Source organism: Musca autumnalis, unplaced genomic scaffold (assembly GCF_047663935.1).
Source record: "Musca autumnalis isolate F117 unplaced genomic scaffold, ASM4766393v1 scaffold_5, whole genome shotgun sequence".
NCBI lineage: Eukaryota > Metazoa > Arthropoda > Insecta > Diptera > Muscidae > Musca > Musca autumnalis.
Window position 1 is genome coordinate 66577079 of NW_027412088.1, and position 72089 is coordinate 66649167.

Below are 72089 nucleotides of genomic sequence, written 5' to 3' on the forward strand. Positions count from 1 at the left end.
AGCATAGCTCAAACACATGCCACAAAATCAAAACACGAAGAAGGAGAAAACGGCTTGGCAGTTTAGTACATGTGAGGCAAATAGGCAGAACACACGTAAACATAAGACAGCTTGTGGCACGATGCGGCACGAGAAAAACGCATTGCAATAAAAAAAAAACCAAACCAAAACTAACGTGCGGTTACGGGCAACCAAACATATACTACATACGTACCTTGCACATTCATATATTTTGTATCTAAGTGTACGGCGCAAAGTCATAAAACCATAACGTTAAGCCTTAATCAAGCAACCCGGTATCGTAAACACATAAATCTAAAGGAAAGAAAGTAAGAATAAGAACAACAAATGGAAAAAATAAGACCTACAACTAGATAACTAGTCAATGGTGAACAAAGCAATGACTTAGAATTCTTACCTTAAGTAAGTTATTTGTAACCCCATCTCCGACTAACAACATTTATAAATAGACAGAGTGACAAACGGAAAGGCGCGCAAGACCGGCATACAGATAGACAATAAACTCAACAGTAAGTCAGCCAGCCAGATGCAATTGTACAAGTAATATTGTTTTTATTGTTGTTGTTGCTGCTGTTGGTAATGACAAACAAGTATGCAATTTTCTTGTGGTCGGTCTGATTGGTGGCCTTACTTACCAGGGTAACTTGGATAACTTGGAATAGAACTACAATAACCATAAACAAGAATCTACGAAAATAAGTTGCTAAGAACTACAGCAATAACAACAACAGCAGCAAGAACACTATCAAAAAGGTGAAAAACGGGACATGAAAACGTGTATATGAGTCATTTATGGTAAGGTCTGTGAAAGTACGTATAGAAGGTCAATTGGAAGATTGCCTTACATACTTTACTTACTTAGCTGGCCCATTACAAAACATTTGTTCCATAGACCGAACTAAGAAAAGATCTCCACTTCTCTCTGTTTACTGCTTCGCTTTCTGGAATACCGCGCCTTTTCATCTCTTCATCCACTTGTTTGCTTCATCTAAGCTTAGGCCTACCTGGAAAGTTTTTGCGGATTTTGAAACAGCAATGTTCATAGGTGAGAAAAATCCAAAAACAAGAAAAAATCGCTGGAGGGATTTTTAAATAAATCGCGGTCAAAGTTCACATTTTTAGGTTTTTTCTAGGTTTTCACGATTTTGCTTGGAAACCGCAAGTCCTATCGAAAAGGACTAAAGAAAATGTTGTAGCAGTGAAAATTCTGTACAAGATTGACCTGCATAATATTTTCGTAGGTTTTACCCTTTTTGAGATATAGAAGTTCAGATCAATAATTCAGATTTTTTTCTCAGGTCTTCAGGATTTTGCTGGAAAACCTCCAGTCCTATCGGAATGGGACTAAACAAAATGTTGTAGCTGTGAAATTTCTCTACAAGATTGTCTTTCGTATCTTTTTCCTAGGTTGTAAATTTTTTGATATATATAAGTTTAAGTTAAGAAATTGCAGTAATGCCAGAGACGATACAGTCAATGCATTGTCCACATTTGAACTTCTATATCTCAATAACGGTAAAACCTACGAAATTATCATAAAGGTAAATCTTGTAGAGAATTTTCATTACTACAAAATTTAATCCCATTTGCGGTTTCTAAGCAAAATCGTGAAAACCTAAACAACCCCTAAAAATATTAACTTAAATCGCGATTTATTCAAAAAGCGCTCCGGCGATTTTTTTTTTTTTTTTTTTGTTTTTTGAATTTTCTCATCTATGAACATTGTAGTTTCAGAATCCGCAAAACTTCCTAGGTGTAAGTACCTTCCATTTAAAGTTGCTTCAAGAGCACCGTGACTCATGAAATACACTATTTCCTCGGTCTTACCTCGGAGTCCATTACAATTAAATTGCAAACAGGATGCATTTTCGGGAATTGGAACAGCAATGGCTGGTGTTAAGCGCTGCCGTGTGCGGCTGCTGTTGGGGGACTGCGGGGGAGTCGCGTACACTGATGACGGCGACTCACTGAGGGCTGTGTTCATGCAGTAACATAGTCCCTGTCGAAGTCCATCCCATGGACGAGTCCAGGACAACGCTGAGATACACCTACTCCCGCCATTTACGCAGGTACATGGCAGTCTGCAGCAATTATGATGTTTCGGAACGTCCTTTCTACTACCGGAATATCAGAGGGCTGACCAGACCTCCGAAGGGGTGATTAGAGAGCTCTCCGAAACTAGACCATGGTTAATGAAAGTGCGGCGTTCAGAGGTTATGAAATCGGGCGGGTTACCAGGTTATGTCTGGCGAAATGTGACACTCTCAGTTAATTCTATCTACCTGCTCAGCCAGCATTGGTATCCGATGACCGAATGCCACAACTTATGACGAGTATTAAAATTCCTCAATACCAGACGGATATCATCTTTCAAAATTATCAGCGGGATATATGGATAACTTCCGAAAAATCAGTTGCTTTGTTTCCAGGTTCTTAGATCGATTTTCATACTAGAGTAATTTTATGACATTGCAGTAGTGGGGAACTCGACCTACGAATCTCTAGTTTCATGCTCGAATACAAAGCTACTGACGTTTCGGAAGTCAGCCTATACGTTCAGCAAATCTACCCCGGCAGTTGAACACCTGACTGCTACACCCATACATTCCATATACGGCTCAAGCAAGATAAGGTCGCACCAGAAGTGGAAGTGGGGGATTAGCTTTCCTATTACGCCAGTCTGATCAATGCGTATCTATCTCGCTTAAGTATTGTATTTTATAATACCATTATAATTTACTACTGCAGAGCTATGTATTGAAATACACGTTTCCTCATTTTTTACGCAGTTTAAAAGCAATCATGCGTCGTTTTTATTTCTGATCCATTCGCAGTTGCATTAGTGTACATCTGAAATATTTTGTCGAAATCTATAAATTCCAATGTGTTGATACGTTTCGGAAGTCAGCCTAACATTCACACAGATGAATTTACCAATTTACCTCACATCACAACACACTTCATCCGCACAACACACTTCATCCGCACAACACACTTCACCTTCTCAACTTCCCAGACAAACTTTTCTCAACTAACTCCAGAAGCTTTGTGATCACAGATCATAGAACCAGTCCCTAATAACATTAGGACATTTGGCTTGCGAAAATTCTCAGTTTTTATTTGGCATATAAAGTGTACTGAGAGGTGAAGGATTCTCTTTAGCCTCACGTCTCTCTTGATATTCCACTTAAGTGGAATATCTCATATGTACGTTAGTCTTTTTTTTTTTTTTTTTGCTCAAAGTTCAATATTTTGTGGTTAAACAACTCTAAAGTGCAAGTACCTGCAAGAGAAGGCAAATACCGAAAAAAATAAACACAAAACCCATGAAAATGAAGCAGAAAAATGCTGTTGGCTGCACAAAAATAACCTTGTCTTGGGCGATGCTGTGAAACTTTAAGAAGAAGAAGTTCGATAGTTAGCAGCATTCTAGGCAGCATCCAAGTCGGCAAAGATTTTTTCCACGAACAAAATATTTGAAAATCATTCAGTATAACCCGCAACGTCATACATTAAACATCTCAAATTCAACGCTCAATTGGATTGACGATAATTATTTTCAAGTCAATTAAATGAACAAATGTAAGATAACACTTAATAAACTAAACTGAACTAAACTATGGAGACAAAGACAGGTTGGTTGGTCGGTAAACACGTGTTGCATATCAATTGCCAAGAGGCAGAAAGGAAGACAAAAAACATACATACATCATTGCAAAGATTATTTAATGCTTGATTACACAAGTTATGCACATTTGATTACTATGTTTGTGTGACAATTCCTGTGGCCAATGGCCAATTAAATGAATGATGGTGGAAAAAAAGAAATAAAACAAACATAAATTGTTGATAGTGCCTTATATGTACGTACATAAATTCATGTGTATGTATGTGGGTATATAGGTTTGTTGTCGTTTTTTTTTTCGTCTTCTTCTAAGAGCATTTAAAATACATTGACCAGCATCAGAAACAAGAAACTTCAAAAACAAACAAAAAACACGCCAAATCAAGCAACCAGCCAACAAACCAATCAACCAACCATCCGCCAAGAAAACAAGATTTGGCTGATGCATAAAATCAGGTTTGTGTCCTAAGTCTTTTGTTTTGTTTTCTTCATTAGTTCGCTTACAACGTCTGCGCCAACAAACATGTTTGATCATAGTTGGTTTTTTGTGTTAATCTAAAAAATTTTGCCTTTGTTTGGTTTTATTTCCTTCGATATCGTAGCACTGAATGGAATGTTGAAGTGAGTGTTGTTGGTATTTGATTAATGGAAATTGAAACATAAAAAAAACATGAAAATATTTGTGGTTTTCTAATCAATATTTATAGAATCAATAGTGTGTTTCTAAAGAATGTGAATAAAACGTTTTTAATATTCAATATTCTTAATAGTGAATGAAACCAATAAAAAGTGAAATTAAGTGTTGAATGAAGTTTTTAATTAAATATAGTAATCAATAACAACAAAGCAATGTTTGTTTCTTCATGCAAAATAAATAAAGACATTTTTAATTAAAAGTTCTTTATGCACTGGACAAAATGTGAACTATCGGAAGCAAATTGTACAATTGTGATTAAAAACTATTAAAAAAAGTATCAGTCGGCTTTGCCGACAGAGATATACCCTTAGCCTGTGTATATTGAAAAAATGTTTTCCCATAAAACGTATGTATTTAGGGGGTTTTAAAAATTTTGGGCTTTTGAACCGACAAAAATGTTGATTAGGATTAAAGATCAAAAGTTTTGCGTAGGAGATACTAAAAATAATGGATCGACATTGACCATTATGGAAGTGGATCTCCAGCCAATACATATGGTGCCTATGGGGTTTTTACACCTTTCGGGCTGTTTGCTCAAGAAGCATGGACTTGCCCCTGAAAAAACTTTTACCATAGTAATTGAGGCAGCGAATGCAAGTTGCTTCTACAAAAATCAAAGTGATTCGATATCAGGTCTTAAAGTGAACATGTATCCAAAATTTTGAGTGGGAGGTACCGGATGGAGTGGACAAATATAGTCCATATTTGAACCTGATCTATATCTGGTAGATATATTAGGATGTGTAAAGTATGGACCAATTCGGCCACTCTCTTCAAGGATTATCGTACGCACAATTTTTCCGAACATTTTTGAACTTTTGTGGGGGAGGTACCTGAAGGAGTGGACCGATATGGCTTATCTTCGAACTTAAACTATGTTTGGACAAAATATTACTAAGGCCAAACTTTGGACCGAATCGGCAGACCTGTTCGACTTTCAGGCTATTTTCTCAGGAAGTACGGACTTGCCCCTAATGAAACTTGTACCGTCGTATGAGGGACAGTGAATACAAGTTGCTAAAACAAAAATCGAAGCGATTCGAGAGATGGCCCTACAGTGAACTTTATCAAAATTTTGTGTGGGAGGTATCCGAAGGAGTGGACCGATTGAGTCCATATTGAAACCTTATCTAAGTCTGGTACACATTTCAGGATGTGCAAAGTATGGACCAAATCGGTTACTCCCTTCAGGAGTTATCGTGCGCACAAATTTTCCGAACATTTTCGAACTTTTGTGTGGGAGGTACCGGAAGGAGTGGACCGATATAGCCCATCTTCGAACTTGAACTAAGTTTGTGCAAAATATTACGAAAGCCAAAATTTGAACCGAATCGGTTCATCTGTTCGAGAGTTATCGTGCGCTCCAGCCAGCCAGCCAGACAGGCAGACATACGGACGGACATTACTAAATCGACTCCAAATTGTCTGAAACACATTTCGTCCAAACATACTTGGGGTCTAAAACCATTATTTCGATGAGACACATTTTGCCCGTATGAAAGTGTATATACCCTCGTTAGCATAAATGCTGAGGGTATAAAAAATTAATACATTTACCTAAGTCCATTAGAGGATCCAAGAAAATAGTCCTCACTATCTAACTTAATAGCTAACATATACAAATGCATGAGAGTACTACAGTTGGAAAGAAGAGAACTGTATTAAAACAAGTGAGCAAAGGATATACATAGTTGGGACGGGACCGACTGTCCATACATTCTTCACGGATCAAAATTGATATACCCTTAGCCTTTTTTATGCTAAAGTGTGTATATTGGGATTTCTGAGTGAAATCGAACACTTTTTCAACTAGTGGTATATTTCAGTATATTTCCAATTTTTATACCCTCAGCCTTTAGGCTAAAGAGGGTATTTACACTTTGATACGACCAAAAATCTGCCTCATCGAAATAATGGTTTTAGACCCCAAGTATGTTTGTACGATATCCGTTTCAGACAATTTTGAGTAGATCTAGCAATGTCCGTCCGTCTGTCTGTCTGTCTGGTTGGCTGGTGCACACGATAACTCTCGAACGGATCAATCGATTCGGTTCAAATTTGGGGTATCGAAATATTTTGTCCAGATTCGATTTAAGTTCGAAGATGGGCCATATAGGTCCACTCCTTCAGGTACCTCCCCCACAAATATTCAAAAATTGTCGCAAAACTTGTGCGCACGATAACTCTTTTAGGGAATAACCGATTTGGTTCATACTTTACACATCGTGTAATTTCTACCAAACTTATATGAGGCTCCAATATGGACTCAATCGGTCCACTCCTTCGGGTACCTCCCACACAAAATTTCGGAAAAGTTCAGTTTAGGACCTAGTCTCGAATCGCTTTGCTTTTTGTTTACGCAAGTTGTAGTCGCTGTCCTCTATACGACGCTGTAAGTTTCATTAGGGGCAAGTCCATACTTCCTGAGAAAATAGCCTGAAAGTTACAAAAAAACCCTATGACACCGTGTGTAGTGGTTGGAGCGCAAGATAACTCTCGAACGGATCTGCCGATTCGGTTCAAAATGTTGCTTTCGTAATATTTTGTCCAAACTTAGTTCAAGTTCAAAGATGGATTATATCGGTCGACTCCTTCCGGTACCTCCCCCACAAAAGTTCGAAAATGTTCGGAAAATTTGTGCGTTCGATAACTCTTGAAGGGAGTAACAGATTTGGTCCATACTTTGCACATTATGAAATTTCTACCAGACTTAGATCAGGTTCCAATATGGACTCAATCGGTAAACTCCTTCGAGTAGCTCCCACACAAAATTTCGGAAAAGTTCAGTTTAGGACCTGCTCTCGAATCGCCTTAGTTTTTGTTGTAACATCTTGTATTCATTGTACAAGTTCCTTAGGGGCAAGTCCATACTTCCTGAAAAAATAGCCTGAAAGTTTAAAAACGAACCCTATGACACCATGTTTATGGGTGGAAGCGCAAGATAACTCTCGAACGGATCTACCGATTCGGTCGAAAATTTGGCTTTCGTAATATTTAGTCCAAACTTAGTTCAAGTTCAAAGATGGATTATATCGGTCAGGTTCGAATATGAACTATATTTGTCCACTCCATCCCGTACCTCCCACACAAAATTTTGGATAAGTTCACTTTAAGACCTGCTATTGAATCACTTTGATTTTTGTTGAAGCAACTTACATTCGCTGCCTCAATTACGATAGTAAAAGTTGTTTCAGGGGCAAGTCCATACTTGCCATACCCCCTATGGCACCCCCATGGTCTATGTCGGTCCAATCCTTTAAGTACCTTTTCCCCAAAATTTTTGAACTTTAATCCTAATCAACAGTTTTGTCGGTTCATACGAACAAAATTTTGAAACCCCCTGAATACATAAGGTTTTTGTGAAAAAGGTGTTTCAATTTGCACAGGCTGTGGGTATATCTCTGTCGGCAAAGCCGACTGATACTTTTTTACTTGTTTTTATACAAACAAAAAACATTGTTCCACAACATCCCATACGGGACAAGGGAGACTTCTCTCATATCAATGAGTGCACCCCGATTCATATTTAGCTCAATGATATGGGACCAACTGTTTATCGCCGAGTCAAGGCTGAAATACTCAAGAAATGTCGCCAACATTACTGAGGGGTATTTTGCCACCGTTGAAAAATGTTTGATGTTGCTTGGCCGGGGAATCGAACCCCCGACCTTCTGCGTGCAAGGCGGGTGTGCATACCATTGCACCACGGTGGCACCTAACTTGTTTTTATACCCTCCCCCATAATATGGAAGGTATAATTAAATTTGTCATTCCGTTTGTAACACATGGAAATATTCATCGGAGACCCTATAAAGTATATATGTATATTCTTGACCAGGGTAAAATTCTAAGACGATGTAACCATGTCCGTCTGTCCGTCTGTTGAAATCAAGATACAGCTCGCAATTTTTAAGATAAAGCTTTGTAACTTGGTATAAAAGTTTCTATTACTCCTAGGATGTTTGGTATTGCAAACGGTCAACGCCTTCATATAGCACCCATAGAACGGTACCATCCGATTTTCGGTATTTTGAAGGTTGTGGCCTCGATATTCCTTCGAAATGGCTAATATTTGGTATTTAGTATTTGCTGGGGGTATACAACTTTCCCCCTCGGTTTTGTCGGTATAGGTCAACGCCTTCATATAGCGCCCATAGAGCGGTACCTTCCGATTATCGGTATTTTAAAGGTTGTGGCCTCAATATTCCTCCGAAATGGCTAAAACTTGGCATTTAGTATTCGCTGGGGGTATAAAATTTTCACCCAGAAGTTTGTCGGTATAGGTCCACGCCTTTATATAGCCCCAATAGAACGGTACCTCCGGATTTTCGGTATTTTGAAGGTTGTGGCCTCAATAGTCCTCCGAAATGGCTAAAATGTGGTATTTAGCATTCGCTGGGGGTATAAAATTTTCCCCTAGAAGTTTATCGGTATAGGTCCACACCATCGTGTAGGCCCCATAGAACGGTGTAGCCCCCATAGAAGGGTACCTCCTGATTTTCGGTATTTTGAAGGTTGTGGCCTCAATATTCCACCGAAATGGCTAAAATTTGGTATTTAGTATTCGCTGGGGGTATAAAATTTTCACCCATAAGTTTGTCGGTATAGGTCCACGCCTTCATGTAGCCCCCACCGAATTGGCTGAAATTTGGTGTTCATTTGAGGTATAAAACTTTCGATATGAAATTTGACGCTATAGGTTCTTGCCTTTATATAGCCCCCACACAACGGTACCCCCTGATTTTCGTAATTCTAAAGGTTGTGACGTCAATATCCCACCGAAATGACTGATTTTTGTTATTTTGTCTTCTTACTTACTTACTTAGTTGGCCCATTACAGAACATTTGTTCCATAGACCGAACTAAGAAAAGATCTCCATTCCTCTCTGTTTTTCGCTTGACTTTTTGGAATACCGCGCCTTTTCATTTCTTCATCCACTTGTATGCTCCATCGAAGCTTAGGCCTGCCGATTCTGCGTGCACCGCCATGTGGCATGTATTCATACGCCTTTTTAGCGGGTTCATCATCGCTCATTCTCATGATATGGCCTAGCCAACGCAATCGTTGCATCTCGATACGTTTAACTATATTCATGTCTTTGTATAGCTTACATAGCACGTGGTTCATACGACGTCGATATTCACCGCCAACGCAAATCGGCCCGTAGATCTTTCGAAGAATTTTCCTCTCAAACGCACCAAACACTGCCTTATCTGCTTGCGCAAGTACCCATGCTTCGGGGCCATACATTAGCACGGGTAGTATCAGCGTTTTGTATAGTGTTATTTTTGTTTGACGAGATGTGGCTTTGTTTTTAAATTGCTTACTTAAACCAAAGTAGCATCTGTTGGCCAATACAATTCTTCACAACTGATGTTGTTTGTTGTGTTTATGGCAGTGCCGAGGTAGACGAAGTCTTTAACTACCTCAAAATTATAGGTACCAACTTCCACAGTTGGCCCGAGCTCTATGGACGCTTTGCGCGTCGACACCTTCAATTTGGTCTTTTCGCCGTTTACCGCTAGACCCACTTTCGCAGATACTGCTTCGACCTTCCTAAAGGTATCAGTTACTTCCTTTACTGATCGTCCCATGATATCTATGTCATCAGCATAAGCAAGTAACATGTGGCTATTGGTGTAAATTGTCCCATTTCTTTTGACATTTGCATCTCGTATTACCTTTTCCAGCAAAATGTTGAATAGGCCACACGAAAGGCGGTCTCCTTGTCTGAAACCTCTTTTGGTACTGAACTGTTCGGAGAGGTTCTTTCCAATTTTAACTGAGGACCTAGTATCAGTTAAAGTCATCTTACAAAGCCGGATGAGCTTGGCGGGGATACCAAATTCAGACATTGCATGGAATACCTTTGATCGGAGGGGATTGACGAATGCTGCTTTATAATCGACAAAAAGGTGATATGTGTCGATCGGCATATCTTGGGTCTTCTCCAGGATTTGCCGCAGAGTAAATATCTGGTCAATGGTGGTTTTGCCAGGTCTAAAGACACATTGGTATGGAAGACTTATGCCCCTATAGTTGGAGCATACCGTCTTATGTCCTTTCTTGTGGACGGGACACAGGATGCTCAGGTTCCAATCGTCGGGTACGCGTTCTTTCTGCCAGATGGTGCTAACTAGCTGATGCATACATCTTATCAGCGCATCACCTCCGGTTTTAAACAGCTCGGCTGGTAAGCCATCGGCTCCTGCTGCTTTATTATTCTTCAGCCGGTTGATTGCTATTTTTACCTCATCTTGGCCGGCCGGTATACATTCTATACCATCTTCTGGAATTGGATCTGTGGTATCATCGTCTTCGCTACTATTGGATACCAGCAGATTGGAGAAATGTTCCTTCCATATCCTGAGCACGCTATATGTATCTGTTACCAGATTACCTTGCTGGTCTCTACAGGAGAATGTGCCTGTACCAAAGCCATCTTGTTGATGTTTCACTCTTTGGCAAAACATGCCTCATCGAAATAATAGTTTTAGACCCCATGTATGTTTGGACGAAATCCGTTTCAGACAATTTGGAGTTGATTTAGCCATGTCCGTCCGTCTGTCTGGATGAAGCGCACGATAACACTCGAACAGATCAACCGATTCGGTCCAAAATTTGGCTTTCATAATAGTTTGTCCAAACCAAGTTTAAGTTCGCTATATCAATCCACTCCATCCGGTAACTCCCCCACAAAAGTTCGAAAATGTTCGGAAAAATTTTGAGCACCATAATTCTAGAAGGGAGGAACCGATTTGATCCAAAATTTGCACATCGTGAAATTTCTAACAGACTTAGATGAGATTTCAATATGGACTCAATCTCCCACACAAAATTTCAGAAAAGTTCAGTTTAGGACCAGCTCTTGAATCGCTTCGATTGTTGTTCTAGCTACTTTTATTCACTGCCTCCCACACAACTGTACACGTTTCATCAGGGGCAAGTCCATACTTCCTGAGCAAATAGTCTGAAAGGTGCAAAAAAAACTCCCATGGCACCGTGTGTAGTGGTTGGAGCGCAAGATAACCCTCGAACGGATTTGCCGATTCGGTTCTAAAAATTTGCGTTCGTAATATTTTGTTCAAACTTATTTTAACTTCGAAGATAAGCCATATCGGTCTACTCCATCAGGTACCTCCCCCACAAAAGTTCAAAAATGTTCGGAAAAATTGTGCGCACTTTAACTCCTGAAGAGAGTAACCGATTTGGTCCATACTCTACACATCCTAATTATATCTATCAGATATAGATCAGGTTCGAATGTAGACTAAATATGTCCACTCCTTCGGGTAATTCCCACACAAAATTTCGGATAAGTTCACTTTAAAACCTGTTCTCGAATCACTTTGATTTTTGTTGAAGCAACTTGCATTCGCTGCTTCTATTATGACGGTAACAGGGGACAAGTCCATACGTCTTGAGAAAACAGGCCGAATGGTGTAAAAAAAAACCTCTATGGCACCATATGTAGTGGCTGGAGAGAACGATAACTCTCCAACAGATCAATCGGTTTGGTCTAAGGCAGGGACGAGCTTCTTTGCTTAGATCGTATAGTGAGGGCGCCCACTGAGTTGTTTTTGCATTTGCTTCTCTCTCTCACGTACAGTGTAAATGAATGAAAACAAACAAAAACATAATGTGGTTGTTGCTTTTTTCACTCATACGTTCATACATGTCTTCGCTTTGGTTGTATTTCTGTGGTCGTCGCGGGTCTAAGGGGTCGATCATCGATAACAATTATCGTTGAGTGGCGTTGCCAGTTGTCAAAATTGTTCTCAACTGAATTTGCGAATCTCAGTTGACGAAGCGGCTGTTTTTCAGCAACCACCAATTTTCAGTTGCAGTGAACATTTTCGAAGAAACAAGAAGTAAAATAGGAGGAAAAATAAACATTTTGTTAACAATTATTGATTCTTTGCATCATTAATTAATTTTGTGTATCAATATGGTAAAAATAACGACAAAGCAACAGTTCGAAATATTAATTGATAAGCTGAGTGAAAAACCAAACTTAGCCCGAGGACGAACATCCTCCTTTGGACCCATAATGTGCACATGTGTTCCATCTATACAGCCAACTACACCAGGGAATTTCGTTTTTGAATAAAAATGGTTTTTATTATGTCTTTTTTCCTCCTCCGTCAACTTCGAAACTATCCAATTTTGGCACAATTTGTCCTCTATCAAGTGGACAACTTCCTTCAATACGCTCGACAATGTAGATTGACCCATGCAATTGTTGAAATCATTGCCATGGGACTTTTGGAAACTTCCGTCCGCAAAGAATCTCAACGCTGCGCACACTTTTAAAAGTGGGGGTATTGCTGTTGATCTGTAACTTACTTTGAAGTCATCCTTTAACGTTTCCACAATGTAAACTACGGCATCCTTTGGCAATCGGAAATACGCTTTAAACCTGAAATCATTTACTGATTATACAGTTCTTTCCACATGAACATCAACTTACAGTGCAGATAGCAATTCCAATGGATTCGACTTGTCCCTCAAATTTCTTCTAATAGATGCAATGTCCTGTACATTTTCTTCATCATCAAAAAATAATTTCACCGAACTTATCATTTTTTGCAAATAAAACTTGGGGGTCGATCATCGATAACAATTATCGTTGAGTGGCGTTGCCAGTTGTCAAAATTGATCCACGTATGGCAACTCTCAACTGAAGTTGCGAATATCAGTTGACGAAGCGGCTGTTTTTCAGCAACCACCAATTTTCAGTTGCAGTGAACACTTTCGAAGAAACAAGAAGTAAAATATAAGGAAAAATAAACATTTTGTTAACAATTATTGATTCTTTGCATCATTAATTAATTTTGTGTATCAATATGGTAAAAATAACGACAAAGCAACAGTTCGAAATATTAATTGATAAACTGAGTGAAAATCCAAACTTAGCCCGATGAGTTCGGGTTTTTGGTGAAACCAAAGCCACAGCGGATGAAGCGTGGAGGTCCATTTCGGACAGTTTAAACAGCCAAGGACCTCCAACACGAACACCTGAAGAGTGGCAGATAGTCTGGATTTACTTTAAAGCAAAGTTGAAAAAGAAAATTTCTCAAAATAAAAGAAATTTCAACGCCACTGGTGGTGGTCCATCACAAGAAGGGAATTTATCGCCTTTGGAGTAGACAGCAGCAAATCTTTTGCAAATGAATTTGCAATGCAATGTCCTGTACATTTTCTTCATCATCAAAAAATAATTCCACCGAACTTATATTTTTTTTTTTTTAACTTGACGATCCGAAGATTCAATGGCCAGGTTATATTCCAATCTTGGGTTGTTTTCCAAATTTGCTCGAAAACTCAGCCAAAATATTAAAATATTGTCCCACAAAAGAGTTATCCAAAGCGCAAATTATTTTTAAAATAGTTTTTTTGGCGAATAGAGGTCACAAATTTGAAAAAACACTGATCGATAACATGTTTATCGACCACCCAGTTGAGTTGACATTAATGGTACAACATTTCATCTCAGTCGCGCAGACAACTGACAACGCAACTCAAGTTTAGTGGCAATGCAAGATCGACCCATTGATCCGAAGATTCAATGGCCAGGTTATATTCCAATCTTGGGTTGTTTTCCAAATTTGCTCGAAAACTCAGCCAAAATATTAAAATATTGTCCAGAATACACAAAAGAGTTATCCAAAGCGCAAATTATTTTTTAAATAGTTTTTTTTTTGGCGAATAGAGGTCACAAGTTTGAAAAAACACTGATCGATAACATGTTTATCGACTACCTGAGTTGACATTAATAGTACAACATTTCATCTCAGTCGCGCAGACAACTGACAACTCAACTCAAGTTAAGTGGCAATGCAAGATAGACCCATAAAATTTGGCTTTCGTCATATTTTGTTCAAACTTAGTTTCAGCTCGAAGATGAACAACACCGGTCCACAACTTCGCCCCAATATTTAAAAAATGTCACTACATATGGCACGATATCTCGAGAACGGGGCAACAAATTTGTTCCAAACTTTTGATCTCCTAATATTATGTCCAGATCTAGTTTAACTTCTAAAATAGCCCATATCGGTCCTCTCTTTAGGGTACTCCCTTCGAGAGTTGTCGTGTTCATCATTTGTGTATATAGCCCATCTTTGAAGTTTATCTAAGTTTGGACCGATTTGATTATCGTAATATTTTGTCCAAACTTAGGGGTCGATTATGAATAGCAACTCAACTGTAGTTGTGTTGCCAGATGAGAAAATCATACAATTAAAATTACTGAAATAACAGAAATTTTTGTTAAATCCATTCAATATCAGTGTTTTGAACCTTCAGCTATTAATTTAGTTATAAACAATTATGAATATCGATACGGAAACGGAAATTTCTATTATTAAATTTGCTGTCGGCAACGCAACTGGAGTTGGGTTGCTATCCATAATCGACCCCTTACTGTCTACTTTTTATGCAAAGTATTCCAATCATTAGACAAACAATTTTAAGTCATCCATCTAAACGTTTGAAATTTGAATCTTCATTATAAAAGGCGTCAGCGTCCAAGATTTTTTACGATTTATTCAGAAAATCTGGGGGGTTACTCTCTATTGCGATGCGTTAGGAAAATGCGAAGCGTAAGGAAATTAAATGCGTCTCTAATACGTTTTAGTATCTCCTTTCGCCATTATTTTTGTTCCTTTTTTCCTTTCTGGCACCGCCGCAATCTGTAATACAAAAGCATATGTCAAAATCGTGTGTTAACGCAAATATCTTGCGCTAACAAAATACCAAACGCAAACGCATCGCAATACAGAGTAACCCCCTTGAACTTTTCTTTGAATTTTTCCACAATTTTTTTTTCGAATTCGGACCGATTTTTTTAGAAAATCTAAATTCTAAATTCCCCCCAATTTTTCAAATTTTTTTTCCGAATTCGGACCGATTTCTTTCAGAAAATCTAAAATTTTCGAAAATTTGTTCAGAGATTCTGACCGAATTCGAAATGTATTCGGAAAAAATCTTAGCTGGGTACTTAACATACCACGGTGTCACGAAAATGATAGGAATAGTTGTGACACTTTAAACTTATTTATCGTGACTTTAAAAATACATAAAAATAGTGAAAATATTTTATCCCACGTTTAAAATCAGCAATAAATTCACATACAATATTTTAATAAAATGCCATTTGATTACTTCAAAATGAAAAAATATTGAGACATTTTCGAATAACTTATAATCTGGGAAATATTTGGTCATGTGAATCACTCACATAACATTATATCGTCACATAGTAAGTGATGCTGTCTGTGCATATTTCTTTCCAGTCAGGAAAACAAAAAATGTGTGTCAAAATCCCACGCCAAAGACAATGCCATATTTTTTTGATGTAAGATGTTATAAGTAAATAATTAGCTGCTTATATTAGCATAAAATTGTCATTAATAAATAAAAACACATATGATCACACACATACATGTTTGTGTTTAATTTAAAACTCACTCACCTACGGATTATGAAAGTTTGAAGATAGACAACGTACAATCATCATTTATTTTACATTAGAAGTCAAATGAAAATGTAACCTACACTTGTCGCAGGTAGTACGCATTGATGGCTTAGGTGTCTACGGAAGTTTCAATTCTAATCTATAGTCCCAACTTTTATAAACTTCCAATGGAAATCAAAGTTTCAAATTTGTATAAAGAACCAAAGACCATGTTAAGATCAAACGGATTTTAAGAAATCTTGTAATTTAAATTGTCAATGTCATTGTCATCTTACGTCAAATAGTACAAATGTTTCCCTAAAATAAGTGTTTTATGTTCCACCGGATTTTTCCCAAATACTTACTTATGTATATGTTTTTACTTACTTTCCAGAGAACACATTCTTTAGCCCAAGTAACTAAAGAATGCATCGTCTTGCCGATATAGATGTACCTGTTGGAGTACTAAGCAATAATCAAACCATAAATATACAAAATAACGCCATGAATAGTAGTAGTATTAATAGTCTATCACAAGGCATAGGTCCCACTGGAATTGGAACTGCCACATCAGCGTTCGACGCTTTGCCAAAGCCTTTTGTTCAATCGATGAAAACATTATTCGATATCTTGGATGATCAACGCACGGGATATGTGAAATTTGTTGATATCGAGAAAGGTTGGCAAGATGATGGTAGTAAAGGTTTACCCCGAGGTGTTATAGAGTCGCTAAGAAAAGTAACACCGGCCAGTGGTCTATTAACTTTCGAAAGATTTTGTGCAGGATTAAAGTTATGCCTATTAAGGAATCAACAAAGTGCCAATGCAGCAGCCTCACAACATACCCAAGAACCACAACCAATCAAAAACACAGTAACAACCAACAACAATAATATTTCCACATGGAAAACAAAATCACCAAGTAAATCACAAAGGCCACCATCTGCACCAACATTGGATATTGAAAATCCTTTGCCAAGAAATCCCTGGTCGGGGAATAGAACATTAAGTTTGCCACAACTTAGTCCAGATTCAGATGGAGATTTAACAACAACGGCCAATATTATACGTTCTGCCTATAATAGTCCACCACCACCGCCAAAACCACCAAGAGCATCAGTCTTAAATGCCAATGCAGGAAATCCGGCAGCAATACCATCCGGAATTATGACTAATTCCAATAATGTCATGGATAAGGCGGAAATACGTAATGCCTTACAAAATTGGCAAATGGGAGTGCTGCGCAATGAAATCGATGCCAAGGATAAACAAAAACCCACAAATTTCTTGCAACAATGTGGTTATCGCGGCAGTGCGGATGGTGGTTCATCATCGGCCACAGATAGTGGGAATTTTTCCAATGCCCCTTTAAAAAAGGCTTCCGTAAAGCGTAGAGAACCTCGTAGACATACATTGCAGAATGGTATTGATTACAATATGCTTAAACGTTTGAAACAATTCGAAGAAGAAAGAGAAGTGCTACTTTTGGGTTTGGATGCCGTGGACAAGGCACGAGAATGGTATCTACAACAATTGGTCAATGTCCAGGAGAAAATTAAATATCTTGGTAGAATGGGATCAACGAATGTATGTATAAAACTTATTGGCTATAGACATCTAAAAAATGTACATATGTATATTTTTTATTCTAGGAACAATGGTCTGAGGTCCAACAGGAACGACTTAATTTCCAACGAGCTCGTGTTCTTGAAGTTAATCGCAGCCTTTCCGTTTTGGCTGACACCTGGGATAGAGGTGGTGGTTTCCCATTCCATTTTAATTTGGCATTTAGAACACCACCAAAAATACCCTCCAACAGAACAACGGCATCACTGAGTAATAGCATTGCAGATCGTCTACGCCAACAGAATCGTTTACTCGCCAATGAGGGTCATTTGAAGAGTGAACGCATTGTTATGTTGGAAAGAGAGAAACAGACTTTATTAGCTGAATTATTTGAATTGAAACAACGTTCGGGTTTGGCACGTCACACCAATAGTTATTTAAATGTATTAAGTCAATCATCACCGGCGGGTTGTAGTACATCATCGGGTGGCGGAGGTGGTCTGGGTGATGCTGATGTTGTTTATTAAGGCAATTATGTATGTATTTTTATTTAATATTATAGAATAGTAAAAAACAATAAAATAATTTAAATAAATATTATACGTATGAGTAACAACTGTTCCACAAACATTCCCGAAGGAATAGTTTTAGACCAGGGATGGGCCTGGTACCATTATATGGGGCCATACTAAATGTGAACCTATGTCAGTAATTTTCTGACCACTTCTAACCCTAAATGCCAAATAACATCCAAAATACCTGAAATTGGGACGCAGAGTCACAAATGGGCTGTTCCAAAACGTGGACTTACATATGCCCGGAGAAATTTACTGACCACTATGTACCCTAAAAGCCAAATTACATCCTATTTGGGCCGACAACATCGATAAAAACTTCAAAATACCAGAAATTGAGTGGTATCGTTATATGGGGCTATTCCAGAATGTTGTCCTATGTGCATAATTTTTGGTGGAGAATTTTTCTTAACACTTCAAAAACTGAATTCCAAATAAAATTCGTTTTTTCGAAAACGGCTTTAAAAACTTCAAAATATCTTAAATCGGACGGTGACATTATATGGACGCTATTCCAAAACGTGGACCTCTGTACAAATGACTAATCACTTTGATCAAACACTTAAAGACTTGACCATTGAGATGGAAGAAGAATCGACAACTTATCAATATTTCTAGATTGTACCGCAGTTTTCACCTCATTAAAGGTTTCGGTATTGGATTTTCTCTGATTGAAAACTCCATACTAGCTAGGTGATTATAGTTGTTGTGCAAAACTTCCTCATCAACAATAGGTTTGACATACCAGACGAAATTCCCTATCGTTGATACTTTTTGGGTAGGCTGTAGTAGGTTCCTGCTATCTGATACGACTTCTTTTGTTTTCACACTTTTAGACCTCGTAGATCAAAGTTTATTCGTCGTTAAAGTGCCCTACAGGAAGCTGCTCAGGTGGACGTGTTTTCTAGTGTTCTGGACAATGTATGCATTAATTTTGATTTGTTAAATTGTCTGCTCTATAGTTCACAAGTATTATTAACGATGTACATATTTAAAACATTTATTTCTTAGAAATTATTAAACTTAACATTTCAAAATTATTTCAAATTGCAATTGTTGTACACTAAATCATCCGTCTAACCACAACACACACTTCGGCACACTGTTTTATTCAGGGTTAGGGAACCGTCTCATATACTTATTCAATTGTTTATAATTCAATTCCTTGCCAGGTGTAACAATACCTTTATTAATGGTTTCCTTGGCTGTGGCTTTACGATCCATATAGACTTTATAGCATCGCTTGAATTGTGTGATTTCTTTGTGACACATTTTCTCTACAAAATCATTGTCTTTAAGGCAAGCAAAGAGCACAGACATCTCCTGTAAACAGGCAACATCTGAACCGGAATCGGCTTTGCCACTGACAGTGTTCTTTAAACGCAAGGGTAAAATTTCTTGGAATGGAACATCAGCCTCATTTTGTGGAGTGCGTGCTTGTCGTTTAGCAAAGAGGGCAGCAGTTGGTATACGCATGCTATGGAGATTTTTCAAAGATATAAATTAATGGATGTTGTATAGTCGGGGATATATTTGGCTTATGTTGAATGTTTTCATTAAGCTCTGATCGGGACCAACTTTTTGCACAGGTAGGTCTCGTCACCCTGATCACAAATATATATAACATTTATTGCGGAAGTCCATACTTCCAGAGTTATGGGCCTCTGAAGTTCCGAAAATTCCCTTGTTAAAGGCCGACTATTTAGACAAAAATTTATTATTTTAAAGGAAATTTTGTTCCCGTTCCCTAGATTTGTACCTCCATGGTTGAAAGCCTTAAATCCCCGGCCAAAGACCCCCTATTTAGAGAAAAATTTGTGATTTTAAAGAAAATTTTGTTCCCGTTCCCTAAATTTGCACCTGTCCATGGTTGAAAGCTTTAAATACCCGGCCAAAGGCCGGCTTTTTAGAGAAAAATTTGTGATTTTAAAGTTCCCGTTCACTAAATTTGCACCTGTCCATAGGAAGAAGTCTTAAATCCTCGGCCAAAGGCCGGCTATTTGGAGAAACTTTTGTGATTTTAAAGAAAATTTTGTTCCCGTTCATTAAATTTGCACCTGTCCATAGGAGAAAATCTAAAATTCTCGGCCGAAGGCCGTCTATTTATAATAAAATGTATAAATATGATAGTATATTCCTTAAGCTTTACAACGGTTTCATATTATCATTATCCGTTCAAAAATAGCGAAGTTACATTTCGGAACTTCAGAGGCCTATATCTCGTGAAGTATAGACCTTCCGCAATAAATGTTATATACATATGTATTTGTGATGAGAGCGACGAGACCTACCTGTGAAAAAAATTAGGTCACGATCAGAGCTGAATGAAAACATTCAAATTGCTCCATATATTTTAAGGTTTCATTAATAAAACTTACCTGGATCTAACTTTATTTAACAAAAATCCAAAAATACGAAAAATATCCAGCCAACAACTTGCGGTTGTTACGAAAGTTTGATGTTCCAATCAGCTGTTTATGTTTTCATACGAGGGAATTGCGTGTTTAACTAAATGGATTTTGGGCGCATGGCGTATACGAACCCAGCAAAATAAAACAAAAATATTATAGCTTTGTTCATTTATGTCGATGGTCAGACTAGCAAGGTTTCTTGAAACCAATTTCGTTAAAATTTCTTTCCAAGTTTCGTTAGTGTCCACACACGTTAACGTGAAATTTCAGATTTTTTCGTGTCCTCTTTATTTTACCATTCGCGTTTGTTGTGTTTCTCATACCAATAAAAACAAAACAAACATAAATAAACTAAAAACAGCACAAAATAATTAACATTTATAATTAAATTAATATTAATACATAGTTAAATTTTCACTATTTCATTAATTTAATGTTTTTATTAAATCTTTTTATGCTTGCTTTGTTCTTAACGTTTGCTTGAGAAAATAAAAATGAAAGAAAATGGAAGAAAAAATCTTGCAACGAACAACAAGAAGAGGCAACACAACAAACACAGAAAACCATGTACATGGGTTTCACTACTTCATACCCCTCGCCTATAAACTTGACGTCGCCATGTTGAAATCGTGCTAGTCTGACCATCGACTATGGTATGTTCCAGAACTGCAAGAATCTACTAATTTTTACTATATTTTCCGATAACATAAAGGAAAAAATGTTATCGTAGTAAAAAATAGTAGCTTCTTGCATGTTCTGGAACCGACCATTACTTTTTTAATGGTAAAAGAGAAAAGTGTTAAAATTTCTCAAAATTGCTCCCTCATGAACATTTTTACCACAAAAGTAAAGGGACGGAAAATGGTAGATCTGGTAGCAATGTCAAAAAAACATAAAAAATCAATTTTCGTCTTTTATTTCGCAATTTTTAATTTTGTTCTGTCAGCGTTCGACTTTTTCTTCTGTTTTCCGTCCATTTTTTTCTTCATTGTGATATAATGTGTGTTCGTTTACTCAAAATTTGTACAAATTGTTACTGGATGTTGTTCGTTTACTTTACAGTACAATGCAAAAAACCTTAGTCGTTTACAAGAAGTTACTGGACTTGTACAAATTTGTACAAATTGTTGAGTAAACGAACACACCTATAATCGTCAAACAAAAGTCGAAAAATCAGTTCTACCATTTTTTAAATGCAGAAATTTGTCTGGTAGCCTGTGGAAGAAGAGAAAGGCATATGAGCCATCTCTCCTCTCTCACTCTCTTAAAAATTGCTTCAAGTTTTGCCACTTTTTGGGGTTAAGGAACGCTTTGCTGGTTAAAAATGGTAGCAAATGGTAACCTCAGGTAAGTAAAGGAACACAGCTTATGTGGTTGCATGATGAATGACAAATACTCTGTTCCAGAACCTGCAAGAATCTACTATTTTTTACTACGATAACATTTTTTCCTTTATGTTATCGGGAAAAATAGTAAAACTTAGTAGATTCTTGAAGTTCTGGAACAGACAAAAAAATGAACGGCCACACTAGCAAGCAACAACAAAAGCTCTGTTCCTTTACGTGCAAGAATCTTCAAGTTTTACCACTTTTTACTCGAAATGCGTTCCTTTACTTCAGAGAACATACAATTCATATGGGTGCAGTTTACAACTTTTACTACTTTTGCCGGTTTTACCATTTTCAAAATTAAAGGAACAGACCAAAAGCTGTCATTCAAAACTGACAATAGCTTCGTTCCCGTACTTTTTAATAGTAAAACTCGTAAAAGAGAGAACTGTAAAAAAACTTGTCCCCACACAAAAGTTTTTTGAAATAGTTCGGAAACGGAAAAATGGAAAATACGTCAAAAAACTGGAACAAATGTCAAAGTCGACGTACCCGCCAATCAGACTACGGAAAACATGTTACTATTTTTTACACGCTCACATTTGTCAAGTAAAAAGTTTTTAAAGGGATTGTAATTCAGCGCCATTTTTGTTTAAAGAGAAGTGAACATTTTACAACATTTTTGTGTACGGGAACGGTTTTTCGGGTAAAATGTGTAAAAGGTGTACAAATTGTAAAAACTTTTTAGCTCTGGAACAAAGCTAATGTGTACCCAGCTTTACTAGGCGTTTACACCAGACAGTTTGTCTTCAAATACAACTCTGATTTACTAACACATACATACATTTGTCGTTTGTCTCCCAGCTGTCCATCATTTTTTCATAGACAGTAGGGTTAACAAATTTTTGACATTTTGTGAAAAAAGAAGTGAGATGATAATTTAAATGTGTTGAAAACAAAAGAATAGGTACAAAAACAAAATATGTGAACGGAAAACAAAAAGAAATCTATGATTTTCATTTATAATTTTACAACTGTTTTTGCAGTTGTCTGGACGCCTACGTCACAGAGGCAAGTTTTGGGTTTTTGACAATCAATACATGAAGTCAACTGTCCTGTCTTTTGTAAACGCAGGGTTACCGTTCTCTCTTTTATGCCATGTTCATACCAGCAATTAAATCACGTCGTTCTCATAATTACGAACACGAATTAACCCGTTCATACGACATGGTACACAATTCATAGCAACATGATTCATATTTTCATAGTTTTTGTCATGGTAGAATGATAAAAGGTAATCCCGTGCTAACAGCTGATTAAAATTTTTTTTAAAATTTATTTATTTTGACGTACGTTCATTGTCAAATTAAATTTGACATGCAATTCTTATGTATGTGTATACGTGCAAAAATGTATTGTTACGGAATTAGATTTAACTAATTTCCGTGTAGACGTTGTTTTATTCCCCAGTACGATTTGTACCAAATAAAATGATTTATTTACTTTATTACACTTATTCAGAACCGACTTTAATTACTAAGCTCACAGCTTGTCTCTAGTTATGGGTACTTAACACGATATGTTTTTAACAAATGAGTTGTCACTTCTCCCATACAAAATGTATATGCAAAGTGACAACTTATATGTAACAAGTAAAAAAGTATCAGTCGGCATTGCCGACAGAGATATACCCTCAGCCTGTGTATATTGAAACATTTTTTTTTTCCCAAAATACGTATGTATTTAGGGGGTTTTAAAAATGTTAGGCGTGTGAACCGACAAAAATGTTGATAGGGATTAAAAATCAATAGTTTTGCGGAGGAGATATTAAAAGGAATGGATCGACATTAACCGTTATGGACGTGGATCTCCAGCCACAGCATATGGTGCCATAGGGGGTTTTAACATTCTTCGGGCTGTTTGCTCAAGAAGTATGGACTTGCCCCTACAAAAACTTTTACCATCGTAATTGAGGCAGCGAATGCAAGTTGCTTCAACAAAAATCAAAGTGATTCGATATCAGGTGTTAAAGTGAACTTATCCGAAATTTTGTGTAGGAGGTACAGGATTGAGTGGACAAATATAGTCCATATTTGAACTTGATCTATATTTGGTAGATATATTAGGATGTGTAAAGTATAGACCAATTCGGCTACTTCCTTCAAGAGTTACCGTACGCAAAATTTTGCCGAACATTTTTGAACTTTTGTGGGGGAGGTACCTGAAGGAGTGGACCGATATGGCTTATCTTCAAACTTAAACTATGTTTGAACAAAATATTACTAAGGCCAAATTTTGGACCGAATTGGCAAATCCGTTCGAGAGTTATATTGTGCTCCAACCACCTCACACGGTGTCATAGGGGTTTTTTGCAACTTTCAGGCTATTTTCGCAGGAAGTATGGACTTGCCCCTGATGCAACTTGTACAGTCGTATGGAGGGCAGTGAATACAAGTTGCTAAAACAAAAATCAAAGCGATTAGATAGATGGCCCTAAACCGAACTTTTCCAAAATTTTGTATGGGAGGTACCCGAAGGAGTGGACCGATTGAGTCCATATTAAATCCTTATTTAAGTCTGGTACACATTTTACGATGGGCAAAGCATGGACCAAATCGGTTACTGCCTTCAAGAGTTATCGTGCGCACCAATTTTTCGAACTTTTGTGGGGGAGGTACCGGAAGGAGTGGACCGATATAGCCCATCTTCGAACTTAAACTAAGTTTGGGTAAAATATTACGAAAGCCAAAATTTGAACGGAATCGGTTTATCCGTTCAAGAGTTATCGTGCGCTCCAGCCAGCCAGACAGACAGACGGACGGACATTGCTCAATCGACTCCAAATTGTCTGAAACACATTTCGTCCAAACATACTTGGGGTCTAAAACCATTATTTCGATGAGACACATTTTGCCCGTATGAAAGTGTATATACCCTCGTTAGCATAAATGCTGAGGGTATAAAAAACATATCGTGTAAAGTACCCATTAGCACGCAGCACTTCTCTAACCGATCTGTTCAGTTCAACGCTTAAAACACAACTAACTCAATGTTGCCGTTCCAACCAGTTTTTATTCCCAAAATCTCCTTGGTCTAGAATTATCCAGAACATCTGGCAACACCTCGAATCTGTGCAGCGAACACACAGACGCACATTCGCACTAATGGCTATATCACACCATATGCTTTTTCACATGTATGACATCAGCTGGTCTATATATTAGTATACCCAAAGTGACAACATACATGTGAAAAACCATATGGTATGATATAGCCATAAGCGAACTACCATACCCACATACATGGGGGAGATAAATACAAGTGGACAAGCACACTAATGACGTAATTACAACAACAAACAAATGCAAGAAATAAAAAATGGCAACTAAACGATAATTACATAATTCGAGAACAAACAAAAAAAAATTATAAAAACTCTCCATTAAATTTGATCGATACTAAGTTTACTTCCTCTACTCTGCTTTTTATGACATCAAAATTGATATTGCTTCATCATCCAAATTGTTTTTCATTATTCCTCCTACTTCAGTTCAGATTTCCAAAAAACTGCAACTCGACTTCAAAAACAATTTGCGTCTCGTGAATTAAAGCAATGTTCATAACTTTAGTTTGTATTTCTTTATTTTTTATAAAACAAATTCTTAGAATTTTAACACTCTTTCTTGTGTTCAGAAAAAAAGACTGCGACTGTAGGGATCAAAAAATTGGCTTGCTTGGCTAGGGATCTTTAAGCGAGTGCTTCAAAATGTATCGAGCGCAGTGCATTTTCATAACTCCGTGTGGACTGCATCGAAAGATGTATTGAAATCATAACTCTGTATTGCACTACTTCCAAACTTTTTTGCTGGGAATATTTTGTCCAAACTTAGTATAATGTTTGGTTTACATTCGGCGTCTTTTCGTGATTTCGAAAGCGTTTCGTGATTTCGTGCGGAATCAAGCAAAATTTATCATGATTTCGCATACAAAAATGAAATCATCTCATTTCGTGATTTCAGCGAAATCAACATCGAAATCACAGTACACATGATATACAACCCTGTTTGTGACTGAAAAAGTACCACAAGTTGCAACACTTTTCACGTATCACAATAAACAAGGTAGATGGTCAATTGCTGCAACAAAAAATTTTAGAATCAAAATTTTAAACAATGTTAAAAAAATATTAGATTACTTTGTTACAATGCTATTTTTCATTGCGTTCTCGTACTTTTTTAATGGTAATGTTAGAAAAAAGAGCGAAATGTCTAAAATTGCTTCCCCATACAAATTTCTTAAAAAATACGGGAACGAAAAAATGACGGAAATTGCAAAAACTGCAGAAAATCAATCGTATTTAGATGATAATGAACATGTTGCTAGTTTCTACTATGCCAAAATTGTATGGCAGAAAACAGGAGAATATGGTGTTATTCGGCGCTATTTTTGTTTAAAGAGAAGTGTAAGTCTTGCTAGACTTCGGGGTACGGGAACGGGTTCTATACACAATTAATACAATATATAGATAGTTTTACGATAATTTTCGAAATAAAGTTGTAAAGTTCTATATTGTCGTATATTTTTGATGACTAATTCAATTTGCAACAACTTGTTTTGAAAATTCATGTTCGATCAGCTGCGCGTATGCATCTACCTTGATCATTGTGATATGTATGAAATCAACAAAAAAATAAGTGTAAACACTGGGATGTATTTCAGGATTTCGTGAAATCCAGTGGATTTTAGAGCGCAAGTGTAAACTTGGCACAAGTTCGAAGATGGATAATATCCATGGTACAAATACACAGGTAGCCGCATCGGCAATTGTTGGCAACATAAGATGTCAAAATTTGACATCAATTCAATGCATTTGACACATTATGTTACCATCAGCTGGCATGATAATGCTACCTGTATTATTGTACCATGGTAATATCGTTCCACACCTTCGGTTACCTCCCACAAAATTTTTCGTATAAGTTCAGTTTAGGGCCTGTTCTCGAATCGCTTTAATTTTTGTTGTAACAACTTGTATTCACTGCCCCCCATACGACGGTACAAGTTTCATCAGGGGCAAGTCCATACTTCCTGGGAAAGTAACCTGAGAGTTTCAAAAAATCCCTTTGACACCGTGTGTAATGCTAAGTTTACATTTACGAAATCCACTCGATATCAACTGTTAAATCCATAGCTCAAACGTCAAATGAAATCTCATCTGGATTTCATTTGACGTTTAACCTATGGATTTGACAGTTGAAATCGAGTGGATTTCGTAAATGTAAACCAAGCATAATGGTTAGAGCGTAAGATAACTCTCGAACGGATCTGTCGATTCGGTCCAAATTTGACCTTCGTAATATCTTGTCCAAATTTAGTTTAGTTTCGAAGATAAGTTATATCGGTCCACTCCTTCCGGTACCTCCCCCACAAAAGTTAAAAAATGTTCGGAAAACTTGTGTGCACGATAACTCTGAAGGAGAGAATCCGATTTGGTCCGTACTTTGAACATCGTAATATTTCTAAAAGACATAGATCAGGGTCGAATACCTCCCGCACAAAATTTCGAAAAATGCATTTTACGGCCTTGCCTTCTCTCGAATCACTTTGATCTTTGTTGTAATAAATTGCATTCGCTGCCGCCATTACGACGGTACAAGTTTGTTAGGGCGCAAATCCATTCGTCCTGAGAAAATAGCCCTAAAGTTATAAAAACGCCTATGGAACCATGTAAAGTGGCTGAATGAAGCGCACGCTGAATGAAGCAGATGAGCACTATCGATGCGCAATTTCCGGTACTTTTTTACTGTGTGCTGTGGAAGCAAAAAGGAGTGCATCCTAGCTACGCGCTCTCTTGTAACCTACATGGGTTGTGGGGCCTACAACCTCCCAGTAATGAACTTTTGTTGATTCTTTTTGTCAACAGAGGGAGTCGTGCAAAACATAAAGCCAAAGCCGTTCGTTAAAAGTCATCTGCGATATTCTCTATTGCCAACAGTCGACTTTGATTTTCGGACTTTGCAACACAAAAGTCGATCAACTGAAAGTCAACTTCCGCATCCCTAATTCGTACATTTTGTTGTTATTAGTTTTTAATTTTTATTAAGTGTAATCGTTAAAAAAAAACACTAAGAATACATTAAACAAAGTCAAACACACACAAAAAAGAACAAAATGAGTGTACCCGAGACAAATAATAGTGCAACGGCAACTGCTGCAAATTATACACCAGCCACATCAAAAAGGCAATAACAAATAGATTATTATGTCCCTATATTAAGTACTCCACTTATCCACTGTGTATGATATGAAAGGGATACACTGTATAGTGTGTTCCAATGATCCAATGAACAAACAGTGCTTGGAAAATGCATATTGGATATTTCTTATTGGAACATTCATACAAATCTATAAAATCTTTTAACAATTAATTTAATTGGATATCTTTTTAGTAATGCTTTTTGCAGAAGATTCTAATTTTCCAGTTTAATAGTATTACTACAAAAAATAACATTGTATTTATTCTGTTCTCTAGGCAACTATCCAGATTTCATCCTTACCACGGCAACAACATTATATTATGCGAAGATAATACAGTGGCCTTTCGAAAGGCGAGCTTTGCTGATGCTGTTACATTCTCCGAAAAACCATTACAAATGGGTGAAATTTTTCTCGTTGAAATAGAGAAAAATGAACGGGGTTGGTCGGGTCATATGCGTTTAGGTCTAACACAATTGCTGCCCGATGTTTTGGGATCAATGGATGCTGGATTGCCACAATTTGCTCTACCCGATTTGGCAAATTTAGGTACTTGTTGGATATTTCCTATATCGAAATTTGAATCTCATACACTGACACCACGTTCGAATGCTGGCGATGGTGGAGGCGGAGGAGGTAATGAATATTCACCATTATTTATGGTAGATGATGGACAACCCTCAACAAGTTCTGGTGGAAGTTCGAAAAGTAAGTAGCATTGAGTTATTATTTTGTTGTTGGTTTTTACGCAATTCGTCCAAAAAGTAATAAACTGAAACAAGTCAGGGGATCAATGAACTTAGGTTAATCGGCTGTTTACTTTTATAAATCATACATACGTAGAAGGGAAGGGACATTATCCAGTTTGATTTTGTAAAGTAATTAGTCATTCTCAAAAATTTGAATTTTTAAATTTAGTTTCCATAATGATTACTCAAGGGGATTGGTTGTTTAATACATACAAATATAATTGGAGTTATCATGAACAGCAATTCCCCGTGAATTTTTTCACTTTCTCCCTTAGGTTGCAACGGCTGAAAGACAACACTCACGGGGAAATTTCATTCATGATAAACCCCGATATGATTAAAGTATTATTTAGAAATATGAAATAGGTATACAATTGTTGTAGCTAATTTTAGCTCAGATATGTCCAATATCTGGTCAAGTGTCACATCTTTCGGGCTTTTTTACGCTGAAGTCCATATTTCACAAAAAGCCAAGATGTGTTCCTCCCCGAGGTGGGGTATATTTTACTCAGTGAGATGTGGGAGTATCATACTCTTATCTATTTATTGCTCTATTTATTTAGACGGCCTTGGCTTAGTCCGTTTTTTCTGTTACACCAGTGCTTGGGCTGCTGGCGACAGTAGTTAGGGGTTCGCTGTCAATTGGTATCCCTTGAAAAACACCGATATATAGGTGGTCACTTAACACCCCGGTCTAGGGGAGGGGATCTATTTTACGGTAGGACTTACTACCTCATATATATCTCGCTCGTCCAAGAAATGTATTGTGGAGTAGTCAATTCACCTCATTGGCTCGCGACATGTCCCTCCCGCTTTTTCAACCGGGCTTGAGACCGGCTTCAGTGGCATATATATTTGCGAAAGCATGCAGGATTTCTGTGGGTTTACATGTTTCTCGACATAACGGCTCTATCTTACACCTTATCTAGGCTGCGATGCTGTCAATCGACCAATGCCCCCTTGTAATGTGGTTATTCTCTACAGAGCCTATGGTCTATCCCGCAGATACAAACTCAAAGATCTAAGGGCTTCATTTTCGGTTTGGTTGTTACTCGCTCATTCGGGGCAACCACCTAGCGGATGGTGGCAGAAGCGCCTTAAGGCCACGACTTCTCTCCTTCCATATTCTGGAAGTGTTGAACGGGGGAAATTTTGACCGACCAAAGAAGGTTATCCACATAGCAATCTCTTACGAATTAGGGATTTCCTAACGGGTGTCTGGCGAACGCGTGCATTTGGGTGTTCCAAGGCTTGCAGTTAGCCTACCGACTGTATTAGAATGGAGCCTCGTTGAAACCTTGGCGTCTTAATGTAGTATAGACTTAGTTGTCAAGTCCTTACCATGGTACTGGGGGCTAAGCCATGGTCGACCTCCATAATCCCATTAAATCAATGACATATGGATTCGAACAAATTAAGCAAGTGAAACACCAAAGTCTAACGATGACAACAACTCCGCAATGTCCAGCACAATAATTTGGAAAAAAAAACCAGGACTGGGTAAACCCAGCCTACGGTTGACGGGACGGACAAGTTGCAAAGGACGGTCTCGCTGAACAAAGTCGACAACATATAGCCCTACTGGAAAGAACGCTGGTCCTGATCCTCATCCAGGGCAGCGTATCGGATGGCGATCTTGACACTACAGTCATTCCAGTGACTTAAGTCGACGATAATCCGTAGCATCGACCTCAGCGAAACAAACGACTCCTACAAGCAGGGACAATCGGAGTTACCGACCGTCGGCCCCAACCGATGAATCTAGCCTTCCAAGGCAGAACGCTATCGAGGATGGAACCCGACAAAAACCACAGTCGAAAAGGCCGTTACCTCCTCAACCAGCTCTGCGACTCGGTTGGCTAAGGAGAAGAGGGGCTATCTCAGATCGATGAACTACCTCAGGAAGTTAATCGGCAGGAAACCTAGGACCTTCTCGATGAGGGAAGTCAAATTAATCAGGATTAATCTAAAGGTGTTGAGCAACATTGCATCTTCACTTACCGAAGATAAATCGTGAATTTAATCCCGGTGACCGAAGAGGCCATGCTGGGTTCAAAGCCTATATCGACCGCTATAGGGAGCGAGGTCCCGTGCAAACAGTGTCCCCCTTTAATTCGAGGGAACTGAAGGCAAAAGAGATGAAGCATCTCCAAATAAAATCAAGGAGGCAGAGGACTAGGAAGTCTGATCCGGAATCGGCCTCTGTACCTGTTTGGTAATGCCTTCGGCTAAATCTGTGTACAAATAAATTGTACATATTTTGGGAGAGTATCAGGCACTGGGAAAAATCAAAGAAATAAATATGCCAAATATAATTTTCCCAGTGTCATAAAAACTATATGTCCACAATCTAGCGTTCTAGCGCGCTGGCCGATAAGAGGTTCATGTATTTTAAAGAATAAGTAATTATAAGCGGTCGAAAAATCTACTTGTGTGCGCACTGATAATAACATAAAGTCCACTAACAGAGATATGGATGCGCTCAGTAGGTAGCATGCACATTTAAGTGTAGGGATAAAACAACCCTCCATGTGCACTGTTGAATTGATTGTCTAAGATTAGACTAAGTTAGATTAGTTTAAGTAGTTCTTAAGTTAAACATTTTCAAATAAAGTCCGAATCGAATAAGCAATCGAACCGTCCGGTTGGGGTTTTATTTCTTCTCATTTTCATCATCTGTGATATTACGGAAATTTTTCTTATTCTGGTTAGATCTGGTAACCTTGTTAGTTCCAGTTTTAGTTATGCATGGCCCCTGCTAAAACGTGATCCACAAGTTTGTTAGACTCTTTATTACCTTTCGAGAATACCCATAAGAGAAGAAGACTGATTATATAAGAGAAGAAGACTGATTTAATTTATATTTAATACCAATAGGTAGTATTTTGGGTGAATCAATGTATGTACGTACACCCCGAGGTATGATACCCAAACGTTTGCTGAGACCAACAGCTGCCGATGGTATATTGCTGACCGACAAAGGATCTCGCATAGGTGTTGTATTTATACCCACCGAAAATGATAAAACAAAAGGTGAAATGCACTTTATTATCAATGGAGTGGATCAGGGTCCATGTACCAGAGATATACCATTGGATAAGGCACCACCATTACATGTTGTCATTGATGTATATGGTACAACAAAACAAATACGTATCATACAACTATATGGCAGTAAGTATAACCAAATATTATTCCACCTTAGAACAAATAAACACGGAAATTTTCCGATTTACTTTGCAGTTGTCTCCTTACAAAATGCTTGCCGTGATGCTATTCTCTTGAATATGAAACCACAAAACATTGACAAATTGCCATTGCCAGAACGTTTAAAGAATTTCCTTAAAGGTCAAGATTAAAGCTTAATAATAAATATAAATTTAAAAATAACTAACTCAAACAAACAACAAAAACACTTGTATTACTAACACAAAAAGAAACAATGCAAAAATAATAATAACTATATTGTTAGAAAACATCCTTGATAATACTGGTATAAAAACATGAAATTTAAAATTTCCTTATTATTTGAACAATAAAATTTAATAATTTTTTATATACATACATAAAAAATCCTATATTGTAATAAGTAATATTTTGTCGTCTCCTTTATTTTCTACTTAATTATATAATCTCCTATTATAATTCGCACAATTCTAAATATAATAATTTTAAGTATAAGTTTATATACAAACACACACACAAACATACAGCAAGAGCCAAGCATTTGTATAGCTACAATTTTAAAACTGTGTATAATTCTTTTCTATATTATTTTATAAATTAAAATAATTTCACATACATGATAATGAAATAAAAACACACACACAAATCATATTTTCTTTTGCTTTTCAAACAAAAACTGGACTTTGTTATACCCTACACTAAGGCAAATAATTTCCATGCTCGGCTTTTATAAGTGAATTTTTCACTAGAAACATTTTTTAAAAAAGGCGGACCTTCGGACAAATGAATTAGAACCTTTCTCTTCGCCTAGTTTCAGAATTACTAAAAACTACATGACTCTGGTGGCACAAAAAGTAGTGTATGGTATAATAGAGTCGGTGAACACAGATCTTCAGTCGTTTCCTATATTCATTTGTTACCATAAAATGAATGTAAATGCACACATAGCGTGTTAGAAAAAACTATTACGGCATTGATTTAATTAGAAACAATTAAAACATATACAAAAATTAAACAAAGAAACCAACAAAATCAACGTGTTACAAAGTATATAAACTGGCACAGAGAGCAGCAAATCATTGTTTTGTTATAGACCATTAACACACAACACCAATACCATTATACAAAAAATATCCGAAAAAATTACAGTCAACACAATTGAGTGTGCTGCCGCTGTTTAGAAACATAAAATCAAATTTGCAAAACACCCAAGAAAATGTTACCTTAATTGATAAGAAAATTTATAATGAAATTATATATTATCCTATTACAAGTTACATATTATTGCCAATTATATAAAGAGAATGATACATCTTTTGTTTAGACAATCCTTATGTTTCATTTGTAATAATATTTTGAAACAATCAAAATCCTTTTTGTTTTAATTTAAAATATTTTAAATTACTTTTTGTGCGACGTAAATTGTAAGACACTCCCCCAATGTACATTCCAATTAAAGTTATTATTTTATAAAAATATAATTATAAATAACAGGAAAAACAAACATTTATTTGATATCTTAGGCTGACTTCCATATCGTCATTTGCTTTGTGTTGTTTAAACTTCGTCAAAATATTTCAGTTGCACACTCATGCATTGTTCCTCGCAAATGCAACTAAATGTATCAGAAATAAAAATGATACATTTTTGCTTTTTATATGCGTTAAAACTACGTATTTTTGACGTTTTGAAACACGTAGCTTTGAAGTTGTTAAATACAACGGCGTTAAGAAACATAATACTTCGTAGATTTTCAGTCATTTGTAAAGCAACTGACGGTTCGAAAGTCAACCTTACTTTACTAACCGTCGGAAGGAAACAATTATTTTCCAAAGCAAAATAGAGATGTTCTGGGGGCTGAAATAAGCGAGGAACCCATGTATTCTTAAAGCAAATCCACCGTACGCCAGCTGTTAACTTTACGTTAAATATTGGAAAAGACACATGAACTGCTTATTACGTTCAAAAGTTTTCAATGTCATGTGCTAGAAGGTAATCGTTCAAAGGTAAGATTAACAGATACATGAATATTTTTTAATATAGAAAAGTATCATTCCGAACATTTCAATACCAAACTGGGGTTCTATCAATCGTGTTACTGCTTTACCATTCTGTCCGAAAAGGTCAAACAAGATGAACATATGATTAGAAACAATGTGCAACACTAACAAGTAAGAAAAGCGTTAAATTCGACTTTTTATACCCTCTACCACGAACTGTATTGAAATGAATCGGAACAATTAGTTTTATTTCGTTTATGAAAGTACTAAACTCTTTCTTTTATTACAGGAGTTGTACATATATCTCAACTGATAATACTCCCTTCAAAACAGTTAATATGGGGCGACATTTTTGTCCTTTCCAAAACATGGACCAATATTTACAAGCCCCGTTCTATGGAGGCTGTATAAAACGTTAACCTGGAGGAAAGCTTCGTATCTCCAGCAAATACTAAATTCCAAATTTCAGTTATTCCCATTGAATATTGTGACGAAAACTTTCAAAATACCGAAAATTGGAGAGATCTTTCTATGGGGGGTATATAAAAACATGGAATAATACCGGAAATTTTCAGGTAGGAATTTTTATACCACCAACGGAGATTAAATATTAAATTTTCGTAGCCCAGAAAAAGACGAAATACCAAATTACAGCTACTTCGGTCAAATAATGAGGCTACAAAATTCAAAATACCGATAATCTGGAGGTACTGTTCTTTCAAAACGATGAACTGTACCGACAAATTTCTGAGAGAAATTTTTGTAGCCCGGAAAAAGACTAAATACCAATTTTCAGCCACTTCGGTGGAACAATGATGCTTAAACATTCAAAATACCGTAAATCGGGCGGTGCCGTTCTATGGGAGCTATATGATGACTTTGACCTATGCCGACTAATTTTCGGTGGAATGTTTTATACCCACAATGCGGCTAAACCCTTCAAAACACCGAAAAGTGGGATGTACCGTTCCATGGGGTGTACATTAAAGCGTGGACCCATACAGATAAATTTCTGGGAGAATGTTTTGCATCGCAAAAGAGGACGAAATTTCAGGCATTTTGGTAGTATAGTATAGCTAAAACCTTCAAAAATATCGAAAATTGGGAGATATCGTCCTATGAGGGCTTGTGACCTATACCGACAAATTTCACATGGAATGTTTTATACCCCAAGTGAGGACTTACCACCAAATTTCCGCCATTTCAGTGGACAATTGAGGCCACAACCTTAAAAATACGGAAACTCGGGAGGTACCGTCCTATGGGGGCTATATGAAGGCGTGAACCTATACCTACAAATTTCCGGGGGACGTTTTAAACCCCCAACGAAGACTAAATACCAAATTTCAGCAATTTCGCTGCGATAATGAGGCTAAAACCTTCAAAATACCGAAAATCGGGAGATATCGTCCTATGCGTCTATATCAAAACCTTTACCTATATAAACATATTATGGTAGAAATATTTCTTAACCTGGGGAAACAAAAAATACAAACTTACAACCGATTCTGTGGTCAAATGGGACTAATACATTCAAAATATCTTAAAGTGACGCGTACTATATATGGGGCTTTATATGGGGGCTATACCAAAACGTGGACCTGTGTAAACATTTTATGGTAGATATGTTTCTTAGGGCCATTTTTACATGTGTTCTTTTACTATCTGATGGATTTGAAAATGCAGAATAAACTAATTTGGAGGCATTAAAAATATAATTTTCACATTGAAAGTTAATGACAAGAAGCTCCTCCTTGAAATTCAATCATCACTTTTAACTTTAAGTTAACCGAAACTCTATAAATCTGTTCGGTAAATCGAAACTATAACAAAAGTGGACTAATAATAATGACTACCATCTGATGGATTTGAAAATGCAGAATAAACTAATTTGGAGGCATTAAAAATATAATTTTCACATTGAAAGTTAATGACAAGAAGCTTGTTCCGGCCCCATACGGGCGTTTATTCGGGCCATCCGGTAGCTCCACGGTGGCTTCTCAAGGCGGTCCTCAACCCACCCAAACAAACCCAGGGCCTAACATCATTTTTTCATATGAACTAAAACAAACACTACACAAAGCTTTACAAAACACATACACGGGGAACATTTTCGGAGATTTGGGTCTCTTGATGACTCGACCCACACTTGACCCGCCCAACCATGGTCCATTCGGTTTCTATTCCAAAGCATGATGGACCCCACAAATCCCCTCTACTGCAACATCTCCCTCACGCAGCCCTTTTTCCCTCAAAAGAATACTCTCACTCCATGTTCATATTATGATTCATCATTAAACATATTTATTAAATAATACCATACATAACTTAAACATTTATACGAACAGTCAAAGAATCATTATTTTAGTCGACTGATTAATCAAAACCTTAATACAAAAGCAAAAAGAAATAAATTACGTTAAATTTTCCTCAAAGACCTACAATCTTACTGAGGTGGGGTGTTTTCAGGCCTTAACACCTGACCACTAATTACTCTACCAGGACACCTACCTAATCGAGCTCAATTAAGTGGGAAAAATTAGTCTTGTTATCCTTTTCAATCTAGGAATTCGAAATCATAAAAAAAACCCCTTACCAGTTCGGTTTGTACAGTCCCTTACAGTATTATAACTAATGGAAATTATAAAGGTCAATAAACAAAAAAAAAATATTAAAATTTGGGATTAAATAAGGTCAAAATATTAATCAATTAGGATAAAAAGGTAAATAATAAGTAATACAATATAATACGGATACAAAATACATATAACTTAACTAAAAAAGTAATGAAAATTTAGATTTGGGTGTATTAATTAATTTTGCGCCTAAGAGTCGGCTTTACATTCGAGGCCATTAACCCTCATGCCAGTTTCTGACTTGGTATAACAAATTTGCGTGGCCATCAGTATAACAATATGACAGTGTGGAAACTATTATGGCAGTTCTTGTAGTTCTTCGCCCAGCTGACACGTTTGGCTCGGATAGGTTCTGACCACAGCTACAACCATCCAACAGCTGTCTTTTAGCACACGACTCACATTCACAGGGCGTAGCGTAAATTTAACAAGGTAAAGGTTGCCACTGGTCAGCGTATAAATTTTGATTGGGCGTAAACGAAGCTTTATAAATTACGCCAGAAAGAGTTTGAAATTTGTGGTTTATGAGGAAAAATAGTTCCTACCTTTATATTGTTGGCTTTATTCTCGACACACTACTCGTGTCCTATTGTAGTGGCCTACGTTTATTTGCTTGCGACAAACCTTTTGAATTACGGATTACCTATGGATGAAATAATTTCTTTTTAGGCATTTGCTCTAAATTCTACACCTTTTGGTCACTATTTAAACTCACTTCCTTGATTATAATCCGAAGGCATGGAGGTTTGGTAACACAAACGTTAAACACACTAAACTTTTGACTGTTTATTAAAGTTTTTAACTTTTACTATGGCCAACAATACACACAATTAATAACCACACTGGCAAATTTCCACTTTACAAATGGCTGTTTTCTCTGGTTTGTTGCCTTTTATAGGTGATTATTCCCAAACAGAATTTCTTCCAATAATTTTAAAGTTCTAACCGTTTTCTCTTTCTATCAAATTACACAAATTATAATCCCCCATTTTCTCGACGTACGACCAACGCCGTCATGCCGTCCGTCCGCATTCAGCGATGGCAGTTAGCAGTTTCTTGTACGTACCCTGTACTGTTTAGTACGAATGATTGTGACAGCTGGTCTAAAAACTGACAGCTGACAATCAAAACATTCACGGCCGGCAACCCCCGCGTAAATTTTACCACAATACGTACATCAACATTGAAATTCTCGCGAAAAAAGTGGATTTATTTACTTATTGTGGCCATATTTGGGCAGAATAAAAACAACCAAATTTTTATTTCGGTTTTCCGTCAACCCAACCCCAATACGTGCATGGAATATTAAGCCGCCAAAGCCGCCATCTCGTCTATCTCATCTCTCGATTGTTGGACGGTCATGTGTCTGTGTGTGTGTGGCATCCATATTGCCGTCAAAAAAACATAAATATTGCCGGCAATAACTAATGTTACGAAAACCTATCAAGGGCTATCTTTTATATAATTTCCTGCTCCCAGGCATGGTCCAAAGGCATCCAGAGCATTCCTTCAGTAAACCCTGCCACTAGTGGAAAAATATATGGTGTTTTTTTTTGTTTGTGTGATTCTACATTCGGATGTGTTAAAAAAAACCATTCACAATGGTGATATTTGCAAAAACCAAAACAATCAATTGCCAGTGCAGGGTATCATGTTTGGAGTGATTGTTTTTTTGGAATTAAGTTAGTAATGGACCAAGAGCTCTCCCGCAACAAAACTCCGACGGTTACGAGCCAGCGCAGTAAATGTCGGTGTGCGGGTGGGGTTTGTTCAGTGTACCACCATAGTTCGGCCTAGAAATGTAAGTGGGACCCAACGTGGGGAACTCCCACACCCTGATGTCTCATTAGCCGGGCAAACAATGTCATATTAGGGAAGTATATTGCAATTTTAGTAAATTGTACGAATATTTACTTTGTGAAATATTTATTTTTAGACCCCCTGGATGGTTATATGTCAAGTAGGTGATTTTCTAGGCTTGGATTTTATTGGTTTTGACTGTTTGTGATCGGTATGGATAAAAGGATATGATGGTGAGTTGCTTTACTGATTTGTAACTACTAATACATATAGGACTTCACTAAATAATTAATTGTATAATTAACAATAATAATCAACTAATTAATTAAATAATTACTTATCCTATATTGCACCTAGTTACTAATATCACAGTCAGTTTCGCCAAAAAGGGCTGGTATATCACAGGAAAATCACATCTTGAGGTCTTTTGAGTGTGCTACTCCCAAGGGTCTACCTTGAAGGTCCTCGATCGCATACATATTGTTCCCAACGGGATTGGTTATTCTCACTTTAGTGAATTTTCGTGCAAATTTGGCATTAAAGTTCTTTTGGAACTCACTGAGCATGTGGTTCCTTCGAAAAACTTCTTGTCCGGGGACAAATCTGGTCACCCTAGCTCTGTTATTGTAGCGTTTAGCGCTGACCTCATAGGCTTTATGCATATTTTCCCTAATTTTTTCTCTGATAACAGATAAACGGTCATTTCTATCTAAGGCATATATTTCATGCTCGGTTAGTGATTTCAACTTCCGTGCTAACTTGTAATCGGCTCCACTCGAGTACATGTGAAAGCCAAACAGGGCGAAAAACGGTGTGACACCTGTGGCAGCATGTACCGAGGTTCGGAGAGCACACTCGATTTCCGTCATGTACAAGTCCCAATCTCTGTGGTCGTTCTGCATATATGCCCTTATTGCCGCCAGAACAGATTGGTTAACCCGTTCTGAGGCGTTTGCTTGTGGGGAATAGGGGGCTGTCTGCATATGTTGTATTTTATATGCATCGATCATCTCCTTGAACTGTTTGGAGTTGAACTGTGCACCGTTATCACTATGCACAGTTTCAGGGACTCCAAACTTCCTAAAAATCTCTTCCACTAAAAATTTCACAACATTGCTGGCAGTGGCCTCTTTCATACATTTGAGAAAGACAAATTTTGAAAAATGGTCCACTGCGATAAAAATATATGCGTTGCCACTTTTGGAACGGGGATACTTCCCCAAAAAGTCAACGTATATCTTTTGAAAAGGGCGTTCTGTTCGGACTTCATTACCAATAGGTGCTTGAGTTTTATAGTTGACCCCTTTGGTTTCTTTGCATATAATACACTTGCCGACATATTGTCGGACTTGTGAGGTCATATGGGGCCAGTAATACTGTTGCCTCAGACGGTTCAAAGTCTTAAAAATTCCGCCATGTGCTTTTGTGGGCGGATCGTGGGCTTTTTCTATGAGGAGGTGGGTCATCGACTCTGGTACCCACAACCTCCACTCATATTCACCTGGCATGTCGTTATCGTCGGAATTTACACGTTTATAAACTTTCCCATCTTCTACCTTTAAATCTGGGAGCCGATCTTTATTTGCCTCGATATTCTTTATAAGCTCCTCATATTCGGCACTCTCATATTCGTTAGTTTCAGTGGCGACTACTGGACTTACATCTAACTCATCTATTGTCGGGAGCCTCGACAAAGTATCAGCCACGACGTTTTCTTTTCCCTTCCGGTGTTCGATGTCGAAGCGATAATGTTGCAACTGAAGCGACCAACGGGCGAGACGACCACTCAAATCCTTTAAGTTCATCAACCATTGGAGGCTAGCATGGTCTGTTATGACAGTAAAGTCCATCAGTTCGACGTATGGTCGGAACTTTTTTACTGCCATAACAGCCGCTAGACACTCCTTTTCGGTCACACTATAGTTTTTTTGACTCGAATTCAATTTTTGTGAGTAAAAAGCGATCGGGTGTTCGTCTCCGTGGTCGCTCAGCTGGAACAGTACTGCCCCGATACCGTACTCCGAAGCATCGCACTGGATATAAAATTTCTTTTTAAAGTCCGCATGCCTTAATACCGGAGCACTTATCAAGGACTTCTTCAAATTTTCAAATGCTGATATGGCCTCCTTAGTCATTGAAAACTTTTTGCTCTTTTTTAATGTGTCCGTTAGAGGGGCCGAGATGGTCGCGAAGTCCCTAATGAAACGACGGTACCATCCGGCTGTCCCTAAGAAACTGCGGACTTCCCTGGGGTTCCTGGGTATGGCTATCTTTTTGATCGCCTGTACCTTTTCGGGGTCTGTCTTCAACATACCTCCGCCAATAATGAAACCCAGATATTTGAGCTCTTGGAAGCAAAATTGAGACTTTTTTAAGCCTATCGTCAAATTCGCCGATCTAAGACACTGTGCAACTTCTTTTAATATCTCCAGGTGATGGTCGAAATCACTTGAAATGACCAAAAGGTCATCGAGGTAGACGAAGACATTCTCTTTTAACCTGCTGGGGACGACCTTGTCCATTAACCGGCACAACCTTTGCGCAGCGTTGCATAACCCAAAGGGCATTACGCGAAACTGGTACAAAGGTCGTCCCGGCACCGTGAACGCGGTGTATTTCTTGCTGTCTTCGTCTAACTCGATCTGCCAGAAGGCAAATTTCAAGTCGACGCTACTAATAAACACTGTCTCGTCGATCCTGCTCAGAATACCGTCTATATTCTGGAGAGGATATGCATCCTTCTCCGTTAATTTATTGAGCTTCCGGGCATCGAGGCAGAATCTGTTCTTCCCGGGCTTCCTCACCACTGTGGTTCGGTTGCTCCAGGGACTTTCACTCTCCTCGATGACCTTTAGCTGGAGCATCTTATCTATCTCTTGATAAGTAATTTCTTGGACGGCAGGCGACATCGGGTAATGCCTATCCTTTACAGGCTCAGCCCCTTCTACCAGCTTTATTGTGTGCCTCTCTAGCTTTGTCCGACCTAAACCTTTTTCTTCGAAGGTATCAAATTGTTTGATCACTTCGTTTAATCTACGCTGCTGTTCATCATTTAGTTCATGAGGTTTTAGTCGATGGTTTTCGTCGCTATTTTTATATTCACCGACTATTTTCTCAATGTTAATTTCATCAACACCAACTATTTCAGGGGCAAGATTAAACTTCCTCCAAAAATCAATGCCTAAATAGAGGGTTTGCTCCAAATCGGGGCATAAGTAGAGCAGTATTTCTCCTTGCCTGTTTTCGTATTCGACCACGGCACTAATTTTTCCGATAACTCTAAACAATTGTCCGCTGGCAGTCGTTATATTATGTAATACTGGCTTAACTTCTATGTCCAACTCTTCCATCAACTCCCTACATCCTTTACCTAATAGGCTTACGGAGGCCCCACTGTCTAATAATCCCTTCAAGCATTTCCCATTCATACGGATTAGGGCATACACTCGGGGATCTTTATTATTTGTATCAGCTCTAACAATAGAATCCACTAAAAACCGTCTTGTTTTTCTCTTTTCCGCCGTTTTCTGTCTTATTTTCAAAATGCGTTTTGGTACATTATACTCACTATCCACAGAAGCAAATATTCTGGATCTAACTGCGGCATAATTTTTCTCTCTTTCTTCCAGAGGTATTGTATGACGTCGTCTCGCAAAGTTATTTTTGACATTGGGACCACTTTCTTCATACACACGATCTTTATTTCCAGAATTCAGTCGCGGAATTACTGCGATTTGGTCTAGATCTCGGGGTGGTCTGACGGACGTGATTCCCCCGGCTTCTCCACGCCCCTCTTCGTGTTTCCCGCCTGGCAATTCGAACAATGGGGAGTGGTAGTATTTGGTTTCCCGCACCTGTAACAAAACAGCTTGCGTTCTGTGGACGGACATTCCATGAACACGTGGCCTACATTGCGGCAATTCCAGCACACCACACGACTCTGCTGGTGATTTATGTGGACAGCTGATAAGTTCTCCACATTGTTTTCTGGCGCATTCGGCTCTTGTGGTTCGTACTCTTCAAGCATTACTTCATTCACCTGTCTTCCGGAGCGCTGCGGAGGCTGAATGGGCCTGGCATCACGCCTAGGGAAGTTCTTTTCTGCGTCCTTGCACTCGATGCGCAACATTTCGACAGTGGCAACGGACATTGGGTATATCACCATCTTTATATTTTCCTTTAGATTGACTTTTATTATGTGTATCATATCTTGGTCAGTTATAGGGTGTACCAGTCGGGACCTGAGTTGGTTCATTGTGTGGAAAAATGAATCAATCGACTCGTTCGCCAACTGCTTACGTTCCACCATATCTCGCATAGCTTCATATGTGGACTTGGTATTACGGTACTGGCATAACAAAGCGTCCTTTAACTGGATCCAAGACGTGAATGTTCGCATCTTTTGGCTTTGCCAGAACCACTCCAGTACAGGCCCAGAGACTAAAACCCGAAAATCCCTGAGTATTTCATCCCATGGGATTCCGTACTGGGCTTGAAGACTCTCTAATCTAAAAATAAACTCTTCCACTGTAAGCTTCTGAGAATTTCCATCAAAATTAATTCCGAACTTGTCTACACGGATTCTAATCATTTCGCTAAAGAACGGTGGTGGAAAGTAATGGCTATTATTTCCTGAGGTTCCCTGCGGAACACGATCAGTATACGCTGCCCTAGTTGACGTCTCTGTTGGTTGCTGTTGGGTGACATCCCTATTACTATTGGAACTACCATTGGAACTACTTGGAGCAGGGTTATTTCCATTCATAGTCATACTCTGGACGGTCTTCACCAAGGTATCCAATGTCTTTTTCATAACACTCATCTCATCGCTAATCATTTTCTTCATTTTTGCCTCTAGGAACTTCTCTGAGGGTTGTGCTCGAGATTGGTCAGGCGTTTGGAACTTTTCGGCACCGTTCTCACCCCCATTTGCGGCCAGTGGCTGAGTTGGCAGATTCGAATTTTCGCTTACTGGACGCTGTATTATCGTGCCAGATAAGTCCCGAATCGTTGCATTTAGATTCGCATCACTACTTAGCGATTGGGCCATTTTTTTCTTTTTGGACGCGGTGTCGGGATGAATTGTGGTGTCAGAATTTGTATCGAAAGCTGGTGGCCAAGTTCTTTTACTAGCCGATCGGGTTATCATACCCTTACTCGAGCCCCTAATCCTACTTTTCTTTACGGTTATAACTCTCAATTTATTGGAAGAAGGCTTCACTTTTTCGTGGAGAATATGCTTTGAGTATCTATTAGTCTAACCAGTGTTATTTATCTCTAATTAGATTCTCTTTTCAATATATGCTAGACTCTTAATATAAAATCTGTAACTTTTTTACTGAAATATCCTGATTAAATTCTGCTAATTCCTTCACTATAATATGTATTATTGTTTAATTTTTTATATTCAAATATATCTATTATAATTCACAGAGGGATATAGGCTGCTATTTTTCAGAGGGAGTTGCATATTAGGAGTCTTACAACAACTACAATTGTCATTCATATCACATAACTCTGAAGAATTTATTGTCTTCGAAATCACAAACATTAGGTTTGGGTGACGAATGACCAATTTGCATGTTGCAATATCCATTAAAAATGTTTTTCATAAAGTGTTTTGTTTCTCCGAAAATATTCTAGACAACACGAACATATACTTGAATTGAATACCCTCGTAGGAATATGGTCCCATGGCTCTGTTTTTATCTTATCAAAAAAACACGCTTTCATGGGTTTTCACTTCGGTGAATGACACTCTGTCTTACAGGCTATCTGATTCCTATAACGGCTATCATATTTCCTCTCATTATTCCTACCATTCGGTACTCAAAGAACAAACAAAACAAAACTTAAACAAGGGACAGGTCGATACAAACATTCATAGTTACACAAAACAACTAGAGATTGCACATGACCTTAATCTTAAATCTATCCTAAAACTAATTTGTCTACATCTAATATTGCACATTTAAACATAATCCTTAAATACAGATCTGGTTGCAATATAGACTAGACATTGTCAGTTTTGGGATGAGACATTCTGGTCTATTTAAACTATTTCTTGGCTATTTTTAAGTGCCTCGGTTTCATACACTTCTGCTTACTATCTTCATTGCAAATTCAAAGAAGTTACTTTGGTTTGGGCGCCATTTCTGTTCCGGCCCCATACGGGCGTTTATTCGGGCCATCCGGTAGCTCCACGGTGGCTTCTCAAGGCGGTCCTCAACCCACCCAAACAAACCCAGGGCCTAACATCATTTTTTCATATGAACTAAAACAAACACTACACAAAGCTTTACAAAACACATACACGGGGAACATTTTCGGAGATTTGGGTCTCTTGATGACTCGACCCACACTTGACCCGCCCAACCATGGTCCATTCGGTTTCTATTCCAAAGCATGATGGACCCCACAAATCCCCTCTACTGCAACATCTCCCTCACGCAGCCCTTTTTCCCTCAAAAGAATACTCTCACTCCATGTTCATATTATGATTCATCATTAAACATATTTATTAAATAATACCATACATAACTTAAACATTTATACGAACAGTCAAAGAATCATTATTTTAGTCGACTGATTAATCAAAACCTTAATACAAAAGCAAAAAGAAATAAATTACGTTAAATTTTCCTCAAAGACCTACAATCTTACTGAGGTGGGGTGTTTTCAGGCCTTAACACCTGACCACTAATTACTCTACCAGGACACCTACCTAATCGAGCTCAATTAAGTGGGAAAAATTAGTCTTGTTATCCTTTTCAATCTAGGAATTCGAAATCATAAAAAAAACCCCTTACCAGTTCGGTTTGTACAGTCCCTTACAGTATTATAACTAATGGAAATTATAAAGGTCAATAAACAAAAAAAAAATATTAAAATTTGGGATTAAATAAGGTCAAAATATTAATCAATTAGGATAAAAAGGTAAATAATAAGTAATACAATATAATACGGATACAAAATACATATAACTTAACTAAAAAAGTAATGAAAATTTAGATTTGGGTGTATTAATTAATTTTGCGCCTAAGAGTCGGCTTTACATTCGAGGCCATTAACCCTCATGCCAGTTTCTGACTTGGTATAACAAATTTGCGTGGCCATCAGTATAACAATATGACAGTGTGGAAACTATTATGGCAGTTCTTGTAGTTCTTCGCCCAGCTGACACGTTTGGCTCGGATAGGTTCTGACCACAGCTACAACCATCCAACAGCTGTCTTTTAGCACACGACTCACATTCACAGGGCGTAGCGTAAATTTAACAAGGTAAAGGTTGCCACTGGTCAGCGTATAAATTTTGATTGGGCGTAAACGAAGCTTTATAAATTACGCCAGAAAGAGTTTGAAATTTGTGGTTTATGAGGAAAAATAGTTCCTACCTTTATATTGTTGGCTTTATTCTCGACACACTACTCGTGTCCTATTGTAGTGGCCTACGTTTATTTGCTTGCGACAAACCTTTTGAATTACGGATTACCTATGGATGAAATAATTTCTTTTTAGGCATTTGCTCTAAATTCTACACCTTTTGGTCACTATTTAAACTCACTTCCTTGATTATAATCCGAAGGCATGGAGGTTTGGTAACACAAACGTTAAACACACTAAACTTTTGACTGTTTATTAAAGTTTTTAACTTTTACTATGGCCAACAATACACACAATTAATAACCACACTGGCAAATTTCCACTTTACAAATGGCTGTTTTCTCTGGTTTGTTGCCTTTTATAGGTGATTATTCCCAAACAGAATTTCTTCCAATAATTTTAAAGTTCTAACCGTTTTCTCTTTCTATCAAATTACACAAATTATAATCCCCCATTTTCTCGACGTACGACCAACGCCGTCATGCCGTCCGTCCGCATTCAGCGATGGCAGTTAGCAGTTTCTTGTACGTACCCTGTACTGTTTAGTACGAATGATTGTGACAGCTGGTCTAAAAACTGACAGCTGACAATCAAAACATTCACGGCCGGCAACCCCCGCGTAAATTTTACCACAATACGTACATCAACATTGAAATTCTCGCGAAAAAAGTGGATTTATTTACTTATTGTGGCCATATTTGGGCAGAATAAAAACAACCAAATTTTTATTTCGGTTTTCCGTCAACCCAACCCCAATACGTGCATGGAATATTAAGCCGCCAAAGCCGCCATCTCGTCTATCTCATCTCTCGATTGTTGGACGGTCATGTGTCTGTGTGTGTGTGGCATCCATATTGCCGTCAAAAAAACATAAATATTGCCGGCAATAACTAATGTTACGAAAACCTATCAAGGGCTATCTTTTATATAATTTCCTGCTCCCAGGCATGGTCCAAAGGCATCCAGAGCATTCCTTCAGTAAACCCTGCCACTAGTGGAAAAATATATGGTGTTTTTTTTTGTTTGTGTGATTCTACATTCGGATGTGTTAAAAAAAACCATTCACAATGGTGATATTTGCAAAAACCAAAACAATCAATTGCCAGTGCAGGGTATCATGTTTGGAGTGATTGTTTTTTTGGAATTAAGTTAGTAATGGACCAAGAGCTCTCCCGCAACAAGCTCCTCCTTGAAATTCAATCATCACTTTTAACTTTAAGTTAACCGAAACTCTATAAATCTGTTCGGTAAATCGAAACTATAACAAAAGTGGACTAATAATAATGACTACCATCTGATGGATTTGAAAATGCAAAATAAACTAATTTGGAGGCATTAAAAATATAATTTTCACATTGAAAGTTAATGACAAGAAGCTCCTCCTTGAAATTCAATCATCACTTTTAACTTTAAGTTAACCGAAACTCTATAAATCTGTTCGGTAAATCGAAACTATAACAAAAGAGGACAAATAATAATGAGGGTAAGTCTCTTGAAACGCAAAGTTACAACCGATTCTGTGGTCAAATGAGACTAATATCTTAATATCTTAAAATTACGCGTACTATATATGGGGGCTATACCAAAACGTGGACCTATATAAACAAAATTTGGTAGAAATATTTTTTAGCCTCTGGAGACACAAAATACCAAATTACAACCAATTCGGTAGTCAAATGGGACAAATATCGTAAAATATCCTTAAAACGACGACGCGTCACTTTGTATGGGGGCTATACGAAAACGTGGACCTACATAGCCCGCTTTCAGTACCAAAAGTCCTACATACATATACAGCCCTATTCTGAACATAGCGAAATTTCCCATTCCCACGTTTTCCATATTCTCAACGACGTGGGAACAGCAAATGATGGGAGCTGGAATTTCGAAATTCGAAATCAGTTACACCAAATTATTATAGCATACTTTTGGGGGGATGTAATTTTGTTTTGTAATACAAAATGCCTATTTGCATTGAATTCGCGGTTTTTGAATTAGATTAGCAAAGCACAACTCACTTAATTCAACAACCGTGCATTGATTTATGGATTTTTTAAGTGAATGGTGTCAACGATGTGTGGTGTTGTTCTAATAAGCACATTTTCTTCAGAATTTGCGAATTGGTGTAAGCATTTTTTAATTAGTAGGCAAACATAAGTTTTGTGTATAAAGTAAAAGGAATTTTTAAGTTTGCAACGAATTTAAAAATTGTATGTTGATTCGGAATAATTTATATCGCTAGTTTTACTTAGTCCTAATGATCGCTAGAACTCGTATTTTGCATATTTTTAAAAAAAAAATTCACTAGATTTCCGGGCTAGCTGTTATAAGATGTGCATTAGAAATTTTACCAATTTTCACACAAAAGTTTTGATCAATTTAACCCGCTAAATATTATCCGATCATACCGTTGACTTGCACGCTACTTCTTCATCTCAAACCAAAACTACGTTTAAAATTTCGCGCCGATCGGACTATTATTGCGACCTACAGAGCGGCTACAAAATCGAGCAAAAATTTTGTTTTTGGTCCATTTCATCCCTTTAACATTTCACGATCATCGCCAAAAACTAATCAGTTCTATTCTGGTCCAAACCCGACCTCCATACTAAATTTCGTGACAATCGGTCCATAATTGCGGCCTCTAGCTTGATTACAATTTTTAATGGACGGACAGACGGACGGACGGACGGACGGACACACATCGCTAAATCGCTTTATCTCGTCGAGATATGAAGTTTGGTATACCACATGAGGGGTCTACGACGAATATTTCGCGGCGTTACATGAATTTTTGGGAAAACAAACTTATTATACCCTTTTCCACATTGTGGTATACGGTATAATGAATACAAGTTGTAAAAATTGTATGTATTATGGTTATTTTCCAATATATTTTAATAATTATTGCCAAAAATTCTTTTGAAATTGATTTGTTTTTACTTGCTGTGCTGCGTTAACAGAATCAACCATGACTCTTTTTCTCGTATTTCAATACATATGGTCTGTTCCAGAACTGCAAAAATCTACTAATTTTTACTACTTTTTTTTGTTTTGTTCGATAACATAAAGGAAAAATTTTTATCGGTGTAAAACATGTTAGATTCTTGCAGGTTTTTGTATCATATAAGAATATGTAAAAGCCGAAATCTACTAATGGCATATTTTGCAGTACATTTTGTATGCGTTTATTAAGCAAACACATGGCGATTATAAATATTTGCAATAATTTTGTCGTGTAGATGTCTTAAAATATGAAATTTCATAAAAATATGAAATTTCTTGAAAATTTTTTTCAAACTCCCACACTGTTTGCTGGGGAGATTTTTCCCACAAAAAGACACAAAATTCTCCCACAATTCAAGATAGAGAATGTGTACTTTTTTCCCATGGGAACAAATTCCCAATTCGAACTTCATTCAGAATGAGGGGAAATGGGAAAAAAACTCCCACAAAATTTTATTCAGAATACGAAAATGTGGGAATGGGAAAAAATTCCCAACTCCCATGCGTTCAGAATAGGGCTGATAATAGATTTCACCAAAATTTCATCCACCTACTTCAATCCGTCGGGACGCTAGAGTGGTTTCCACAGCCGGACGGGCATGGCTATTTCGATGTAGAATCGCACACTGATCAAGAATATACTTAGGGGTCGATTATGGATAGCAACTCAACTGTAGTTGCGTTGCCAAAAGAGAAAATCATACAATTAAAATAAATCCAACGACAGAAGTTTTTGTCAAGTTCGTTCAATATCAGTGTTTTTTACCTTTAGTTATTAATTTAATTGTCAAAAAGTGCGAATATCAGTGCGGAAATGGAAATTTCTATTATTAAATTTGTTTTCGGCAACGCAACTGGAGTTGGGTTGCTATCCATAATTGACCCCTTAGTTTGTGGGGTCTACAATGTTTGTAACTACTCACAAACGGAATGACAAACTTTAATGCCGAAATAGAAAATTCTATTACCAAATTTGCTGTGGTAAACACAACTGGAGTTGGGTTGCTATCCATAATCGACCCCTTAGTGTCTTCCCATTTGATAGTCTTAAAACGCAAATTGTTTTTGGTTTTCCAACAAATCTACCTATAAATGTATAGGTATTTATTTTAATTTTTATTTTCTTCATTTTTCTTAATAATGATAAAAAAATAAAATCTATTTTATTATTTATAATAAACAAAATTAAAGGCTTTGTTATAATTCTAAAACTGTGTTGTATTAATGTTTTTTTGCATTAAATGTTTAATCTTTCTATTTTTTGTTTTTTAGTTTACCCATTTGTTTGGATTTCTGCTTGAGTTTATTTTGTTTAATTGGTTTCGCTTCCAGCAATGTGGGTGAGGAAGTAATTTCGTCGACATTTTTCGGTGATTTGTTTTTCTTTTGAGGAGCGGAAGCTTCCGATGGTTTTTGTTGTTTTTTATTTTGGGGTTTGGCGTTAGGCTGCTCTTGTTGCTGTTGCTGTTGTTTTTGTTTCTTTTCTTGATTGTTATTTTTTGTTTCTTGAGTTTCAGCAGATTTTTGTTGTTTCTTCTCCTTGGATTTCTGCTTATCGACAGGCTTTTGCTTTTCAACAGGTTGGGGTTTTTTTACTTCAGAAGTTTCTTGTAGATTATCCTTTGATTTTTGTGGTTTCTTCACTTCAGCCGTTTCTTGATTATCCTTTGATTTTTGCTTGTTTTTATTTTTCTCTTTCTTTGTTTGGGTTTGTTGTTTTTCTTCTGTGTTGTCAGTACTAACACCTGTGGCTTTAGGATCTTCCTTTTTATTATTTTTCTTAGCCTTCTTATTTCCCTTATCCTTTGCCTCTTCGTTATTTTGAGGTTTCTCATTTTCTGCTGGAGCTTCCTTTTTCTTTTTGGGTACTTTTACGGGAGGTTCAAATACCTTAGCAATATATTTGTTTTTACTCTGTTCCAATTTCTGTTTCTTTATCGTTAAATCCAAATCACTGAGTACCGGTTTACCGGCACGTTTGCCCAACTTTTTACCTTTGGTAAGCTCCTCATCGTTACCTTCGTTATCTGCCTCGGCGTTAAGAAGTTCAACATTTTCTTCGTTAGTTGTGGCAATGCCATCATCCAATTGTTTTTCATCTTCTTCTTGCTGTTCTTTGCTCACCGGTATGGTATTGGAGAATTTCTTCAGTTTGGCAACAAAGAAACCATCCATGTTATGGGTATGAGGATAATAACGTCTGGTTAAGTTCAAAGAAGGATGGAATCTATACTGGCGATATTTGGTAAAACCTTCAACACCAAAATCAAGACCAGTGGGCACCAATTTTACATTACGTTTCTTCAAAACATAATCTATAACCCATTCATTTTCTTCAGGCAGTACGGAACATGTAGAGTAGACAATATAACCACCAGTCGCTGACTTGGCATCGGTACAATCAATGGCAGTAAGCAGTAGCTTACGTTGCAAATTGTAACATCTCTGTACGTCTACAGGACATTTGGTAGTTTTAACACTGGGATCTTTGGAAACTACACCGGTACCCGTGCAAGGGGCGTCCAATAGGATCCTATCAAAACCAGTCATGATTTGTCTAAACTTGGCACCATCTTCACAGGAGACAATGGAGTTAACTACACCCAAACGATGGAAATTGGCCACAACTGCCTTAACACGATCCTTATTGGCATCGTTGGCAAAGAGTACACCAGTATTCTTCATTACGGCAGCAATGTGAGAACCCTTGCCTCCCGGGGCTGAACACATATCCAAAATTCTTTCATTTTCTTGAGGAGCCAAGGCCATAACAGGCAGCATTGACGAGGCACCCTGAATCATATAATGACCAGCCAAATATTCTGGTGTTGCACCCAATGGAACTTGAGAACTGTATATGACCAAGCCGACTTTGGTCCACTTTCCCAAGGGATCCAAATTGACACCTCTATTAATTAAAGCGGCAGCCAAGTCTCTTCTTCTAGTCTTAAGGGTGTTGGTACGTATGGTAAGAGGTCTAGCCACTTCAGAAGCTTCCAAATATTCCATAAGTTCACTCAGAGGGAACATGTCCATTAACTTGCCCATTAGGAATTCATTGTAACTGTAGTAGACACACAAATCCTTGCGCAGTAGATCCATATAATCACTTCTAGGTCTATCAGGTTGACGATACTTATTGAAATCGGATAACACCAATGTAACGTCTTTGATGCGTTGTTGGATATCTTGCAGAGTTATTTCTTTTTCCTCATCTTCTTCGGGAAATTGGAATATCTCCTGTTGATCAACAGACATTTGCATTTCTTCGGCGGCCAATTTGGCTTCCTTGGCTTCACGTTTTTTCAATTTTTTATTTTCTTTCTCAATGGGCAAGAGGTCTTCATCATCATCTTCGTCGTCGTCGTCCTCGTCATCATCGTCGTCGTCATTCTCATCACCAGAAACATCAAAATCATCATCAGAATTTGCATCATCGTCTGATAAATCATCCAACTTTCCCATCTTAACTGTGGCTTCCTCATCCGATTCCTCTTCCTCCTCTTCTTCGCCATCTTCTTCATCGTCCTCTTCAACATCTTCGTCGTCTTCCTCATCATCACTGGCAACTTCTTCATCACTACCTTCTTCATCTTCAACTTCTTGTTCTTCTTCATCACTCTCCTCTTCCTCTTCATCCTCCTCAGCTTCTTCTTCAATAAACTGTTTACCAGTCTTCTTTTGCTTTGGCTTTAACCATTCCTGGTTTTCATCTGTAAATCCTGTTGGTTTTTTCTGGTTGGATTTTTTATTTTGTTTAGCCACCACTTGTTTTGGTTGCTGTTCTTCCGCCGATTCAACATCGCTGTCATTCTCAACATGGCCATTACCATTTAAATTCTCCTTCTCTTCTTCATCCTCACTGTCACTGTGATATTCCTTCTGTTTTCTTTGCTGGAATTTCTTTTCCTTGGCCAATTTTTGTTTTTCTTTGATTATTTGTTTACTCTTCACTCTTTTGGCCAAACGTTGTTTTTGACGATGAGACAATTTCTTATCCTCTTCTTCCATGGGAGCTAGATTGAAGAAGGAAAAACAATGATTCTAGAAATGTGACCCCAAACTGTTGCACTGAAGTACTTACCAAAAGATTTCTTGGGGAATGTGGGTGGCCCTTGTTTCCGCGCCTTACGGCCAGGACCTTTTTTTACTTTCTCACTATATTCTGCTTTACGACCCATTGTCCTTTCTGGGCTTTTTAAAAAATTTCTTTAATAAAACTCAATTGGAATTTTTACAAATCTATAAAGCGTGTTAAGAAAATTCGAAAACTATTGGCACGTGGAGCAGAACCGGAGAGAGCAAATAATGAATGAAAACAACAGCCAGCAAATGTCAAATTTTACTGACGTTTCATCTCAAATGTGCTCCTTACTAAATGAAAGCGCATTAAAACAAGCTATACGCGGAGATTAATGTATGTAAAGCGCATAACGACATTCTTTCATTCTGCTCAAATCATGGCACAATCATACAGGTATTCGCATCAGCCCAGCTGATGTACTGTGAGTTGTCAAAAAAGTTGTTGTAATTGAAAACACAAAATTAAAAAACAAAAATTTAAAAGAAAAAATGGGCATTTTTGTCGGATTTTTGTAATAATGGGTTTATTAATAACTGCCGAACAAAATTTTGTTGAAAAAAATATGTGAATCGCTTTATTTTTGGAAAACATTTTTGACATTTCACAGTACTGAGCTCGTTTTTGTTGTAGTTGTTGGCTGATGCATCTACCTGGTTATGTACCATGGCTCAAATGGAATGCATTTTTCGTTGTTGTTGTTAAAGCCATATAGAAGAAGAATCAAAACAATCTACAATCTATTGATTTTTTTACAAAAATAATATCTGTGGAATTATGATTTAATTATTTTCCTTTGTTACTAAACAAAAACTTAACTATTAGTTTATTGTTGGAGAATGGAACTAATTTCGTTCGAATTAAGTGTGGGGGCTTTAGTTGGCTCCCTCTTTGCTTTGGGTGCACTTTTTTGTTTTTGTCGTAGTCTGTTGATTGAAGATGTTATATGCATTCCTGGCAAAAGTAAGCATGGTTGGAAGTCGATTAAAATACTGGATCGGGTAAGTACCCATACATAAGATATGTACATCATCAAATTAAAACAAGAAATATATAATTTGTTCAAGTTCCTAATATGTAATACGTGGTCCGTGTATGTGTATTTATGTGGTATGATTAACTCGCATGCATGACGTACCCCCCGTTGTATGATCATCCTTATGACGCCATTTGAAAGTCTTCATTTTCAATAGTCTTTATTATTTCATCTTTCCATATACATATAAGGTTACGCATAAACGAAACATATATACATAACATAAGATTATTTCCCATAATATTAGACGCCATACTACTTACCTGTACAAAGTATCCGTTATCATGCTATTTTTATTTTCGTCTTCACCCCCACAGGCCTGCTATTGCAATGTTTGTGAGATACTCTTAACACCATCCGCTGGGGTTTTCTGTGATTGTTGTGGCATTTGTTCACATGCCTCACGTCCCTGTACACGCAAAGCCGATAAGCTGTTTAAGTGTAAAGAAAAATGGATACATAATGAGAAATCTATGCGTCACTTGTGGGTCAAAGGAAATCTGCCGTTGAGTGCCGTCTGCAGTGAATGTTCTGAAGATGTGGAGGAAGTTGGCCTTAGCGGTTGGCGCTGTGCCTGGTGTCAAAGATGTTACCACACCAGCTGCTACAAACGTATTGATTCAAAAGGAGAATGCGATTTGGGAGAATTCAGTGATATGATTTTCCCGCCCTATAGTATTGTAGCGGCAAGAACCAGGGAGTCTGTACGGCTGCACTTGGCCGGTATTAATCCACCAGATATAGAAAATTGGGAACCTTTAATTGTCATCGCTAATACCAAATCGGGTAGTAGCACAGGTTCGGATGTTGTATCGCTATTGAGAGGTTATTTACATCCTTTACAAGTAATGGAACTGGGTTCTAGAGGACCACAGGATGCTATGCAATGGGCAGCAAAAGCAAGTCCAAGACCATGTCGCATTTTGGTTGCCGGTGGTGATGGTACCGTTGGATGGGTATTGAATACCATGTATACATTAAACATTAAGGTGAGTGTGGTAATTTGAAAATGGCGATTATTTGGCTGAAAGTTTTGAGTTTCGAGGATATACAGCTGCGAAAAAATAATAGCACCACCTCCCAAAAAAATATTTTGAAGGTAATCTCATTTACATGTGCAAATTTAGCTGACCGTTTTATGCGTATTTATAATAAACGACTCTAAAGAATTTAAAAATATCAAGAATCATTGTTTGCGAAACTTTTTTTTTTAAATTTAAACCAATTTTCACAAAAACTCCAAAAATTGTTCCAAAGTTCTTCATGGTGGTGATATTATTGTTTTCGCAACTGTATATAATCTATTGCCTCTTTCAGAGGAGAGATTTTTGCGATCTTTTCTCCATGGGATAGCTATGAAAAGTTTTGTATTTATATAAAATCTGAACAAAAAGTTTTCTTCGCTTTATAGGAATTCTATTAGAGGTATTCTAATTTTCTTTCTATTGATTGTCTCCTGGACGATCTACAAACAAGTTTTTATACCCTCAGCATTTGTGCTAACGAGGGCATATCCATTTTCATACGGGCAAAATGTGCCTCATCGAAATAATGGTTTTAGACCCCAAGTATGTTTGGATGAAATGTGTTTCAGACAATTTGGAGTCGATTGAGCAATGTCCGTCCGTCTGTCTGGTTGGAGCACACGATAACTCTTTCGTAATATTTTGTCCAAAACTTAGTTTAAGTTCGAAGATGGGTTATATCGATCCACTCCTTCCGGTACCTCCCCCCACAAAAGTTCGAAAATGTTCGGAAAATTTGTACGTACGATAACTCTTGAAGGGTGTAACCGATTTGGTCCATACTTTGCAAATCGTGAAATGTCTACCAGACTTAGATGTTGTTCCAATATGGACTCAATCGGTCCACTCCTTCTGTTACCTCCCACACAAAATTTCGGATAAGTTCAGTTTAGGACCTGCTCTGTAATCTTGTATACACCGCCCCCGGTTTTCACCCGCCGGTAAAAGTTTCATCAGGGGCAAGTCCCTACTACCTGAGAAAATAGCCTGAAAGTTGCAAAAAGTCCTATGACACCGTGTGAGGTGGTTGGAGCGCAAGGTAACTCTTGAACGGATCTGCCGATTCGGTCCAAAATTTGGCCTTAGTAATATTTTGTCCAAACATAGTTAAAGTTCGAAGATAAGCCATCGATCTACTCCATCAGCTACCTCCCCCACAAAAGTTAAAAAATGTTCAGAAAAATTGTTGGTACGGTAACTCTTGTAGATATAGCTCAGGTTAAAATATGTTATATATTTGTCCACTCATCCGGTACCTCCCACACAAATTTTCGGATAAGTTCACTTTAAGACCTGCTATCGAAGAGGAGACGATATAACATCTCTTATGCCGCTATCCAATGCTACTTTGCAAGCAGCACGGCATTCTAGGTGTCCACTTTCCTTCATGTCTAAAATGATATTTCGGTTAATGTGTCTAACACGCAGGTAATGACATGAACGCAAAGGTAGACTTGAACATATATGATGGAGAGCGTATCTATCCAAATATGATGTCAGACACCATACAAAACGATTCCACAAATGTTGAAAATGTGCAATGGTATAACCTCCTGAATTCGATTTGATTCACTGTGTACATAATTTATTAAAATAGTTATAACTGATGGTGGAGATGTGATATACTGCAGCTGATCGCGGTCGCATCAAGAAGCAAGAAAAAAATAATATTTTTTCCCCCGACCAGTTGTCACTATAGGCGGGTTAAAGACACCCTAAAAGATTTTGTCAATTGTTTCTTTAACTTGAATACACCTTGCTTAGCCCCCTGATGCAGACAACTTCAGCCCAAAGGCTACTTTAGAAAGTATATTTTTTGTTCCACATTTTTACTATGCTTTCTTAATTTTTCAGCCCCTACCCGCTGTAGCCATAATGCCCCTGGGAACTGGTAACGATTTATCAAGAGTGATGGGTTGGGGTGCGGAGCCACCTTCCACTTTGGATCCCTTACAAATATTAAGAGATGTAAGTGCAATGAAAAGATTCCAAAAATACTTTTTTAATAATACTTCCAATCTCTTTGATAGATCAAACGAGCCCGTTCCATAAACCTCGATCGTTTTTCGTTACAAATCGAAAAAAGTCATTATCGTTTACCCATACAAAGACATCCGCTAAAAACAATAAATGTTTATAATTATTTAAGTATAGGCGTTGACGCCTTGGTAACCTATAACTTCCATAAAACAAGAGAATCCAAATTTTATGTTTTAAGTAGTCGCATTTTTAATAAGGTAAGTTATTATTACACACGAACGGTTAAGGGATATTTTATAATTTGTCATCTCTTTGCCAGTTAATCTATTTCGGGTTTGGTACTCAACAAATTGTTCAACGTGATTGTGAAGGTTTAGAAAAGCGTCTCGATTTATTTTTAGATAATCGTTTAGTAGAATTACCGGAATTACAGTCAATTGTTTTTCTTAACATTGATTCATGGGGAGCTGGTTGTAAGCTATGTGGTAAGCATACTACTTACTATATATGAATTTAAAATCCAATTAAATTTGAATACTTTATTCGCCCTCAAGAACTTTGTAACAATGATGATTATGCTCCAAAAATAAACAATTCCATTTGTGATGGCGCCATGGAGGTATTTGGTATTGTATCATCATTTCACATAGCCCAATTGCAGTGTGGTGTAAGTAAACCAGTAAGAATTGGCCAGGCCAGGCACATAAAGGTAACAATTTGAAGCAACGTAAATTTTGTTCGTTATTATGAGTCTTAATATATCTTCTATTTTTGTAGATTATTCTTAAAAGTGTTTGTGCCATGCAAGCTGATGGTGAACCATGGATGCAACAACCAGCAGAATTACACATTTCCTCACGTGGCCAAGTACGTATGCTGAAGAAGCAATCTTGAATTGACTCCCATGTGTCAAAAAGCATTTCCTCTTGAAATATCCACCCAAAACTGTTTAAGGCATGCATAACATTTTCAACCCATAATGGGATTTTGCAGCCTCTTTGATTATTTATTATATTTATGTAAAAACATAAGCATTTTTCTAATTATAATCTCTCGTAACTTATTACACTTAATCTCAAGTATGTAACACTTATGTACTACAGGTTGTGTTGTACTTAATTGCTATTCCTATTCATTTTTATTTTTTAATTTTCAATCAAAAGAAGACTTTATTGTTAAATTGTGTATTTTTTAATTTTATACGTCACTAAACATATACAATTGTATCATTACTTATTATATAATTTTAAACCAGTAAGACTATTTATTAATTCTTAATTCAAACTGTTCTTTAACGCCGAGAATCTCTATGCATCACAAATGATTTTATTATTTATTAACAAACTTTTGGAGTCATTATGGGTTAATTGTTATTATGAAATGATTGCAGTTGATGTTTGGTTATTCGGCTTGTTCGGTATAGATTCAGTAATGTGTAAAATATAATAGACGATAAAAAAAACATGCTAAACCACACATTATATTTGAACAAAGTTCTGGATAACAAATTCTCAACTGCCTATTTTAATTTATTTCTCTATGATTTTGTAGCTAGGAATGGTTGTTAGTTTAACAAAATTATATAACAAATATTTAATAAAATAAAACTTGTTTGTGAGTATTGTAAAAAAATTTTGAATAATTCAAACATGAGTGGTTGGTTCAATTATTTGGGAAGATTCTTTAATCTATCGTTAGCCATATCGTACCAGAAGCCTAGAATGTTGGCAGGGTGGTCCTGCTAAAGAAGCAGGGATGCCAGCAGTGGAGAATCGTACGGGCCGGTTTCCCTCTTGTAGTCAGTAGGAAAGATTCTAGAGGTACTACCACTTCCCATGATGAGAATCATGGGCCGATTCCGTACAGCGAGGCGAGTCATGTCGCGTCGTCTATCGTCTCTGTGACAAAATTTAAAAAATGCACTACGTACAGCGATAGAAAATAATCGTCGATAACAAGTTATTTTTATTTTTTTATTTTATTTTTATTCGTTAGTAAAAATGTACGGCGACAGCTAATTTGTTGTCGCCGGAAAATGAACATTTCGGTGACAAAATTTGACGACGTCAGGCGATATTGCCATACGGAATCGAAAAATTGCATTTGGCAAGGCGACACGACTCGCCTCTCTGTACGGAATCGGCCCATCAGTTTCCAAGCATGGCATCATCAGCATGGATTCCGGAAAATGCACAGCACCACAACAGCCATTACACGCCATTTCCACATATATAAGTGGAGGATTGAACCAGAAAAGGCCGCGCGACGAACCGTTATACTGGAACTTGACCTATCGAAGGCCTTCGATACCTGTTCGAGGACATAGATAAGTCTTTACCGGTATATCAGCAGAACAAAATGTTATCGATGCAGTGCCTGCTTGGGTGTTACCTTGCCTCGATTTAGTAGCAGTGTTACTCCACACAAACACGTCAGGAGAGGTCTTTATGATTTGGAGAGATAGGTCTAAAGGTACAAGTGAGAACTTCGAAAACAACGAACCTATTAGCAGGCTTGAATTACATTCAAACTGATGCAGTTGAAAAAAACTATTCCGTTCGTCTAAAAATACTCCCTTTGATTCGTTAATAAAGCCTCCCTTCGGTTCGTCTAAAAAGACTCCCTTTGGTTCGTCTAAAAAGACTCCCTTCGGTTAGTCTAAAAAGACTACCTTCGGTCCCTCTAAAAACACTCCATTCGGTTCGTCTAAAAAGACTCCCTTCGATTCGTCTAAAAAGACTTCCTTCGGTTCGTCTAAAAAGACTCCCCTCGGTTCGTTTAAAAAGACTCCATTCGGTTCGTCTAAAAAGACTCCCTTCGATTCGTCTAAAAAGACTTCCTTCGGTTCGTCTAAAAAGACTCCCCTCAGTTCGTTTAAAAAGACTCCATTCGGTTCACTATAAAGACCAACTTCGGTTCGTCTATAAAAACTCACTTCGGTTCGTCTAAAAAATCCTTTCAGGTTATCTAAAAAGACTCCTTTCGGTTCATCTAAAAAGACTCCGTTCGGTTCGTTTAAAAACACTCTCATTGGTTCGTCTAAAAAGACTTCCTTCGGTTCGTCTAAAAAGACTCCCTTCAGTTCGTCTAAAAATACTACCGTCGATTCGTCTAAAAACACTCAATTCGGGTCGTCTGTAAAGACTCACTCCGGTTCGTCTAAAAAGACACCCTTCGGTATGCTAAAAAGACAACCTTCGGTACGTCTAAAAAGACTCCCTTCGATTCGTCTAAAAAGGCTCCCTTTGGTTCGTCTAAAAAGACTCCCTTCGGTTCGTCAAAAAAGACTTCATTCGGCTCGTCTGTAAACACTAATTCGGCTCAATTACAAAGACTCCATTAGATTTTCTAAAAATTTAGACGGTTTTACTTCCTTCGGTTCGTCTAAAAAGACTCCCTTTGATTTGTCAAAAAAGACTCCCATCGGTTCGTCTAAAAAGACTCCCTTCAGTACGTCTAAAAATACTACCGTCGATTCGTCTTTAAAGACTCACTTCGGTTCTTCTAAAAACACTCAATTCGGTTCGTCTATAAAGACTCACTTCGATTCGTCTAAAAAGACGCCCTTCGGTTCGTCTAAAAAGACTCCCTTTGGTTCGTCTAAAAATACTCCATTTGGTTCGTTTAAAAAGACTCCCTTCGGTTCGTCTAAAAAGACTCCCTTCGGTTCGTCTAAAAAGACTCCCTTTGGTTCGTTTAAAAAGACTCCCTTGGATTCGTCTAAAAAAACTTTTTTCGGTTGGTCTAAAAAGACTCCCTTTGGTTCGTCTAAAAATACTCCAATCGGTTTGTCTAAAAAGACTTCCTTCAGTTCGTCTAAAAAGACTTCCTTCGTTTCGTCTAAAAAGACTCCCTTCGATTCGTCTAAAAAGACTTCCTTCGGTTCGTCCAAAAAGACTTTTTTCTGTTGGTCTAAAAAGACTCCCTTTGGTTCGTCTAAAAATACTTCCATCGGTTTGTCTAAAAAGACTTCCTTCGGTTCGTCTAAAAAGACTCCCTTCAGTTCGTCTTAAGGACTCACTTCGGTTTGTATATGAAGACTCACTTTAGTTCGTATAAAAATACTACCGTCGATTCGTCTAAAAAGACCTCCTTCGGTTCGTCTAAAAAGATACCTTCGTTTCGTCTAAAAAGACTCCCTTCAGTTCGTCTTTAAAGACTCACTTCAGTTCGTCTATAAAGACTCACTTCGGTTTGTATATGAAGACTCCCTTTAGTTCGTCTAAAAATACTACCGTCGATTCGTCTAAAAAGACCTCCTTCGGTTCGTCTAAAAAAACTCCCGTCGGTTCGTCTAAAAAGACTCCCCTCGGTTAGTCTAAAAAGACTCCCCTCGGTTAGTCTAAAAAGACTCCCTTCGGTTAGTCTAAAAAGACTACCTTCGGTCCGTCTAAAAAGATACCTTCGTTTCGTCTAAAAAGATTCCCTTCGATTCGTCCAAAAAGACTTCCTTCGGTTCGTCTAAAAAGACTTTTTTCGGTTGGTCTAAAAAGACTCCCTTTGGATCGTCTAAAAATACTTCCATCGGTTTGTCTAAAAAGACTTCCTTCGGTTCGTCTAAAAAGACTCCCTTCAGTTCGTCTTTGTATATGAAGACTCACTTTAGTTCGTCTAAAAATACTACCGTCGATTCGTCTAAAAAGACCTCCTTCGGTTCGTCTAAAAAGATACCTTCGTTTCGTCTAAAAAGACTCCCTTGGATTCGTCTAAAAAAACTTTTTTCGGTTGGTCTAAATAGACTCCCTTTGGTTCGTCTATAAAGACTCACTTCGGGTTGTCTATAAAGACTCCCTTCAGTTCGTCTAAAAATACTACCGTCAATTCGTCTTTAAAGACTCTCTTCGGTTCGTCTAAAAAGACTCTCTTCGGTTCGTCTAAAAAGACTCTCTTCGGTTCGTCTAAAAAGACTCCCTTCAGTTCGTCTAAAAAGACTCCCTTCAGTTCGTCTAAAAAGACTTCATTCGGCTCGTCTGTAAACACCAATTCGGATTAATAACAAAGAGTCCATTTGATTTTCTAAAAATTCTCCCTTTCGCACTTCTATAAAGATTAGACCCTTCTTAAAAGACTTACTTCAGCTAGATCCCCTTCGGTTAGTCTAAACAGACTCCCTTCTATTCACCTAAAAAGACTCCCTTCAGAATACCTATACCGATAAGAATACCTACACTAAAAAGCTAACGAGGATGTCCTGAATAAAATTTTCCCGTTTGCCATTAAAAAGTTTTTCCTGAAGAAAATTCTATCAATATATTAAGCAGAAAAAATTATCAAATCTCCTTTTATGGCAACAAATTATTTTCTTTCGATGGTATAACGCTTCATTCTACAAATGACTGAATCATTTGTGCGTACAATCACATGCTTCCATTGATTAGTGTCACCTGCTGAGATGTGTGTACTATGTACTACTATTTTAAGAAATTCCCTTTTTCCCAAATACGAATAGAAAAAAGCACGTGTTTATTTTGGTATTTTTGTAATGTTTTGACTTATCTTTCTCTCGTGTTTTTATTAATAAGAAATAAAATAACATGAATTTTCTTTTGACTTATCTTTGTTTCAACTAAATTTTTACCAAAGTTGAATTTCAAATACAAAAACCAAATACCAAAGATTTTTTGTTGTTAAGAGTGGCGGCGGTTTGTTGTTCTAGCGGGGGGATAGATAAACAAACCCACAATAGAGTTTGTTAACCCCATACACCACCACTACACTATTAATAAGGAAAACAACCTTGGGACAAGGTTTTCTTAACGATCAACGATAACTGTGTGTGTAGTTGTTGTGGTTCTTAAAAAAGAATTACGTTTGTTTTTTCCAAAAAATACGCTAATGCAAACGAAGAAGAAGTCTGAATAAAGTTGATTTTTAAATGTAATTACTTGTTGTTGTAGTAGTTAAATAGTAATAAATGTGATTACTTGTGGTTGTTGTTGTTGTTTTGCTGAGGCGGGTATGAAACTTAAAATGCAGGCCATGAATCTCCACCCATATATAGGGGCAGAGTTTATTCATGTTGGTTGGCCATCATACAATTTAAAGCATCGTCAGCTCCATAATAGCATTGACTATATCATTGTTATTATTCTTGAGAGCCTTAATTGCCTTAGCGCGGGTAGTATTGGCTTGATTGATAACCAATTCAATATCCTTCTCATCAACGCCAGTCTCATCGACTTCTTCTTCATCTTCTTCGGCAATGGGTGCAACCGAGGAGGTTGTGCCAATGGTATCGGCAGCGCTAGCACCTTCGGGAGCCTTGAATTTCTCAGCAGCAGCAACTTGGGCCTGTTGTGACAAATCTTCAATCTTGGCTTCGCCGAAGACAATGTAGGTATCACTGTGGGGGTTCTTGTATACATCGGGGTTGTTGATGACGAACAAGATGTTCTTGGATTTGCGGATGGTAACACGGTTAACACCTTGGATTTGTTTCAAGCCCAATTTCAACATGATTTTGCGGGCCTTCTTTTCACCGCGAGATTGCTTGGCCTTGGATACCAAGTCAATGGGCAAGCCAGTGGCACCACCGCCCAATTGGGTGGCTCCAGCACCGGCATCTTCCAACTCGGGAATGGTATCCTCAGAGTCGCTATCACTGCCATCATCTTCTACACGGACAGCTTGAACGGGTTTGGCTTCAGCAGCTGGAGCAGTGGAGGTAGTGGGGGCATCAGACTTGATTTCAGTAAGTTCTGGCATTTTCAGGCTGGTCGATTTGAAAAGATAAACAAAGAAAAAACAATAGATTATTACGGATTCAAACAAATACCGAATAGTTCCTAAAATTTGCACTTTCATAATCAATTTCTGTAACCAACCGGCTTTTAACCCCTAACACTTGGGCTGTTCACTTTTTACACTTCTTTATTATCTGTAGGGGGTCAAATTTCAACACTTTGTCTTTATTCATTTTTGGGACATTAATATCAACTCTGGCATTTCAATTTTAAGTCCATTTTGTTTTTCTTGACCGCTTGTTTGTATTTTTGTTAGATTTGTCACATTTTTTCATTAGATGTTTTAGAAAATTGCCGATTTTTTACCTGCGAAAAAAATTCACCCTGCGCGAAGAATTCACAAATTTGACAAAAAGAATTTGATTATTGTTAGGTTGGCAGACCTGCTTTTTGATTGAAGCTGTCACACAACTGGCGACATCTAGTTGTGGTGTTTGCCAGAATAAGGCAGTGTTGTATTTGTCAGTTGTCGTTTTAAACATTAACCCATTGAAGACTGTATCAAAGTATGTGTGAATTCGCTAGTTATTTGTGATGTCTATTAGCTTTGTTTCTTTACTCATTTAATGGTAAAAGTGGTAAAAGAGAAAACTGTTAAAATTGCTCAAAATTGGTCTCTCATGAACATTTTTACCAGGAAAGTAAACCTGCGTTTACAAATGACAGGACAGTTGATTTCATGTATTGATGTCAAAATCCCACAACTTGCCCGTGTGACGTAGGCGTCCCGACAACTACAAAAACAGTTGTAAATTTTTGAATGAAAATCATCGACATATTTTTGTTTTCCGTTCACATATTTTGTTTTTGTTCATGTTCTTTTGTTTTCAACACATTTCAATTATTATCTCAGTAATTTTTACAAAAATGCCAAAAATTTGTCTTCCTTACTGTCTGTGAAAAAATGATGGACAGCTGGGAGACAAACGACAAATGTATGTATGTGTTAGTAAATCAGAGTTGTATTTGAAGACAAACTGCCTGGTGTAAACGCCTAGTAAAGGAACGAAAAAATGGTAGATCTGGTAGCAATGTCAAAAAGAAACATAAAAATTCATTTTTCTTCTTTTATTTCACTGTTTTTAATTTTTTTTTGTCAGCTTTCGCCTTTTTCTTCTGTTTATCGTTCATGTTTTTCTTCATTATGAAATAATCGTCAAACAAATGTCGAAAAATCAGTTCTGCCATTTTTTTCCTGCCGAAATTTCACTGGTAGCCTGTGGTAAAAGAGAAAGCCATTTTCGCTCTCTCTCACTCTCTTAAAAATTGCTTCTAGTTTTACCACTTTTCGGGGTTAATGCTTGGTTTACATTTACGAAATCCACTCGATTTCAACTGTCAATTCCTTTGCTTAAACGTCAAATGAAATCCAATCGATTTCAGATGAGTTTTCATTTGACGTATACGCAAAAGGAATGGACGTTTGAAATCGAGTGGATTTCGTAAATGTAAACCAAGCATAAGGAACGTTTTGCAGGTTAACAAGTAAGAAAAGCGTTAAGTTCGGTCGGGCCGAACTTTTTATACCCTCCACCACAAATTTCAGCCATTTCGGTGGATTAATGTGGCCCCAACCTTCAAAATACCGAAATTCGGAAGGTACCGTTCTATGGGGGCTTTATGATGGCGTGGACCTATACCTACAAATTTCTGTGGAAAGTTTTATACGCCTAAAGAAGACTAAATACCAAATTTCAGCCATCTCGGTGTGATAATGAGGCTAAAACGTTCAAAATATCGAAAATCGGGTGATATTGTATTATGGGGGCTATATCAACACGTGGACCTTGTTAGGGACACATCCCACAATAACAATATGGCATCGCATATTGCAACACTAGTGGAGTGGCATCACGTCTTACAACACTGTCAATATGGCAACACTCTTAATCAACCGCCACTTCATTCTCAATAATCACTCTCAGTCGTCTTGTAATTTCATCATATTTTCTAAGTTAGTAGCTGTGAACGCTCATCATCCAATAAATCATTTAACCCTTTAGTATTATTAAATATTGTCTTTTATTTAACAACGATAAAAGTACAACAAAAGTGGCGACGAGGATAGTGGAAAATTAATCAATAATTGCACACACAACAGTTTGCCAAAATGTCTCAAGAAACAATTGTGAAATTATTAGCAGAGCAACAACAAGCTATGTTGCAACAAACGCAATTACTTCAACAAATGGCTGAACTTCTTCAAACGCAAGGAGCATCAAGTTCATCACAATCTCCACAAACATCGAATTCGTCCAAAGCAGCACTAATGGAATCACTGGCACAATCAATGACAGCATTCGAGTACGAGCCAGAGAGCGGTCTCATATTTCAAGCGTGGTACAACAGGTTCGTGCATGTTTTCGAAAAAGAAGCAAGCTCACTCGAAGACCATGACAAAGTGGCTCTCTTATGGAGAAAAATGTCAAACCAAGTACACGAGAGATTTGCCAACTACGTGTTACCAACAAAACCAGAAGACATGACTCTTAAGCAAACAGTCGATAAACTTAAGAAACTTTTCGGTAAGACAGAAACACAGGTTTCACAAAGGTACAAATGCCTACACATGGTACAATAATACAGGTAGCATTATCATGCCAGCTGATGGTAACATAATGTGTCAATTGCATTGAATAGATGTCAAATTTTGACATCTTATGTTGCCAACAATTGTCGATGCGGCTACCTGTGTATTTGTACCATGTGCCTACAGTTAGCAAAAAGTGACAACGAAGACTTCAGAGAATACGCAAGCAGAGTAAACCTACAATGCGAACTTTTCAAAATGCAAGATCTGAAAATCGATCAATTCAAGTGTCTTATTTTCGTGCTAGGACTCAAGTCAGCAAAAGATAACGACATAAGAATACGCTTACTAAAGGTACTGGATGATGAAAACACTACACTAGATGACCTAGTGGACGAAACACAACGTATTCTCGACCTCAAAGCGGACAACAGTCTCATTGAACATCAACCAAAAACAGTATGTTCACTCAACAAACACGCAGAAAGTTCCAAGAAACACAAAATACCCAAATCACCTTGCTGGTATTGCGGAGACCTCCACTACGTAAAATTTTGCCCTTTTCAGAAACACAAGTGCGCAACATGTCACCAAGTGGGTCACAAAGACAACTTCTGCAACATCGCCAAATCTGGTAAGAATTTGAAGTCATCGTCAGACAACAATCAAAACAAATTCAAAAACTTCAACAAAGCGAAGAAAGCATTCAACACAAAGGCAGTTCACAAAACGAACAACATTAATTTCCGTGATCTCAGAAAATACACAACAGTCAAGATCAACGACAATCCAGTCAAACTTCAAATTGATACTGCATCAGACATATCAATAATATCAGTCAACATATGGAAAGCCATAGGTAAGCCAGAAGCCTACATAACAGAAGACAGCGCTAGCGACGCAAATGCAAACTCAATCAAGCTTCTAGCAGAATTTGAATGTGACGTCACAATCGACGACACAACAAAAACACTGAAATGCTATATATCAGATATAGATAAACTCAACATCATGGGAATCGACTTCAAAGGATTCAAGATCAGGGGTTCAAACTAAAATTTGAAAAATGCCAATTTTTTCAAAAACAAATCAAATATCTAGGACAAATTATAAATAAAGATGGAATCAAACCAGATCCAAACAAAATTGCAGCCATTCAAAATCTGAAAATTCCAGAAAACGTTTCAGAGGTAAGATCATTACTAGGCTCTATTAATCATTATGGAAAATTTGTCAACAACATGAGATCTTTACGAAAACCTCTTGACGATCTACTAAAGAAGGACACCAAGTTCGAGTGGACGTCACAGTGTCAAAAATCCTTAGACGATTTCAAAAACATTTTGACATCGGATTTACTTCTAACACATTATAACCCAAACCTGCCCATACACGTAGCAGCAGATGTATCATCACACGGAATAGGAGCAGTTATATATCATATGTTTCCAGACAACACTATGAAAGCAATACATCATGTATCAAGATCAGTGTTGCCGAATTTGCTGATTTATCGTCATTTTGACGATTTTTTGGCCCAAAATTGAAAAATGACGATTTGACGATTTTATGGTCCAAAATGACGATTTTTCACCTAAGCCAGAAATGCATGAAATAAAAGATGATAACTACATTTTGACCAAAGTTTCACGAACGATTTTAAGGAAAGCAATGTTCCAAACTCGATTTATGAGCTCTTTAATGTTTTATAGCAAATTCCAGACGGATTGGCTATATTTAGGCACATATCTGGCATATCTAGGCACAGGTATGTCATAGTTTTTGCCCCACATTCAAATTACATGAGCTGAAAATGTTCCTTTAGTTTTGGTAATAGATGAAAATCTTCCTTAAAAAGTTTTCGAGATAAAATATTACTTATATATATTTTGTTATAAAAAATATGAGTCCAGTTTTATTAACTTCCTACAAATGCACTCTTTAAGTTATCAGCCAATTTTGAATGAAAATTGTTATCGATTTTCGACTGCCCAACAACCAAAATGTACGTGTACGGACAAATATGGACAGTCACACTGTCAAGCAAGCGATATTTGAGCTAAGCTACCATTTAAAATGGCAGTGTGTACCCAGCTTTACCATACTGCATTGCTCCAAACTCGATAACCATAGGAAAACTATCATCTTCTGAAAGCTGTTTTTATAGCAGTATTTAAGTGATATTGGGTTAGATTTATTGCTGTGGATTGTATATCTTACGTTGTCAGTCTCATTCACAAAAATAGCAGCGAAAAATCGCATTAAACGGTAACCAAACCTAGTTTGGGGCCATGTTGACGATTTTTCAAATATTCTTGACGGTTTGACGATTTTTTTGACGATTTCTGATCAAAAACTGTCGGCAACGCTGATCAAGATCCCTCACACCAGCTGAAAAGAACTATAGCCAAATTGAAAAAGAAGGCTTAGCCCTTATATTTGCAGTTCAGCGGTTTCACAAAATGTTATTCGGACGCAAATTCACTTTGCACACCGATCACAAACCATTACTGGCAATATTCGGATCAAAGAAAGGTATTCCAGTATACACAGCGAATCGCTTACAACGATGGGCTCTCATTTTACTCGCTTACGACTTCGAAATCAAATACACAAACACAAAGGACTTTGGTCACGCAGACGTTTTATCAAGATTAGTCAACAATCACGAAAAACCACCAGACGACTTTATAGTGGCTTCAATATCATTCGAAGAAGACATACGTAACGAGGTAAACGAAGCTATATCAGTTCTTCCAGTCTCATTCAAAATGATCGTGGATGCAACAGCAAAAGTCATCGATCTACAAATGGTAACCAAATACATACACACTGGCTGGCCAGAAAGTAACAAAAACGTTAACCCATCAATAATTCAATTTTACAATCGTAAAGAAAATCTTTCAATCATCGATGGATGTATTCTATTCAACAATCGCGTAGAAATCCCTCAATCACATCAAAAGAAGATTCTACAACAACTTCACAGAGGACACATATCGGCAGAACGCAGCAAAGCCATTGCCCGAAGCTATGTTTATTGGCCTAACATCGACAAACAAATCGAGGACTATGCTCGAAAATGTCAAAAATGTCAACATGCGGCAAAGAGTCCAGTAAAAACAAATCTTTGTCCATGGCCATTAACCACACACCCTCTTGAAAGTATCCATATAGACTATGCAGGTCCAGTAAAAGGTAAATATTATCTCCTTATCATCGATTCATACTCGAAATACCCAGTTATTTACGAGACGTCAACTACAACCACACATGCAACATTAAAAATGCTGAACGAATATTGTGCTCTTTTCGGAAATCCGGAACAATTAGTCTCAGACAACGGATCACAATTCTGTTCAGAACAGTTCGAAAAGTGGTGCAGCAAAAAAGCCATCAAACACACCAGAACTGTACGTTTCCATCCAAGTTCAAACGGACAAGCAGAACGTTTCGTTGATACACTTAAACGTGCATTAAAAAAACTCGAAGGGGAGGAAACGCCTACGGAAGCTCTTCAGACATTCCTGGAAGTCTACAGATCTACACCAAATCCAAATTCACCAGAAGGTAAGACTCCAGCAGAATCTTTCATCGGAAGAAAAATGAGGACAGTTTTCGACGCCTTAATAAAACCACAACCAACTGAGCGCAACATCAATCACAAAATGGAACAGCAGTACAACACCAAACACGGTACCAAAAACCGAGAGTTCAATAACGGAGACTTAGTTTATGCAAGAAACTTCAAAGGAAACAAAAGTTATTGGACTACAGGCGAAATCATCGAACGCAAAGGTAAAGTCATTTACAACGCTCTAATTGACGTTGGAGATAGAAAAATTCTCGTACGCGCTCATACCGATCAACTAAGACACAGAGACGCAGATTCTTCAAGCAGCGAAGAACCTTCAAAATTGCCATTGGACTTCCTACTTGAAGAATTCGAAATTGATCTACCAACACAACAACAAGAACACTTTGCAACGCCAACAGGTTCGCCACATTGGTCTCCCAAAAGGATCACATGTCGCAGACAACCTGTTGAAACTATTTCAAGATCACCCATTTCATCTTAAGGAGGGAGATGTTAGGGACACATCCCACAATAACAATATGGCATCGCATATTGCAACACTAGTGGAGTGGCATCACGTCTTACAACACTGTCAATATGGCAACACTCTTAATCAACCGCCACTTCATTCTCAGTAATCACTCTCAGTAGTCTTGTAATTTCATCATATTTTCTAAGTTAGTAGCTGTGAACGCTCATCATCCAATAAATCATTTAACCCTTTAGTATTATTAAATATTGTCTTTTATTTAACAACGATAAAAGTACAACAGACCTATATAAACATTTTATGGTAGAAATGTTTCTTAGCCTCTGGAAACACAAAATACAAAGTTACAACCGATTCTTTGGTCAAATGGGTCTTATACATTCAAAATATATTAAAATGACGCGTACTTTATAAGGGGCCTTATGTGGGGGCTATACCAAAACGTGGACCTATATAACCCAACTTTGGTAGGAATGTTTTCTGGCCTCTGAAGACACAAAATACCAAATTACAACCAATTCTGTGTTCAAATGGGACTAATACATTCAAAATATATTAAAATGACGCGTACTTTATATGGGGCCTTATAAGGGGGCTATACCAAAACGTGGACCTATATAACCCAACTTTGGTAGGAATATTTTTTGGCCTCTGGAGACACAAAGTATCAAATTACAACCAATTCGGTGGTAAAATGGGACAAATATCGTAAAAATTCCTTAAAACGACGACGCGTCACGCGTCATTTTGTATGGGGGCTATACGAAAGCGTGGACCTACATAGCCCGCTTTCAATACCAAAAGTCCTACGTAAATATAACATATTTTCCCAAAATTTCATCAACCTACGTCAATCTCTTCGGACGCTAGAGCAGTGTTGCCGAATTTGCTGATTTATCGTCATTTCGACGATTTTTTGGCCCAAAATTGAAAAATGACGATTTGACGATTTTATAGTCCAAAATTACGATTTTTCACCTAAGCCAGAAATGCATGAAATAAAAGACGATAACTACATTTTGACCAAAGTTTCACGAAAGATTTTAAGGAAAGAATGTTCCAAACTCGATTTTTGAGCTTTTTAATGTTTTATAGCAATTTCCAGACGGATTGGTTATATTTAGGCACATATCTGGCATATCTAGGCACAGGTATTTCATAGTTTTTGCCCCACATTCAAATTACATGAGCTGAAAATTTTCCTTTAGTTTTGGTAATAGATGAAAATCTTCCTTAAAAAATTTTCGAGATAAAATATTACTTATATATATATTTTGTTATAAAAAATATGAGTCCAGCTTTATTAACTTCCTACAAATGCCCTCTTTAAGCTGTCAGCCAGTTTTGAATGAAAATTTTTATCGATTTTCGACTGCCCAACAACCAAAATATACGTGTACCGACAAATATGGACAGTCACACTGTCAAGTAAGGGATATTTGAGCTAAGCTACCATTTAAAATGGCAATGTGTACCCAGCTTTACCATACTGCGTTGCTTCAAACTCGATAACCATAGGAAAACTATCATCTTCTGAAAGCTGTTTTTATAGCAGTATTTAAGTGATATTGGGTTAGATTTATTGCTGTGGATTGTATATCTTATGTTGTCAGTCTAATTCACAAAAATAGCAGCGAAAAATCGCATTAAACGGTAACCAAACCGAGTTTTGGACCATGTTGACGATTTTTTGACGATTTTTCAAATATTGTTGACGATTTGACGATTTTTTTGACGATTTCTGATCAAAAACTGTCGGCAACGCTGCGCTAGAGTGATTTCCACAGACGGACGGACATGGCTATATCGATGTAGAATTACACGCTGATCAAGAATATATATATACTTTGTGGGGTCTACAATGATTATTTCGAGTAGTTACAAACGTAGTGACAAACTTAATATACCCCCATCCTATGGTGGAGGGTAT

General features: G+C 37.5%; 6 protein-coding genes across 8 annotated transcripts; 3 read left to right on the top strand and 3 right to left on the bottom strand.

The window, feature by feature from the left end:
* Window positions 1-4176: 4176 nt before the first annotated feature.
* LOC141405043 (suppressor APC domain-containing protein 2) lies at window positions 4177-17968 on the top strand. Of its 2 annotated transcripts, none has more exons than XM_073989012.1 (3): window positions 4177-4267; window positions 16197-17389; window positions 17455-17968. In XM_073989012.1, the coding sequence occupies exons 2-3, from the start codon at window positions 16229-16231 to the stop codon at window positions 17893-17895; spliced, it is 1602 nt and encodes a 533-aa protein (XP_073845113.1). In that variant the 5' UTR covers window positions 4177-4267; window positions 16197-16228; the 3' UTR covers window positions 17896-17968. The 2 variants fall into 2 exon arrangements, with proteins under 2 accessions (XP_073845113.1, XP_073845112.1); XM_073989011.1 differs by lacking the exon at window positions 4177-4267 and adding an exon at window positions 15333-15914.
* Window positions 17969-18927: 959 nt separating this feature from the next.
* Window positions 18928-20440, bottom strand: LOC141405765 (small ribosomal subunit protein mS37). Its single transcript, XM_073990450.1, has 2 exons — window positions 20322-20440; window positions 18928-19420 (listed from the first exon to the last, which is right to left on the bottom strand). The coding sequence occupies exon 2, from the start codon at window positions 19417-19419 to the stop codon at window positions 19051-19053; it is 369 nt and encodes a 122-aa protein (XP_073846551.1). The 5' UTR covers window position 19420; window positions 20322-20440; the 3' UTR covers window positions 18928-19050.
* A 7227-nt stretch (window positions 20441-27667) lies between these two features.
* Window positions 27668-33376, top strand: LOC141405826 (neuralized-like protein 2). Its single transcript, XM_073990568.1, has 4 exons — window positions 27668-27924; window positions 28215-28645; window positions 31564-31860; window positions 31930-33376. Exons 1-4 carry the CDS (start codon window positions 27854-27856, stop codon window positions 32043-32045), a joined length of 915 nt encoding a protein of 304 aa, XP_073846669.1. The 5' UTR covers window positions 27668-27853; the 3' UTR covers window positions 32046-33376.
* A 12884-nt stretch (window positions 33377-46260) lies between these two features.
* On the top strand, window positions 46261-58451 carry Dgkepsilon (diacylglycerol kinase epsilon). 2 transcript variants are annotated; one of them, XM_073955884.1, is made up of 8 exons: window positions 46261-47174; window positions 53604-53779; window positions 54132-54803; window positions 56694-56807; window positions 56870-57076; window positions 57139-57304; window positions 57374-57528; window positions 57597-58451. In XM_073955884.1, exons 2-8 carry the CDS (start codon window positions 53618-53620, stop codon window positions 57711-57713), a joined length of 1593 nt encoding a protein of 530 aa, XP_073811985.1. In that variant the 5' UTR covers window positions 46261-47174; window positions 53604-53617; the 3' UTR covers window positions 57714-58451. The 2 variants fall into 2 exon arrangements, with proteins under 2 accessions (XP_073811985.1, XP_073811984.1); XM_073955883.1 differs by lacking the exon at window positions 46261-47174 and having other exon boundaries at window positions 53453-53779.
* On the bottom strand, window positions 49760-53153 carry LOC141386960 (uncharacterized). Its single transcript, XM_073955882.1, has 2 exons — window positions 52782-53153; window positions 49760-52713 (listed from the first exon to the last, which is right to left on the bottom strand). The coding sequence occupies exons 1-2, from the start codon at window positions 52876-52878 to the stop codon at window positions 49952-49954; spliced, it is 2859 nt and encodes a 952-aa protein (XP_073811983.1). The 5' UTR covers window positions 52879-53153; the 3' UTR covers window positions 49760-49951.
* A 3830-nt stretch (window positions 58452-62281) lies between the features above and the next one.
* Nacalpha (nascent polypeptide associated complex protein alpha subunit) lies at window positions 62282-63988 on the bottom strand. Its single transcript, XM_073955885.1, has 2 exons — window positions 63869-63988; window positions 62282-63531 (listed from the first exon to the last, which is right to left on the bottom strand). Exon 2 carries the CDS (start codon window positions 63522-63524, stop codon window positions 62859-62861), a length of 666 nt encoding a protein of 221 aa, XP_073811986.1. The 5' UTR covers window positions 63525-63531; window positions 63869-63988; the 3' UTR covers window positions 62282-62858.
* Between the last annotated feature and the right edge of the window lie 8101 nt (window positions 63989-72089).

Bases quoted from the DNA above. Each gene is read 5' to 3' on its own strand.
- Dgkepsilon (XM_073955884.1), top strand. From the start codon at position 53,618: ATGGAACTAATTTCGTTCGAATTAAGTGTGGGGGCTTTAGTTGGCTCC. The intron at 57,077-57,138 runs GTAAGTTATTAT...TCTCTTTGCCAG, and splicing joins GTAGTCGCATTTTTAATAAG to TTAATCTATTTCGGGTTTGG. The intron at 57,305-57,373 runs GTAAGCATACTA...TTCGCCCTCAAG, and splicing joins AGCTGGTTGTAAGCTATGTG to AACTTTGTAACAATGATGAT.
- LOC141405043 (XM_073989012.1), top strand. From the start codon at position 16,229: ATGCATCGTCTTGCCGATATAGATGTACCTGTTGGAGTACTAAGCAAT. The intron at 17,390-17,454 runs GTATGTATAAAA...TTTTTATTCTAG, and splicing joins GTAGAATGGGATCAACGAAT to GAACAATGGTCTGAGGTCCA.
- LOC141386960 (XM_073955882.1), bottom strand. From the start codon at position 52,878: ATGGGTCGTAAAGCAGAATATAGTGAGAAAGTAAAAAAAGGTCCTGGC. The intron at 52,714-52,781 runs GTAAGTACTTCA...TCTTCAATCTAG, and splicing joins ATTCCCCAAGAAATCTTTTG to CTCCCATGGAAGAAGAGGAT.
- LOC141405826 (XM_073990568.1), top strand. From the start codon at position 27,854: ATGAGTGTACCCGAGACAAATAATAGTGCAACGGCAACTGCTGCAAAT. The intron at 27,925-28,214 runs GCAATAACAAAT...TCTGTTCTCTAG, and splicing joins ACACCAGCCACATCAAAAAG to GCAACTATCCAGATTTCATC. The intron at 28,646-31,563 runs GTAAGTAGCATT...TAATACCAATAG, and splicing joins TTCTGGTGGAAGTTCGAAAA to GTAGTATTTTGGGTGAATCA.
- LOC141405765 (XM_073990450.1), bottom strand. From the start codon at position 19,419: ATGCGTATACCAACTGCTGCCCTCTTTGCTAAACGACAAGCACGCACT.
- Nacalpha (XM_073955885.1), bottom strand. From the start codon at position 63,524: ATGCCAGAACTTACTGAAATCAAGTCTGATGCCCCCACTACCTCCACT.